The 72089-nt window shown below is 41.1% G+C and overlaps 1 protein-coding gene across 4 annotated transcripts; it reads left to right on the top strand.

The window, feature by feature from the left end:
* The first annotated feature begins 18292 nt into the window (after positions 1 to 18292).
* On the top strand, positions 18293 to 49209 carry HAO2 (hydroxyacid oxidase 2). 4 transcript variants are annotated; one of them, XM_037826251.1, is made up of 8 exons: positions 18293 to 18393; positions 31607 to 31745; positions 34007 to 34158; positions 36707 to 36990; positions 38663 to 38872; positions 42796 to 42954; positions 43312 to 43381; positions 47961 to 49209. In XM_037826251.1, the coding sequence occupies exons 2-8, from the start codon at positions 31615 to 31617 to the stop codon at positions 48014 to 48016; spliced, it is 1062 nt and encodes a 353-aa protein (XP_037682179.1). In that variant the 5' UTR covers positions 18293 to 18393; positions 31607 to 31614; the 3' UTR covers positions 48017 to 49209. The 4 variants fall into 4 exon arrangements, with proteins under 4 accessions (XP_037682179.1, XP_037682180.1, XP_037682181.1 ...); XM_037826252.1 differs by lacking the exon at positions 47961 to 49209 and adding an exon at positions 45986 to 47896; XM_037826253.1 differs by lacking the exon at positions 47961 to 49209 and adding an exon at positions 45407 to 45909.
* Positions 49210 to 72089: the final 22880 nt, after the last annotated feature.

Below are 72089 nucleotides of genomic sequence, written 5' to 3'. Positions count from 1 at the left end.
AATTAGTTTTCTTAAAGAATTAAGGACCTCTTATCAGTTTATAAAACCAACATTTCCCTTTGCAGGGCTCTAGCAAGTTACCACTGGGATTATCTCATAGATCTTCATTGGGAAGAAGACAATGAGCAGGGATTTTTTTTATCTGACTCTTTGATTTTCATAATTAGGAGAAACAAAAAAGGCAAGCACTAGATCTCTCACTCCGCCCTGCCTCCCTTGCCCCATACGAAGCTGTATAATTCTGATGTGCTGTTTAATTGGTATGTGAGGTCTTGATCCACCCTAAACTCAATCTCACTTTTCATGATAAACAAAAATAAAGGCAGAAAACTTTGGAATGACTTTCCCAAATGTGAAAGAGAGGAAGAGACATTCATCAGGAAGAGAAGACATCTGTCTGTCCCCTCAAAGTCCGTTTTCCTATTCACATTTATGCCTTCTGAAAATAAGATTGATATGGCTCAGCCATTTTACCTAAGCCTTCTTTGACATTTCAACCAAAATGAAATTTTCAGACTGGGGTTCATTGGGTAAGAAGAGACCCTTAAAGAAAGTCCTCTGTGTATTTCTTGAACAGACACTGTTCTGTTCAAGGCAGTGGTGTAAGTATTCTAGGGATTCTTAGATGAACTCCCAATCCTTACATGAGGAACAATGTTACAGGACAGGTGTGGGACCAAAAAAGGAGAAGTAGAAAGGGATGAGAAGAAGAGAGTAAACATGCCTTCTTATGATGTTGATCTCACTGTTCATTTGTTCAGTGAACTCTTTCTTCATATATCATCACAATTCTAAATTACTTTTCCTCTCACACTGCAGCCAGGTCATGTATACAAAGTTATGGCAAACAGCCACAAAAAGTCCCCATGCCGACTGGTGGTTTTATGGGCTGAGCCCTCTACCACAGGACTTGCCCTTGGGAAGACTGTTGCTGCAAAGGAGAGGCTAGGCCTCCCTATAATTGTGCCTAAGAGCCTCCTCCCGAATGCCTCTTTGTTGCTCAGATGTGGCCCTCTCTCTCTAGCTAAGCCAACTTGGCAGGTGAAATCACTGCCCGCCCCCCCATGTGAGATCTGACACCCAGGGGAGTGAATCTCCCTGGCAACGTGGAATATGACTCCCGGGGAGGAATCTAGACCTGGCATCGTGGGATGGAGAACATCTTCTCAACCAAAAGGGGAATGTGAAAGGAAATGAAATAAGCTTCAGTGGCAGAGAGATTCCAAAAGGAGCTGAAAGATCACTCTGGTGGGCACTGTTACACACAATATAGACAACCCTTTTTAGGTTCTAATGAATAGGAATAGCTAGCAGTAAATACCTGAAACTGTCAAACTACAACCCAGAACCCATGAATCTTGAGGATGATTGTATAACAATGTAGCTTATGAGGGGTGACAATGTGATTGGGAAAGCCATATGGACCACACTCCCCTTTGTCCAGGGTATGGATGGATGAGTAGAAAAATGGGGGCCAAAAAAAAAAAAAAAAAGCATCCAGTGTTCTTTTTACTTTAATTGTTCTTTTTCACTTTAATTTTTATTCTTATTATTTTTGTGTGTATGGTAATGAAAATGTTCAAAAATTAATTTTGGTGATGATAGCACAGCTATATAATGGTACTATGAACAACTGAATATATGCTTTGTATGACTGCATGGTATGTGAATGTATCTCAATAAAAATGAATTAAAAAAAAAAAAAGGCCCCATGCCCCCTTAGGGCATGTGTGGACAGGTTGGTGGTCTGCCCCTCCTTTTTAGACTGTGTAATGGGGAAAAGCCTGATGAAAGTCACCTGAGTAACTGGAAACACAGAATTTCCATCTGCTGAGAAGATAGAAGTCAGAAAAATAGGGAAGAACCTGCAAAGGAGACTGAGAAAGAGCAGCTAATAAGTTGCAAGGAGAACCAAGAGAGAATTCTGTCCTAAAGGCTGACTGGAAAAAGAGTTTCAAGAAGATAGTGATCAGTCTCAACTGCTGCTGACAGCTCAAGATGAGATCTGAGCTGGGTTTTGGGGTGACCTTGACCTGCAAGCATGGAGGAAAAAGTCTGATTGAAGTGGGTTCCAAAGAACAGGAGAAGAAGAGGAGACAATGATTATAAACATCTCTTCTGAAAAAGAAAAAAACTTTGAAGACATATTTAAGGAATACTTTCAGTGTCTAAAATGTTAAATTCACAAGTTACCTAATCATGGTGAAGTTCCAGAATAATCGTCTCCCTCCTGCCCTATAGGGTTTCAGTTTTCTAGAACAATAATGGCTAAGATGAATTGAACTCTTATTCAGTGGCAGGCACTCTTGTAATCACATTACATGCAATTTTTCATTTATTTAATCTTCATAACAACCCTTTAAGGTAATTACTATTATTAACCCCATTCTACAGATGAGGAAACTGAAGCATAGAGAGTTTCAGTAATTTGACCAAAAGAATACAGACAGTAAGAGGTGAAGGCAGAATTCAAATGCATCTAGAGTGGCTCTAGAGCCTAAGCTCTCACCCTTGTGTCACCCTGTCCATGAGCCTTGGTTCTTTGGTAGCACCAACTTTTGAAACTATGGTAGCTCCTTTCTCCAATGGCTGCCTTGCTGGACACCATTCAATTCCAGTTACTGCTATAATGGAGGGCAGAGGAACTGGGAATCTTGCCAAAGCCCCAAGCCCCAATTCGTTCTGTTCTCAACACTCTTATGAGCTCTCATGCAGTGGTCTTCTGCTATCTGCTTTCTCCTATTAAACATCCCAGACCATAGCCACTGCTATCTGGGATTTGTCAAAAGCCGGAGTGGTGTTGGTAGGCAAAGGAAGAGAGGGCTGTTGAAGGAGGAAAATGAGGGGGCCCCTGGGTTCTCATGCCCCAGCAATGAGGCCCATTTTTGGAACCAGGATTGGGCTCTGAAGTTGCCATTCCTCCCACTCTTCCTACTTAATCCTTCATGAGGAAGAAAAGACCTAAGTCTGGGGACAAGAGAGGATCGTAAGATCATGGAGTCGGAAGACCAGCGAAGTCCTTCTGGAAAAGTCTGTCCACCCTACTCCAATTGTCCCACCACTGGCCTATTGTCAGTTTAAGAATTTAAAGACCCCTGTTATCATGTCGTTGCTTAGGTTTTCAGAGAAACATGCTAATCTGTCTCACTTTGGGAAAGAAGAGTGATTGATAAGTTCTCTTTTTGGTTGAGTTACAGCCTACATCCCTCTCTTTCTGCTCTTAGGCCTCTCTTTTCCCATGCCTCTACTAAAACCTGTCTCAAAATGTTTTGTGTACTTCTCTGCCTTTCCCAGTAAATTTTACATTCTCTGGGGACCAACATTCTGTCATACCCATCTCTCCATCTTTCACACCCACACTGATGCACTGGTGCAGTAAGGTACGTTACTGTACCAGTCAGGATGCGTTCATCCAAAGTAACAGAAAGCCGGACTCAAAATGGAATTAATTAATCCATTAAATTATCTTACATAATAAGAAGTCCCAAGGTAGAGTTTCTCCAAGATTGGTTAACACAGCAGCTCAATGACATCATCAAGGACCCAGGTTGTCTCGTTTTCTTCTGCTACCCTCAGTATTTTGGCTCATAACCTAGGCTGGCCCTCCTCTTGGTGGTATCACAGGGTGGTATTATCTACAGAAATGGGGATCTCTAATGGAAGAAAAGGAGTTGTTGCTTCCCAGCAAGTCTTAGTAAGAGGGAAGAAATCTTTCTCAGAAGCTCCCCCAGGAACATCCCCCCACACTCATTGACCAGAACAGGATTAGACATCCACCCTATACTAAGCATTGGCATGAAGAATGCATTTCCCATGATTTGACTAATCAGCCTTTACCCCTGAGTTGGGCATGGGGTCAACTAAACACATGACTACATGGAAGAGGGTGGACACATAAAAAAATAAATAAATAAGGCTCCAATAGCAAGGAAGAAGCTGAAGGAGGGAAGGAAGGATGTAGTGTGTGCAGCCTACAAAGTCTGATAAAATAATACACGATGGAGATGTTTGCTGAATTTAATGTCACCCTAGCCTGAATTATTTTATCAGTTCTAAGAACAGAGCTTTGAGGGGATAGGACCCGGATGTTGATGAGGAGAGGGAAGGAAACCTACAGGAAAGGCTGGGGGCAATAGGTACCGCCCTGCAGAAGAGCCAACGCAGGTGAAATCTTACTAGCGAAGAACAGACAGCCAATTCTAAAATCTTCTATGTACCAAGCACAGTTACCCACACACACAGTATCCTATTTCATCTTGAGAAAAATCCTTCTAAAATACAAACTACTCTTCTCCTGTTACAGATGAAGAAATCAAGGCTCAGAGAAGTTGGGCAACTTGCCAAGGATTACATGGCTGGTGAATGGCAGAGAGAGAGAATTCTGTTGGCTGCCAATAATGGTTGCAGCCTTCCCACAGGACAAAGTCTCTACAGAATTTATAGGAACAGAGACCTCAGCCAAACAAATAACTTGTTATTATCTGAGGCTTTGGACCCCACATCTCCATGAGGCCTTCTGATCAGAGAGTTTTTGTGAGCACCAAACGCTCATTTGTGCTTCTGGCCTAAGGCTGAATGGGGTGAAAGCAGGCTGGTGAGCCCCTTTCCCCTGGGCCAGTCCTCTGCAAATTTTTCCACTGAAGTATATCTAATGGCAGAGGAAGGGAAAACTCAAGCCAGGAATTGTCATCTCGAGACTTGGAAAATTAACTGATGCTTGCCAACATCCTTCAGCAAATCTGCTAGGCTAGGAATGGCTTTAGGAAGTTGTCCTTAACTTCACCACTGCCTGGGGACACCACTTTGGGGTATAAAAAGTGAGAGAAGGCTCAGTGACGAGACCCAGCCTTGTAAAAGGAGGAAACCCAGACCAGAAGCAATTCTAGGAAGAAGAAAAGATTTCCATGAACAAGTTAGGAGAACAAATCATAAGACATGGTGACAGAGGTCATCTTGGCGAATCAGGCCTACTCAAGCAAGCTACTGTGAGACACAGGCCTCCTAGAGTGGTTTAGTCTTCATCGGAGACCAGGACTCAGAAGGAAGAATAGACACAGGGGACACGGCTAGTTGCATGTGTGGCTCAGCCTCCTGAGATTTGAGTCCCCATGGGCAAGGTCTTGGGGAAGGGGTATATCCAGTTTGCCTGACTCTTTCCAGAGGATTCATAGGCTGCCTGTAAAGACCACACCACTGAAGTATGACCACCTGACAGCCAGCCTACCTTCCTAGCAAGCCCCAGTGTAGTTAGGTGGATTCCAGAAGAAAAAAACTGCTTAAAACTCTGAGATGGAAATACCTACCCATAAATTTTAGTTGCAGTGAAAAGGGTTTTTGTGTGTGTGTGACAGACTGAATCCATGAGCCCTTCGGAAATTACAGTAGGAAAATAAGGGAGGAGACATAATAAGGAGCTGACCCAGCCTAGAGAACAAAAATGCTTGATAAATCCACATTTCCTCTCCTCATATCTGACACAGTCATTAATAGGAGGGGAGAAACCAACATCTCACCCACCTAACTGTATTTTGTCCTGGTAGGGTACAGGAAGAACAACAGCAGATCCAGCTCAGAATTTAACCTGCCCTCCCAGTCGCCTTTAACCCTCAATGTCACCAAGTTTGATCCATTCCCCAGCCATCCAGGATCCTCCTAGGATCTCCAGGGTGGGGATCCAGGGCCTCGAGGAGCGATGAAAGGGACCCTCTCCATTTCTAAGCCAGCAGACCAACCTCTAGGGAGGAGTGGAGTGAAGGGCCACAAGTAAACACATGTCCTGACTTCTCACTAGACTCTGGACAAGAGAATTTGCTAGCAAAATTTGGAACAGACTAAAAATATTTTTCTCAAAACAAGATGTACTGAGATGAAGGATATTTTTCACCAAAATTCCAGGGTGGGGGCTGGGGCAGAGCAGGGGAGGGAGGCTGAGGAATAACAGATTAGCCTGGCAGGACTTCTCCCCATGAGAAATGATTCATCCAGAGAGGGGAACTGGACTGCACTTTCCAGGGATCATGACATTGGGAGGAAGGTCAAGCGGGAAGAGTATTGGCTTCTGAAAAGTCTGCAGAACCTGAAGGAGATGGGGGGACTGCTGCTGTCTTCATGTAAAATTTTCAGTTATGAAAATTAAAGTTATGAACTCCTGTTTGGATTCCTTGTAGAAATCTGAATCTGATGTGGGGGTAGAACCAAGGAGGTCAATGAAAAAACCTAATAGTAGACCACAGGGACAAAAGGCCTGGAAATTCTGTGGCAATATCAAGTTTTTCCAGTCCTGGAATTGAGATTTGAGTCAAGTTATTTAAATATCCAAAGGGTAGGGAGACCCAGGTAGTTTTGGGGTTACCTGGGAATAATAACGCTGACATTGCAGGTTTGTTGTGAAGATCAAACCAGCTTTCTCATTCATTCATTCAACAACAGTGGTTAGCATTTACTAACTGTTCTGTGCCAAGCTCTATTCAAAGCAGCTCAGGTGCCCTCCCCCAGCACTCTTAGGAGATGATCGCTGTTATCCCCTGTTGACAGATACGTCTGAGATTCAGAGAGGTTGAGGGAGTCACCCAATGTCATCTATCTAGCTGGCTTTGAATTCAGCCTGTTGTACTTCAAGTTTAATCAATAGACCCCTTGTGCCAGGTGCTGCGACAATCACCGGAGATGCAACAATAAAAAAATATAGACATGGGGATTGCCCTCAGGAACTTATAGTTAAATAGGAGCAGAATGTAGAAAACTATTGCAAACAGTATGTCTTTACCAACATTAAGGGTTGTCTCTTTAAAAACAGGGTATACTGTCAACATGGTGGCTGCCAGTGGTGACAGTCAAAATATTTGACAACCAGTATAGTGACCAATCAGAAGTAAAGCCAGATCTTGAGATGTGTCCAGGCTGAACACTGGCCCAGGGCCAACATCTGTATCCTGTCCCAGACAGCAAGCCCAGAAATGGAATGCTTCCTCCTTGGTCCCAGAAGAAGACTATCGTAGGAGAATTCTTCATACAAGGGAGCTTTATGCGTGTGTATTCTTGATAAATGAGTGGTCCCTGCTTTCTGAGATGTTTGAGTGCACAGCTTCCGAAGGGATGCCTACAAAGCAGTGACGGGCGACCAGGTAACCAGTCAGCAATGCCAAGTCAGCCAGGATAGTGTGCAGAGGGACAGACCCAGTGGCCCTCACTGGTAAGAATCCTAAATGCCAAGTTAGTGAATTTGAAATTCCCAAGAGGCGCTGAGGAGTCACTGAGCACTGGAAAAAGAATTCAGAAGATCCCTGCAACAGTGCCTGCTATACAAGAGGCACCCAATAAATGCCTATTGAATAACCCAGCTTAAAACACCCCTGTGTTCTTTTGTTTCTACTTGAGCAAGAAGGCTATAAGCAAACTCCTTTTAAAAGTCGATTGTATGTATAGACATTCTGCACTAGTTAAGTAGGAGGCACAGCTGCATCTTTTTTCTTAGGGTACAGGGCTATCCAGTATTGTTATAGTATTTATTATTGCTATTACAATCATCATCATCATCATTTGATAAATATCCATCCTGCAGAATTGGGCATGGAAGATGCTGGGCCCATAACTTAGAGATTGATGCCTTAAAATTATCCTCTGCTACAAACATTACCTAGAGGAAAAAAATACTATTTGTTATCTAAAAGTTATGATATTCAAGGGGTTATAGAAAACGATGTGTGTAAAACTTCGACTTTACTTCTGTCCCAATTATTTGACTATTGGGTTATTATAAATACAAGTATAAGAATTTCAGTATATGTTCAATTCTATTGAATTTAAACACTAGGCACAAAGAGCTAGATCTTGGTTTCAAGCTAAGGTGTGCCCCTTCCCAACTGCATCACCTTGAGCAAGCTGATTATCCTTTCTGAGTCACCGTTTCCTCATGTAAAATCCATAATACCTACCACAAAATGTTGTTCTGGAGCTCAAGTGCCACAGTGCATGTGACATTTAAAAGAGGCCCTACAACCCTGACCACATTGACAGATTCTCCCCCTGTGTACCTTGTAATGTTTGGAATAGGTATGGTCCCACTGCCTTACTTATTCTCTTAATAAAAATTATTAAAATAGGTATAATTAAAAAGTTATTACATGTCAGAAACATTAAATCAGCAGATTGCAATGGTCTTTGAAAATTCCTCTTGATGCCCAAATATCAGTCTTCTGGATGTCCTCCACCTCATTCATGCATCTTGGCCCCCTGCTGTCTGTCCCAGCCAGCCTGGCTCTGCAGGTGCTCCCACTTCATCCTCCTTCCCACCAGGCCTACAGCCCCCTTCCCCATCCCTTCCTGGACTGCCACCTCTTTTCCCTGCATTTGCCTTTCCCTTTTCCCCTGAAATCCATAGTCCTCATGGAGGAGAAGAGCCTTGACAACTTAGGTCATTTCTCTTTTGTAACCTTTCTTTTTTTCCTACTCCAGCACTTACATCTTGACTTCTCTCTTTTTAGTGGGAAGAGACTCCTTTAGTCTCTGTGTCTTGGAAAACCCCTAGCACCACTCAATTGACTCATTTTAATCTTTTATGGAAAATTCTCTTCACCATTTTCTCCACCAATTCAGTCCTAATGGGATACAACTTCTACTACCTCTCTGAGGCTCTGTTGCTCATTCACATATATAAACATCAGCACAGGGCTTGAAACTTGGAAGGATATTGATTAATGCCTTTGTCACATACTCTATACCTGCCCTGTTCAATGTAGTAGCCACTAGCTACATGTAGCTCCTTAAATTTAAATTTTAATTAATTAAAATTAAATTCAAAATTCAGTTCCTCAGTCATGCTATTCACATTTAAAGCACTCAGTAGCCACTTGTGGCTAGTGGTTGCTGTATTCTACATGAGCATCACTAAAGTCATCATTTGTTGCCACCACTAAACTATCATTTGTCAGTGTCTTTGTACATCTCCCCATATTATTATTAGAACCTTGGAAACCTAGAGGTGACTTTTTACTTCTAGAAAGTGCTCGTTCTTTCTCTGGTCTGTCTTAACATAGACAGAGCCTTATCCCGGGTTCTGGACTGGGGTAGGATTGGAGAATATTGTTTCCCAGTTGTTAGAAGGAATCACAGGTTCACTATTTCCCCATCACCTAAGCTCCAGCCCCTGGCTTTTGTTTGGGTGCTCTTGGGATGCTGAGTGAATGACAGTGATGACATGTTTAATGAAAGGTAAATATTTACGGTCAGTCTCTAGCAGATGTACTCTGTAGGTGGGTGGGTCAGTGGGTGGGTCAGCGACGCCATCAGCACAGAAGCTGGAATCCCATGGTTTTGCTCTGGATCTCACCTGACAGTTTGCTGGGTGCCTAAACTTGATCCTGTTGTTCTGAAACCACAGCAGATGGAGGACACGGGGTCAAGACGCTATCAGCAGCACCCCAACTCCAGAAGGACTGCAGCGTTCTTGGAGCTGGAGCAATTCTCCTCGTGACGCTGTTCAAAACTCCCAGAGAGGCACAGCACAGCTATCCATCCAGTCTGCTGGGACGCTGCTGGCATCTAGCGGGGAGTGAGGGAAGCAGCTCCCGTGCACATGCTTGGCAGCTCGCAAAACAGAGTCCCAGGCGAGACCTCGCTCTGTACTGCAGGGCTCGGATTTGACACCCCTGCTCGGACAAGAGTGGTGGCCAGCAGAAAGAGAAACCAAAGGAATGAAAAGTTGTTTCTCACTTCATCTACACACAATGCCCACAACACGGGTTCTCAATGCTATCAGAACGAATGCCCTCTTTTTATAACATATATTTAATTATTTCACTCATTGCCATCCTAAAATTAAATGCAGAGAAAATGTAACCTACCTATGAACATTATTATAAGAATCAATACAATTTTCTAACCGTAACATAAAGGTGAAAACATAGTAATATATGATAAATTAAGTATGTCTGAATTACATTCAGACATGAACAGATTAGAACACGTAATTGTACCACATCTTTGGACCCACATAAAATGATTAAGTTTGAGTTACTGAGAAGAAAGAATATCAGAAGCCACTCTGTACAAGAAGTACAGGGAAATAAAAGAACAGAAATTCAGGTGGACACTAGATTCAAACCTTGTATTCAGATAAATAATAAGAGACAAACTTTTTTATTTGCATGTGGATAAGAGATACAAGGAAATAACTTTACTTGAAGAGAAAAGGAGATGTGCTCTACATTTGGGTTAACGGAGAATGGAAAAAAAGAAAATGGTTACGAGAGGCTAGACACAAATGGAGATTGAGAATTCAGCAGAAGCAGGAACACATGAAGTATCTAAAAGAAATGAAGGTCTTCTGAGGATCCATGGAGATAGGGAGCGGGAGGTATGGGAATTCCCATACTACGTGAGAGGGGACTAGTCAGTTTGCTTGTTACTTAATACTGAAGAGATGGGTGGCCCCATAAGACTAGAAGACTGCAGACATCCAGAAGGATGAAATTTCTGTTACAATTCATAGCCCATGGAGTGTTGTTCTGTTGCCTAGTTCTCAGCAGGTCCTCAAAAAGTTGGTTGTCAACTGAGTAGATTTGCCATTTGGTTGAGAAATCATTAATTGATGCTCTTGCATGACTTAGATAAGTAGCCTACTGTGCTAGTTTGAAACTAGTATGGACCCCAGAAGAGCAACGATCTTTTAATCCAATCTTGTTGGGTGGAACCTTTTGATTGGATGTTTCCATGGAGATGTGACCCACCCAACTGTGGGTGAGACCTTTCAATTAGATTATTTACATGGAGGTGTGACCTCAACATTCTGGCTGGGTCTTAATCAGATCACTGGAGTCCTTTAAGAGAGCTCAGGGATCGAAGGAGCTCAGAGAAGCTGAGCAAAACATACTGGAGAGAAGCTAAAATATGTAATCCAGAGTTTGCCCCCAGAGAAGCTAAGAGCCAACACAGACCCCGATGCTTGGAGATGCTTGAAGATGCAGACAGAAAGACATTTGGAGATGCTAAGCTAAGAGATGAAGCCAGAGTTTGCCCCAGAGAAGCTAAGAGAGGAACCCCCAGATACTTAGAGAGAAACATCCTGGGAGAACAAGCAAGGATGCAGAGACTGAGAGACAGAAGATAAGAGAGACAGAAGCCCAGAGACATTTTGGAGAAAGCTGTTTTGAAACACAACCTGGGAGCAAAGGACCAGCATGCCTTCCAAGCTGACAGAGGTATTCCGGATACCATTGGCCTTCCTTCAGTGAAGGTATCCTCTTGTTGATGCCTTGATTTGGATACTTTTATGGCCTTAGAACTGTAAAGTTGTAATCTAATAAATCCCTTTTATAAAAGCCAATCCGTTTCTGGTATTTTGCATAATGGTAGCACTAGCAAACAAGAACACCTACTCAATATTGAGGCTCTCATTTATGAGCATCCACCGTGGTAGGTGCTGTCTTTATGTTGCCTAAGGTACATATTATTATCTTCACTTTACAGAAGTGAAAACTTAGAGACAGATTTGGAAAGTTAAGTTAGTCACATGGTCAAGTTCCTGGTAGAATGCGGCAAAGCCAGGATTCAGACACAGCTGTATCTGATTTGACTCTCACACCCATCCTAGGAGGTAGGTGGGGAGAAACAGGAATTACTGTTCCCACTTTGGTTATGAGTAACCTGAGGCCAAGAGAAGTGATGTGACTCACTGGATGCTGCACAGCTGATGTACAACTTCCCTCTTTAGACTGCAAAATCCATGTCTTCTCCAGCATTCACATCATATCTTGTGAATAGGTTTTAGGCATCTCAGATATCAACTGCGATCTTAAGTAAATTAAGTTAAACTCTACTGGCAGGATATGGGCATGTTAATTTATCAACTGTTTCATAATAGAGACCAGAAATTTAAGTGTCAGTTACTGCATTTAGTTAAGATCTGTGCTCAGTATGGGAACAATTAGCTAACAGACTGCAAATAAATTCTCTGATTACTCTCAGGGATAGGATACTGACTTTTTGCAAAGCCACTCTTGGATTTGAGGGTGAGCTGGCTTGAATGTCTGTCACCAAATTGGTTGTTGGATTTGATCCTTCAGGGTGGGCTGAGTGGCATTGCCTTCCTCCTTCACTGCTCCTTGAGCACACTTCCTAAATTTGCACACTGGGTCTAAGGACCAGGTGAGGTCGAATCAAGGATATCCAAGTACAAAGTGTCTCTCGGAGACAGAACACTCTGGAAAATCTGTTTGTGAGGAGTAATTTTATGGTTTTAAAACTATTCTCTTTACTTAGTAACTATGGGCTATTAGAATGAAGCCTAAATGAATTGACAAAACTGGAGTTCACATACTCTGCTGGTGGAATGTTAAATGGTACACCTACTCCAGAGAACTGTTCCTTACAAAGTTAAACATATACCGATGGTGTTACTCAGCAACCTTACTACTAGGCATTTATCCTAGCAGAGAAATGAAAACAGGCTCATAAAAAGAATTATATGAGATTCTCATAGCATTTTTATTCATAATCACCCTTCAAACTGGAAACAACCCAAATGCCCACCAACTGGTAAAAGGATAAGCAAATTGTATTATGTTCACACAATAAAACCGTTCTCAGCAATAAAGAAAGAGAATAATCTACCCATACAAGCATCAATATAGATGAACCTGAAAAGCATTTAGTTGAGTGAAAGAAGTCACTTACATAATTATTTAATTGATTCTATTGATTTAAAGTTCTAGAACAGGCAAAACTAAGCTATGGTGATAGAAATCTGAACAATGATTACTTCTGGGGGTGGGAGGGCATTGACTAGAAAGGGACAAGGAAATTTTGGGGGTTGATGAAAATGTTCAATATCATGATGTGACAGTGGTTACACAAATTTTGTCAAAACCCATCAAATTGTGTACTTAAAATGGGTGTATTTTATTGCGTGTAAATTCTATCCCAATTTTTAGAAATAAAACATGAGACTGTTTCAGCTACTGGGAGACCATACTGTGTTGTATTTCCTCTCCTGCCTTCTCTTCCACTTATTTTTCCCATGCTTCAGGCCATAAATGATCAAGCAGCTTACAGTCTACCTTCAGAGGAAGTAATTGCGATGGGGGCCTGGGAAAACTGGGGTCAGCCATCGTTTAATGTTTAAAAAAATTATCAGCCCATGATGTTAGGAAGTGGATTAAGCAGGTTGTGGTTCAAATGATTGCTGCCACCCTCAACCAAAGTAAAAGAAGAGAAGCCAGGCAGATTTCATGGAATCTGAATATCCCTGTATTCTGGTTTGCTAATGCTGCTGTTTTGAAAAACACCAGAAATGGATTGGCTTTTATAAAGGGGGCTTATTTGGTTACAAAGTTACAGTCTTAAGGCCATTAAGTGTCCAAGGGAAGGCATCAACAATCGGGTACCTTCACTGGAGAAAGGCCATTGGCTTCTGGAAAACTTCTGTTAGCTGGGAGGGCATGTGGCTGGTGTCTGCTTGCTCCCAGGTTGCATTTCAAAATGGCATTCTCCAGAATGTCAGTGTCAGCTCCCAACTGCCAACTTCAAAATGTCTGTCTCAGCTGCAGCTCCTCTTCAAAATGTCACTCAGTTGCTCTGAGTTCCCTCTGTTTGTGAGCTCTTTTTGTAGGACTCGGGTGAACTAATCAAGACCCACCCTGAATGGGTGGGGCCACATTTCCATGGAAAGATTCAAACAAGAGGTCACACCCTGATCAAAGGTGTCACTCGCAGTTGGGTAGTCACATCTCCATGAAAACACTCAATCAGAAGGTTCCAACCTAATCAACACTAATACATCTGCCCCCACAAGATTTCATTAAAGAATATGGCTTTTTCTGGGGGACATAATATATACAAACCAGCACAGCCTGGTTTAGGAAAAGAACACTGAGCATATGCAGAAGACTTTCGGGGAAAGAGGACTTGCAAATTCAGTTTATCAGCAGGGAGGAGCGCACTTTCAGATTTCTCTTAAGCTGCTTTTCAGAGGCAAGAAGGATCCACCTACCCACCCATAGTGGCACAGAAGGTCAGTTAGTACATCTGGACCTAGTGTTAGTCACTCAGTGTTCGGAGCTGTGGGCTCCAACTGGGAGTCAGTGGTACCATGTATGGGCAACGGGCTGGGGATCTGATCAGAAGCTTAGGGCATCATAAAGCTACTCCCCATGAAGCTGGTCATAACCAATATGGACCTGGTATGCTCAACTGGAATTTGACCCCTGGATCTGCTGACATCCTTGCAGGTTCAGAAATTTCGATGTTAATCAACAGCCCAAGAACCAAAGGTATCCTGACCTTTACAATAAATTGCCCCTAGCCTTCCCATGGGACCCAAGGTAGAAAGGAGAAAGAAGAGGGAGAAGCTGGGTGGGAATGATGCTGACTGCCATTCTACACCTGCTTCTTTGTCTGAGAATTCAGGTTTTAACATCTGTTCTCTAATTCCACAACAATCATCATGTACCCACTGTGTGCCAGGCTCTGCGTGGACCAGTGCAATTCAAGGATGAACATAGCATGGTTTTCCTGGTCTCAAGGAACTCAGAGTCTTGCAAAAGCCTCCATCATAATGAACCAACTGGAATATGGTGTAAGGAGTTTCACACACACACACACACACACACACACACACACACACACACACACCATCTACTCTGCCCAGCGTATTGGGGAAGGCCTCATGGATGGGGACATACATCCAGTGAGCCTTAAGGACAAGTAGGAGTGATAAGAATATTCCAGGGAAAAGGAACCATGAGCACAAGGAGAAAACAAAGTGCTTTGGTGCAAGCAGAGGCAAATGTTAGCCAGTGAGCTGTTAGACTTTTCCTGAAGACACTGACAATCTCTGAAAGGTTCTCCCGAATTGACCACTGGTTTCCCATCCCTCACAGGCCTCAGATGAACACCATTCTCTAGCTCATATAGGAGCCGGGTCTGTGGGCTCAGTTTCAGACCCAAGGACTGGGATTGGGAAGGGAGTAGAAAATAAATAAAGTTCAATTTATGTGAAAGGGCCAGCTGAAAGGCCTTCTTATCCAGACAGCCTTTGTTGGGCAACCCAGCCTTTAGCGATTTCTCCCTTCTTTGATCTCCTTTAGGCCACTCTGTGTATCATTAATGAATAGCGTATTAGGTAAAAGTGTGCACTCTGGGGCCAGATGACCTGACTTTGAATTCTGGCTCTGATGTTTGCTAGCTATGCTTCCTAGTTTACTTTTTCTTTCTGCGCCTCAGTTTCCTTATCTGTAAAATGGGATAATGATAATCATGCCTTATGAGTTAATATACACAAAGCCCTTAGAACACTGTCTGGCACATAGTAAATGCCCTAAGAATGTTATTAATGATTAGCATTAATGAGGATGATATTAACTTACTATTTATTGAGCACTTTTGGTATAAGGCACAGTGCTGGGTCCTTGACACACATTGAAACAGGTCAGTTGTGAGCCATCCTGCTGTCTGAGCACAGGGTAATATACTATTAGGCGATTTTAGGAAGTATATTGCTGCTTTCTCAATAGAAGCAACTTTCTCTCCTGCTCCCACCTTCCCTTCCCTACCACCAAAAGGACAGACAAGTTATGTTTCACCCTGGATCAACTCAAGCTTTCCAAAGACTATAAACTGACTCCAGGATGCCAGTGGTTCTCACATCAACAGGTGGTTGATAGCGGAGTCCACATCATCTCATACATGGACACCCATGTCCCTAACCCCAGACACCCAGCAGATTCTGGGGTCCTGACCTCTGCTCCTGCACTAAGCACCTGGCTTTCTCCATGATCTTGGGAAGGCTCATAAACCTGGCTCTTACTACCTAGCTTCCATCCATGCCAAGAAATGCCATCTGCTTCCGATAAAATCTGATCCATGTAGCAAATTGACAGCTGGAGGGACATTTTTCCTTCCTAGTTCAGAACTCTGTAAAACAAGGACAAAAATGTGGCCCCACAATAAAAGTTCTTAGCTTATATCGAGGCTCTCCAGCAGGCCCTTCTTGTGGACAGTCTCCACAAGCCTCCCTGTGACTTACTCCACACCGTTTCTCCAGACCCCCAATCATAGTGCAGCCACGACCGAGGGACTTGAAGCCTATTAGAGGCTCAGTGGCTGCAGAAAGAAGGAGCCTCTATCCCTCTCCCCATCGCCTTCGTCTGACTTAGCCCTGTCTAGGGCTGGTTTGGCTTTTGGCTTCAAAAACCCAAGGTTAATTTGAAGCCTGACCCATGGCTCAGAAGGGTCTGGTGAATCTTTAACCCTGAGAGACTTGAGCACAGACACTCAAAGTCCAGTGTTCCTCCTGACTTCTGGAATTAATTCAGGCAAGTTGAATGGCTGGGCTGGACATCAGGGAACAGAAGGGCCTAATGTGCCTTCCCTCCCCTCCTTCTTGGCAATTGGGATGTTCCATTCTGCACATAGAATAGTTTTTCTCTCTAAGAGGCTGATCCAGGCCCTCGGCCACAGTGCAGCCATGACTGTGGGACTGGAAGCCGATCCAAGGCTCAGTGGCTGTCCTGCCAGTTCTCACTCTTCATCCAAATTAAGCAGGTGCATTGGTCAATAGGTAGCGCCTGAAATGAAACCAAATCCCTTCACAACTTTATCCTGAAATATCTTCCTCGCCTTCTGGTGCTGCGTGGTAGAACTCAGTGTTGTACACATAAACTCATCCTCTGGAATTTAAGAGATGCTGCAAAACGCCCTCACCTCAAATAGTTCTTCCTGTGGCCCCATATGCCTCTATTTCAGGTTAATTCATGTAGGCTGAAGTATAGAAAGCTAATATTAAAGTGTGTCACCTTGGAAGGGAGGATGTTCCTTAGCTCAGTGCAATTATCAGGCTCAAAATGTCCCCAGGATGGTAGTAGTTCAGACTTGAGAATCTCCTATGTGCCAGGCAATGCTCTAAATCAGCACCTTTTAAGTATTAGTTCATTTAATTCCTGTTACAGTCCACAGTGGTAGATATTAGGAGGAAACTGAAGCACAGAGTAACGAAGCAATATATGGAAATTAAGAACTGGCTACAGATTTGAACTCAGACGTTGTGCTGCAGAGTCTGTGTCTTAACTGTCACCCTGTACTGCCTCGTGGAAGGGAGGGATGTGGTCCAGGATTGGTAAATGGCAATGAAAATTCTGAAGCAGGGGACAGTAAGAAGGTCAAGTGACATGGGAGCTGAGTGTGGGCATGTGGCTAGAGGCTGTTTGTGGAGGGGTAAAAACTACTATGGAAAAAAAAGAAGTCTCCAAATACAGGGCCAGTTGGAAAGCATTTCTGAGGTTATACTGCCATCTAGTGGGAAGACAACAGGTTGAAATGATCCTCCAAGAAACAACAGACTGAGCCTTGAGCGAAGAAGTTACGACAAATCAGCAGGAATGTTTTTCATTTTTACTTGAGCTACAAATTCTAAAAAAAACAGGCAAATATCACTCCATTGTCATTGGAACAGGAAAGTAAATTAGCCCATGACTTCCACATGCCACCATTTGGTGGTTACAGTCTTGGTTCAAATTCCAACTCTTCTGGTTCCTGCTGAACGTCTTTGGGCAAGTCATGTAACCTCATTTACTTGTCTGGAAAATAGGGAAAATAATATCTATCCATCTGGTTGCTGTGAGGATTAAATAAGGCATGTAGAGAATCTGGCACATCCTACATACTTAATACATGTTAGCTGTTGCGAGACAAAAGCTGGATAGGAGCCAAGAGGAAAGGACCCGGACATATTAGAAATTAATTCATGATGTTTGTTCCCTCTTGTGGAACTCTTTTTTTCACTTGTACTCTTATGTTCTTCCTTCCCAGCCTTCTGCCTATATTACTATCTACATTTCTCCACTGAAAAATAGTGGTTCTCCTCGCCTCCCATAAGGTAGACTGCCCAGCGGGACAAGGAAGACACTACCCAGTATCCTCCTCCTGACTGGGAGCCCTCTGCTTTCTGCCCTCAGGTTCCCAAGCTGTGGCTGCTCCTCTCCCAACCCCCCATGACCTGCCCTTCCTTTTCCAACACAGGGGCTTTTATAGCTCTCTCACCTGAAATCACCCTCTCTCTTCCTCTATCCATCTTTGACAAACAAGGGAAGAGCTACAATTTGGGTGTAATCAAGCAGAGAGTTTATTCTGAAATTTAATCTTGTAATAAACTTCATTCAATTTTAAGGTAAATCTGCAAAGCAAAGTTCATGTCAAAGCAAACCTTGCTTGGGTCTGGCTGCTCATTTACTTCCAAACCAGTTGTCTTTCTCTGTTAAAATATTAACTTTTAGCCTTCTTTACACTTGGCGCTGTGAGGTAGTGACCTACTGTTTTCTACAACCTCCAGCAGTGAGCCAGGCTTTGAGCAGCTGCCTCCAGACACCACCTTTCCCAAGGACTGGAAGACGCCAGAATCAGGTTTCCTGTTGGGTGTCTTCTGAATGCTTGGAAGTGGGAAAGGAGATGAAGTAGTAGGTCGGGCAGGGAGACTGCCGTGAAGCATATTAGGGACTAACTGTGGCTTCTTTGCTGCTTGGCAAAGACGGGTCATGTAGAGACAAGTAGTAGGGAACATGAGGCAACTGGAAAAGCAAGCCTTTGCTTCAGAGTGACTAGAGGCAGAGGTTAAGACTGTACAGTTATGTCTTAGAACTTCATGGTGGAATATATATGTATCCTTATGAGGAGAATGGGTCAAAATACGTTCACCTGGAAGGGTTCTAAAAAAATGCAAAGCAACAATCCCTGCCCTTAGAGATGTATTTTGCCTGTTGCTTCCTGAACCACAGGCAGAAGAAAACAATGATGTGACTATTGCTTCTAAAAGAGCAAAGAAGTCATTATTTCTAAAATAACTGGACTGGTGTAGTTACTTTGAAAGAATAAGCTTGTCTGGAATTAGGTGCAAATTCCTTCCAATGAAGAGCTTTCTGGGATTGTGACTGGGATAAAGTTGAACCTATAGATCAATTTGGGGACAGCTGTCTTCTTAATAACATTGAGGGTTCCAATCCATGAACATGGTGTATACCTCCATTTATTTGGGTCTTTCTTAATTTCTCTCAGGAAATTTTTATTAATTTATTCTCAATATTTAATTTTTTCTGTTAAATTTATTGCTAGATAGTTAATGTTTTGATGCTATTGTAAAAGGTATACTTTAAATTTCACTTTTCAAATTTTGTTGCCTATGCACATACACAATCGGTTTTTGTATATAGACCTTGCATCCTATAGGATTACTAAATCCTATACATTACTAAAATCACTTATTCCAGTAGTGTTTGAGACCCCCTTGGATAGTCTACATACACGTTTATGTCAACTGTAAACACAGACAATCTTACTTATTCCTTTACAGTCCTAAACATCTATGCTCCTAATAACTGAGCTTCAAAATACATGAAACCAAAATAGAACTGCAAAGGGGAATCAGACAAATACACAATTATAGAAATTTCAATATCCCCCCTCAGCAATTGACATAACAGAACACAGAAAATAAGAAAAGATATAACAGACTTAAACACAACAATCTTAATTTACAATTATAGAACACTCCACCCAGCAGCTGAATATATATTTTTTTCAAGTGAAGACAGAACATTTACCAAGATCAAAAATATTCAGGTCCATAAAACAAATCTCTATAAATTTAAAAGATTCAAATCATACAAAATGTGTCCTCTGACCACAATGGACTTTCTACTTTAGAAATCAGTAACAGAGAGATCTCTGGAAAAAACCCAAATATTTGAAAACTAAGTAACACTTCCAAATAACCCCAAGGGTCAAAAAAAAAAAAAAAAAATCAAAAGGGAAGTTATTTTGCACGGCTTTTGTGGCCTTGAGTTAATCAAGATTTCTTCAATATGACACTAAAAGCACTGTCCATAAAAAAACAAATTGATAAATTGGACTTCATTAAAACTTTAAAATTTTTCTTTTCAAAAGATACTGACAAGAAAATGGAAAGACAAGCCACAGACTGGGAGAAAATATTTGCATAGCATATATCTAATAATGGACCTATACCAAGAATTTATAAAGAATTCTCACAATTCAATAATAATAAAACAAACAATCCAGTTTAAAAACTGGCAAATGATTTGAAAAGTCATTTCACTGAAGATATTCAAATGGCAAGTAACTATGTTAAAAGATGTTCAACATCATTACTTATTAAGGAAATGTACACTAAAAGAATAATAAGATACCACCACACATCTATTAGATTGGTTAAAACTGAAAACACTGACCACACCAAGTGTTGGTGAGGATGTGAAGAAACTGGAATTCTAATATACATTAGTGGAGATGTAAATGGTACAATCACATTGGAAAACAGTTCATCTGTTTTTTAAAAAGTTAAACACACATCTGGCATTTCATCTAGCCATTTCTAACCCAAGAAAAAAGAAACCATATTTCTATACAAAGAGTTGCACAGAAATGTTTATAGCAGCTACATTTATAATATCCAAGTACTGGAAAAACCCAAAGGTCCATCAAAAGGTGAACTCATGAGCAAAAGAGGCATATCCATACGATGGAATTTTACTCAACATCAGAAAATAATAAACTATTGAAACATACAATAACATAGATGAATCTCAGAATACTTAGGCTGAGTGAAAGAAGCCAGACTAAAAAAAAAACAAAAAAACCCACATATTGTATGATTCCATATCATATATATAAAACTATAAAATGCAAGCTAATCTATAATGTAGGAAAGCAGATTGCCTGAATAGGGAGTGCGGGGAGGGATGGGGGGAAGGAATTACAAATTACAAAGGGTCAGGAGATAACAACTTTGGGGAGTGATGGATACATGTTCACTCTCTTGATTGTGGGGATGGTTTCATGGTGTAAACATAAGCCAAAACTTATGAAAGTGTACAATTTAAATATGGACAGTTTACAAATGTCAATCACATCTCAATAAAACTGTTTAAAAATTGCTGAGGGACATATATTGAAATCTCCACCCATGATTGTTGATTTTTCTATTACTGCTTTTAGTTCTGTCAATTTTTCCTACATGTATATTGTTAGGTGTACATATATTTAGGATCACCATATCTTCCTTATAGATTGACCTGTTTATTGTTATTGTTTCTCTGATCATATTCTTGCTTCAAATTTAATTTGTCTGATATTAATTTAGCCACCAAAGCATTCTTATGTTTAGTGTTTATTTGGCATATCTTTTTTAATCCCTCTATTTTTAAACTATTTGTGTCTTTTTAAAGTCTCTCTTGTTTATAGCACCTTGGGTCTTGTGTTTTTGTTTTTTAAACCAGTGTGATACATTCTGCCTTGTGAATATTTAATTTGTTTACATTTAGTGCAATTACTGATCTTTTGGGGTTTTAGCCTACCATATTACTATTTATTTATTTATTTCATATTTTCCCTTGTATTATTTGTTTATTTTTCTTTTCCTTTCTCTTCTTGGATCAGTCAAGTATATATATTATTCCATTTTATTTCCACTTTCTGCTTCTTAGTTTTAAATTCTTAAATTATTTTTATTATATTATATATTCTTACATTATATATTCTGATATTATTTTAGTGGCTTATCTTGAGACTGTGATAGTCATCCTTAACTTACCATAATCTACCTTAAATTAATGTTATATCAATTCATGAACAATTTAATCCATTTACCTCCTTGTCCTTTGTGCTATGGTCATCATTTATTTCCCTTCTACATATATTGTAAACATGTGTTTATAAATGTTGGTATATTTTTAAAATATTCTATATAGTCTGAGTTTGCTGATTCTTTCTTCTTCTGTGTCCTGTCTTCTGTTAAGCCCATCCAATGACTTCCTTAATTTATTTTCTTAATTTTTTCAGTTCCTGAATTTCCCTTTGACTCTTCTTCAAGTTTTCATTTCTCTGATGAAATTATCTTCTTACCTATTTTTACCATATGTCCTCTACATTATTTAACATATTTATAACATTCATTTTAAAGTCCTTTGCTGTTCTTTCCAATATCTTAGTTATCTTTGGTTCCACTTTTATCGATTTTTCCCCTCTTGATAATAGAGCACCATTTACTGTTTCTTCACATGTTTTATAACTTTTGGTTGTATATCAGACATTCTTATAAAAGGATAGTTGGAAATGAAATAGATAAGAGCTTTCCCCAGAGGAGACATGACCTTGCTTCAGTCCCGCAACTAGGATGAAGAGCTCTTTTCTTTCACCAGTCAGTAGTTGAACTGGGTTAGAGCTACACTGCTGTTTGGTTAGTTTCAGTTAACTTCCAGTTTGCAAATGTCTCGAGGGTCAAATAAGGTTCTTCCATTCTTGCAGGGCTTGGGGATGTAAGCAGCATGAGGCTGTGATTTCTCTGCTTTCCAGCCTAGGTTCCAGCTAAGTGCACCACCATCTATTCAGAAAAAGTCCCAGGGGGAGAATTGGTGGACAGAAAATATACCTTTGCATTTGGGGAGCCTCCCATTTCAATCTGTTACACTACCCCATATGTCATTGAAAGTTTGGCTGTCTCCTTTCTCCAGCAAAGTCCATGCACCATAGCAAGCTAACTCCTCCAACCTTCATCTCTCATCAGACTCAGCAAATTACCCTAGGGATGAAGGTGGCCTTCAGTTTCTCCCCATCTAGGAAGGGCTTGTCCATCTCTGGAATTTAGTTGATTTAGACTCTTTGCAATCATACTCTTTGACAGTTTAAAAAAAAATACTTACGATTTTTAATATATCCCTATTTTCTTTTTGTTATTACTGAAGAAATGGCGTTTTGTGGTCTTCTACCTCCTGACAAGAAGCAGAATTTCCAAAGCCTTTATCCTTAATCACTGTGCTATTCTGCATTTTCACAATCCCTTAATTCTCACAAGATCCCTATGACACAGATATTAACACACTAATTTTTTAGATGAGAATTGGGGCTTATCTTTAATAGATGGAACAGAGCATCATCTATGGGATACCATTTGAGGGGCAATGAGAATATTCACAAATTCCCAGGAAACTCTCCAGTAAACTCTCCAGAAAACTCTCCGGGAACTCTCCCAGGAAACTCTCCAGAAAACTCTCCCAGGAAACTCTCCAGAAAAGGGCTTCAGTTGCACTCTAAGTCATATAAACCATGAGAGAATGAGCTATTGAAGTCCATCTTCTGCTTTAACTGTTAGATTCTTGAGAGCAGAGACTGTATCACATAGGCCTTTTATCTCCAGTGTATAGCACAATGCCTAATTATATTAGTCAGGGTAGGTTAGTCTATGCTGGAGTAAAGAACAAACCCTGAACTCTTAGTGGTTTAACACACAAGTGTTTATTTCTTGCTCATGCAAAAGGAGCTGTTCTCCAGGGTCACTCCTTTCCAAATGGCGGCTCAGGGATCCAAGAAGACATTATCTTAAAGCTACACCTTCTGGAGCATGTGGCCTCCAGGTTGCTGTAGCAGCAGGAAAAAAAAAGATGGAAGGTCATATACCAGCTCTTAACTTCTTGGCCTGAAATTAATACGTTGCAGCCCATTGGCCAGAACTAGTCTATAACCTTGTCTATCTTTAAAGAACTGGGAAATGCTGGGGAGCACATGGGGAGCAGTAAATGCCTCTGCACACCTGGATGATCGCAGGTACTCGATAAACTTTATTAGATGAACTAATGAATAAATATGACACAGATTTCTAAATTCTACCATCATGAAATTATTCAAATCTTGCAGTAGCTTTCAGCTTCCAGAGCCTTAGCTGGAAATGCTCATGTCATCAGCAGGAAGAATAATGAAAATGCATCTTCCATTTATTGACCATCTCATCTATACAAGGCACTGCTCTAGAAATTTTTGTGGGCCAATAATGTTTAGTCTTCATAAGGGCTCTATGGAGTATGTGTTAATATTCTTCTTTCACAAATAACTTTTTCATGAAACCGCAGTGAGCAAAGTAGCAGAGCTAGGAAAGGAGCCCAATTTTGCAAGCTCCCAAGCTTATGGCAGAGTATATCTTCTAGACCCCACTGACTCCCTCAGCCATTAATGCCTCATGGACCATAGCTACCAGCTGAAAGCAAAGGCCTACAGCAATGCAATCTGGAGTAGTTGCCAGAGAGAGAGGCGCTAGGAGGAAAACAAAGAGAGACAGAGCTCTACTTAATAGTTAGCTTTCTTCAAACCCAACTGCTCTGCCCTTTCTCCTCTCTCCCCTGCTACCACCTAGCAGCTATTAGACATAGCTTCACCTATAAGACTTAGAGTCAGTAGTGAAAACAATATAGTTCACAGCCTGTTCCAAAACTTTATGTAGCTTCTGACCTCTGTTTTGCACAGTCCATTCTTTTTGAGCAGATAAGGAGGCAGGAGCAGTGATCTGCACACAGGGCACCTTTCCCAATGGCTTGGATTTTATGGGAACTGACCTCAGTTACTTTACACAGTTCTTCTGACCCTACGGAATAGAGAACTGAATGCCTCCCCATTACCACTAATACTGCAGATACATCATAGGCATGTCAGAAGGACTTGAGATCCGGCTTTGCCATTCTTGTCATGTCAGCTTGGGTAATTCACTTGGATTCTCTGGGTGTCACCTTTTTTCATCTATAAAATGGCACTTTGTACATCCACAGTCTGATCACCTTTTATTTCACTAGGTTATTGTGAGCATCAAATGGGATAATGTAAGGAAGACTGTTTTGTAGACTGTTACAATTGATTTAAATGTCAGAGGCTATTTTTCTGAGCAACTAAATAATGAAGACTTTTTACTTTCTAACTGAGTTATGATTTCATTGAGGGAAGGGAGCAAGACTGCATATTCCCATGACATTTTAAACCTCTAAGGTCCTTGCCAACTCCGTCATTCTATAAACCACACTTAGCTCCAGGCATTTCCTTCTTTTTATAGTGCTTAAGAGTTAGGTCCATGGAGTCAGAACACATGAGTAGATGTGTGACCTGGGGCAAAATGTTTTAACATCACTAAATTTCAGGTTTCTAGTCTATATAATGGTGATAGTAATATCTGTGTTCTAGGATTCTTGTAAGGATTCAAACATTAATGCACATAAAGCATTTTACACAGTGCATGGCATGAAGCACTCAATAGATGGTTGAAATTTTATTTCATTCTTATAATTACTACTACTAGTAAGGAGCCATTATGCTAGCTCCAAGACTCTTTGTATAATCAAATGATGCCACTGCTTAATAGAATAAGAAAATCACCAACATTTCAAAATGCTGCCTGAGCTCTTGGATCAATACCTCCCTCCCAGGATGCACTTAACTGTCTCCAACACCCTTTATAAAGTACCCAGTTTACAATATGGCTGTGCTCCAAAGCTCTACTTGGAAGATATTTGTTTGGAACTCAGAACATACCTTCCCACAGAAAGAATTTGATTAAAATAGTAGATGAAGTCCCAGAGTGGCTGAAAATAACTACTTGAGCCACAAAGTAGCAGAAAATTTGTGTATTTGCAGTGCAAGTGGGTATAAATCAATTTTGTTGTATTGCCAGTCATGAATCAAAACCAAAAACTGAGGGAACTCTAATAAAGTTTATTTTATTTCTTGTGAATGTTGGCAAGGAGGAAAAGCAAGCTTAATTACAAGAGAAGAGAGTTTAGTGGAATCTTCAGGCACATCTGTGAGTAATTTCAAAGGCTTTTGAGGTTCTTTACTAAATTCACTGTGACTTCAAACTTTTCTGACTTTTTTGTTCTTGCACAAGGGACTCTATAATATTAATCTCACCTACCCTGATGGAGTTATTTTTTGGTTTGCAAATTAAAAAAAAGGAAGGAGGTGGGAGAGATTAGGGAAAGGAAAGAAGGTAAGAAAGCTTTCCCTGAGAAAATGAGCCAATAGTTTGAAGAAACTGAGGGAGGAGGAAGAGGATTATAGACAGCATACATAAAGAGTAAGATGGATTACCTGGTCTGCAGTAGGGGAAAAAAGGAGATGTGCACTCCTGTAACTGGTCAAGTAGTTCCCCACTGAAGCCATAGGTGGTGCCACAGAGCCAGAACAACTTGGAAAAGGGCCTTAAGGTTGGCTGAGTGTGTTGGGAGTATTGGCGGGCGGCTGTGAGCCCCTGGCTATTTGGTGTTAGGAAATAAGACTAAATTGAATGCCACCACAAAGAAAATGCTAAACCAACAGGCTAATATGACCTTACCGAAACAGAGGTCCTTGTATTTATGGGCAAGCAAACACAGAATGTGAGCACCTGAAGGGACTTCAGCCCAATCACCTTGTTTTCCAAATGAAGAAGCAAAGGACCAGGGAGAAGAAGCATTTTTCTTATGTTCTTAAAGCTAAAAGGTTCCAGTAACCTTCTGCACTAAAGTTTTGATTCATGCCACAACATGGATGAAACCTGAAAATATTACGTTGAGTGCAATAAGCAAGGCACATAAGGACAAATACTGTATGATTCCACTTAAATGAAATATCTAGAAATAGCAAATTCATACATAGAGAAAGTAACTTAGAGATTACTAGGGACTGAGGGGAGGAGGGAAGGGGGAGTTGTTGCTAGGGGGGTTACAGGGTGTTTCTAAATTTTAGAAATTTTGAGGAAAAAAAAAAACCAAAGACAAAGCTCCTAAAGTAAAACAGTTATGAGTGATTCCCCTTTCATTACTGCTGGGGAGGTTCTGAAGAACCCAAACATCATAATCCTCATGGTAGAACATGACTACAGGTCACAAGGGGAAGTCTATCTATCAAGAAGCAAAACAGGCTAATGATAGTGTTTGAAGAGTGAGGACTCAAGATGAGAGATTATTATTATACAAAAACCAAAAAATGATCATGTATCCTGGAAGCAGTCCTGAGTCCTTGATTCACAAGAGGCCAAAACTGATCCTGGGCTTATGGAACCCAGGAATCAATTCTTGCAGCATCCAACTGAACTGGTGCCTGCCAGACCCCATTGGGCCTCCTTCAGGTCCTCACTCCCCTGCAAATACAATCCTTTTGTCCTGCCCTTTCCTCCCACCGCTGGGACCCCTGGGGGTCCCACCAGCCTTAGTCATCGGGCATTCTCCATGTTATTGACTCGTGTCTTCCCTGGTCCTGACACCACTGTCTGCACTGGGGCTCACTGTGGGCCCCCCACAGCACTAGGACCCCTTCCCCTTCTGCCATGACCCCTCCATTGCCAGGGCCTCCCCTAACTGCAGCCTCTCCACTGCCTGAGGCTGTTGCCATGGTGATGGTGTTACCCTGTGCAGTCACTGTCCTTGCGGCTGGGGAAGCATCACCCCCACATACAGTGATTAAAACATTTTCAGCCTTGAGCAATTTAATCTCTCAAGCAAGGCCCCCCAAATGTAACCTTGATATTATCTCTGCCAATCCTTTGGGAAACCTGGCATAAGTTTCCTGGAGACCAGGCCAAAGGGTCTGGAAGGACATCACCTTGCAACACTAACCCGTTCACCTTGTGGTGTGTCATCATAGGAACCCTTTGTTTCTCAAGCTAGATCTCAGTGGCCTGCCCTGTGATCTTGGCCCTGTGATTTCTTACAGAATGCCTAGAAGTTTTTCATGCAAATATAAATTCTGATAAATCTGAGTTCTTCAAGTGACACCAACATGAATCACAGGAGCCCACTGAAATCTTCAAAGGAAGGCTATCTGCTACCTTGCCTAACTGGATTAGCTCAAACTGCAGTACTGAAGAAAGCAAGTTCAGCCTTGAAATGCCTACTTGCTTCAGGATGTGTCTTTCCCCCTTCCCCATGTTAGGAAAAGTGTTTGAAAATGGCACTGCTAGCAACACACATCACTGAGTGTCCTCGCTCTAAGAGTTTAGCTGCTTTGTCACTGGTACCTAGTTGTACCTCACCATTTTTTACTTGAAGACAAAAAGTCTAAATAGATTAAATGAGTTAAGATGAGCTAAAGTTCCTAGAACAGTATCAGTGCACAGGAAATTTCTATTCCTTTTTTCCTCTTTCTCTTCCTCTTGAATAGTTGAGGTAGAGGAGGAAAAAATACTAAGTGGAAATGAAATAAAAGGGGAATACTAGAAAATCATTAGAAAGTTTGAATCCACCCTTTAATTTCTGGTGTCTTCGAATCTGACATTAATCAAATTGAATATACAAAAACATACAGTGCTAAGTCTTCCCTCCCAAACTTAGGAAACACTTGAACAAAGAAGTTATCCTTCTCTTCAACTATAAGCCTTACTGTGAACTTCTAGTAAAAATAATGGACTAAGTTACTATACTAAGTTTTACATACATGATAAAAAAAAATGCATCACACCATAATCTTTGATATATATAAGAATGCTGTGGTTAATTCTTTATTTCCAAGCAGTTTTTTTTTTAATTAACAGACTTTACTTTTTAGAGCAGTTTTGTTTACAACAAATTGAGCAAATTGGCTCACAGTTTCCCCTGTTATTAACATCTTCATTGGTGTAATGAGATACATTTGTTACAATTGATGAAACAGTATTGATACATTATTATTACCTAAAAAGTCCATATTTTACATCAAGATTCATGCTTTGAGTTGTATAGCTCTATGGGTTTTAACAAATGCATAATGTCATGCACCTACCAATATAGTACCATACAAAATGGTTTCACTGCCCAAAAATACCCTATGCTCCATTTATTTATCCTGCTCCTCTCCCCCTTAATCTCTGATCTTTTTGCTTCATCTATAGTTTTACCTTTTCCACAATGTTATGTAGTTTAAGTCATATAGTATGTAGCCTTTTTAGACTGGCTTCTTTCGCTAAGCAATACACATTTGAGATTCCTCCATGTCTTTTTGTGGCTTGAGAGCTCAGTTCCTTTTAATCACTGAATAATATCCCATCATATGGATGTACCACACTTTGTTTATCCATTCACCTTTTGAAAGATATCTCGATGGCTTCTAGAATTGGGCTTCTATGAATAAAGCTATCATAAAGATTAATGTATAAGCTTTTGTGTTGGCATAAGTTTTCAGCTCATTTGGGTAAATACCTAGTAGCACAATTGCTGGGTCGTATGGTAAGACTATGTTTAGCTTTTTAAGAAACTGCCCAGCTCTCTTCCACTGTGGCTGTACCATTTTGCATTGCTACCAGCAATGAAGGAGAGTTCTTGTTGCCCAAGCAGTTTTCAAATGAAATAATTCACACTATCCCAGGTAAGTAATTATGAGTGAGTCTCAGCCATTTCCCTCCTATTTGACACACTTTGTCTGGTTTCTATGCTAGAACTCTGTAGAAGAGTATTTCTGTGAGTGTACAATGTACAGGATTTGGCAATTTGTTGAGACATTAGGAGCTGAAACCTGGTGGAGAATTCTCACCCAATAAGGCAAAGAGATGACAGACAGGGGAATGCTAAATTCCAGTGGCAAACATTTCTGAACAGCAACTCGGTGTCAGATACAACCCTAGCTCCTGGGGATACATAGTACTTCAAGAGTCCCCAAGACCACTAGATTCAGCGATTCACTAGGAGGACTTACAGTAATAAGCATATAGTTGTACTCATGGCTATACTTTATTACAGCAAAAGTTACAAAACAAAATCAGCAAAGGGAAAAGTGTCATGGGATAAAATCTGGAGGAAATAAAGTGAACTTGCAATAGTCTTCTCCCAATGGAGTCACACAAGATATGCTTAATTCCTCCAGGAACTAAGTGTTAGAACACATGTGAAGTATTAGCTGCCAGGGAAGCTCATTAGAGACTCAAGGTTTTTATTGGGAGCTGGTCCCACAGGCCTCCTCTGCCTAACATGTACCAAAATTCCAGACTCCCAGAGAGAAAGCAGATGTTCAGAATAAACCACATTGTTTGCACCAAGAGTTTAGGCCCAGTGAGCCATGCTCACTAGGGAATGGGAGGATCTCTCCTAAAATCCAAATTCCCAGATGCCAGAGAACCACCAGCCTTACAAACAGGCCTTTCTAAGGATAGCAGTCTCAGGCTTGCTATGGTAACTGGTTAATGCACTCAGAGATATAAACAAGTAATTACAATACAGCTAGATAAATGCAATGATTAGTTCATTTGACTAAGGTTTATTGACCCTTCAAAGGATCACGTAAAAATAAGAAAACGAGATGTGCTTGCTGCACCTTGCCTGACCCAACTCAGCACCGTAATATCTCCCTGATCCCCACCCCCCACTCCAACTGACAAGGTATATTGTCTATAAAAATCTCTTCTGTCTGTGCTCCAAATTCCACCTCCTCACCTCCATTTGGAATCCGCTGCACATCCTGGGGCCTTTGTTTTCTGTCTGTCTTATAACCTCATTCTGCCTAGCCCCTTAGGTAAGTGCTTTGGGTCCCTTAGGTAAGTGCTTGGTTTGAGTAGATTCTAGCTTGGCCCCAACTACCAATTCTGCCCCACCTCCAGCCAGCTAGGATCGTCAGCTCCCCACATTTTATCCAGCATCCTTGGCCCCCTTATTTGTTCCAGAACCTAACACATTTGAATTTGAAGCCCCAGTTCTTGGGGCTCTCACTTATCCCTTTCCCTCAGTCAATGGCCTAAAAGCCTCCCAGTTTCTACCCAGAGCCTTTGGATAATTTTCACATCATTACCAACTGCTGGGTTTGTGCCCAAGCTATGAGCTTCAGCTGTCTCAGCGTTTCCCTGTGCAATCCTCTCATGAAGGAGTTCTGACTGCAACCAGCACCTCAGCATCCCTGTGGCTACATGTTCTCACAGCTGTTGCCCCTTCTGAGGAAATTTGCTGGTGACCCTCAAATCCTGTCCTCTTTCCTCTGTCAGGGGTGGTTGTTTCAGAATTACCAAACTCCAGGTTTCAGGCTGGGTTGGGCAAGAACAAAGGCAATATATGTTGTTTTCTTGGTCTCAAAATTAGCAAAAATAACAAAGAGGCAGGTAGTGAACTCCTAATGATACTAAGCAACATGTTTGGCGATCCAACCAAGGAGTCTCAAAAGGCAACCTTCCTGCCTCACGTCATCCACAGACCCAGGCAATTCACACATCCTGAGGTTTCTGGGAACTCACAGATGCTAGGAATCGTTCAGCCCCAACTTTCCCACTCCGATGTATCTCCTTCAAAAACGGCACAGAGACACAGAACAGCCTTCTGTTATGTTCCGGAAATGTAGGTAGTGATTTGAATAAAGGGAAGAAAAGTTCACCAAGAGACAAGGCTGGTGAGGCAGTGAGGAGCTAGGTTCTGGAAGGCTGGGAACTCCATGATATGGGTACTTGGAAAGGCAAGAGGCGTGATCAGATTTGCATTTTAGAATGATCCCAGCCCACTGGAGGGAAGGTAGGCAGAGAATGAATCTGAAGGCGAGGAGATAAAGATCAGAAACTTTGTAATAATTCTGGAAGAGGGAGATGGGACCTCAACTAGACCAGAGGCAATGGGCATAAAGAGGAGAGGCAAAGACGTGGGTTTAGAAGATTGAATAATCAGGACATATAGGAAAATGGAGGAATGGAGGGAGCATGGCTCCTGCTTTCTGACTTCGGGATCAGCATCTTGGGCAGTAACTCTGTTAATGTAAAGAATACAGAGGGACAAATGTTGACTCCAAACAGCTTCATACTGTAGCCCCCCCTTCACCGTCTTCTCTGCATTTGAAGTGTTCTTGCTATTTTGTTTGTTTTCCTTTCAAGGTCCAGCAATGCCCTTGGTGTGTTTGGCAGACTTCCAGGTACATGCACAGAAGCATCTGTCCAAGACAACTTGGGATTTCATTGAAGGAGCAGCTGATGAAGGCTTCACAAGGGACGAAAATATCGCAGCATTTAAAAAGTTTGGTCTTGCATCCTTTGTATTAAGCTAAAATACACTAGTTGAGAGCTCCTTGGAAGGCAGCAGTCCCAGTTTCTGCCTCCAGAGCATATTGGGGATTTTTTTTTTTCTTGGCAAGGGATGGAGAGAAGAATGAATGGAGAGCAAATTTATCTTAGTGCATCTGCAGAAAAAACACAAGGAGTCCTCCCTCTAAATCCCAGAAACTTTGCAACTTGACAAGCTAGGACATGAGTCTGTGAAGTCACCAGTACCCTGGGCAGGGAGGGAAAACCTACCTGGTAGATCTAAACTTGTGACTTGCAGGAGAAAATGTAAAGCAAAAGAGAGGACTCAGGTTTGGAGAAAATCTGGAGACTCAAGGAGTCTTATGGATGAAAGAAGACTGACTCAAGGGAAAGGAGCTGGACTGGAAAAGTAGGGGATAGAGCAGGGTTTTGCAAACAATGGCCTGCAGGCCAAACTGGCCTACCACTTGTTTTTGTAGGGCCTACAAGCTAAGAATAGCTTTTCATTTTTAAAGAGTTTTCGTTTGGAAAAAAAAATCAAAACCAGAATAATAGTTTGTGATATGGAAAAATTACATGAAATTCAAATATCAGTATCCATAAGTAAAGTTTTATTGGTACACAGCTGTTCTGGATTGCTAATGCTGCCAGAATGCAAAACACCAGAGATGGATTGCTTTTATAAAGGGGGTTTATTTGGTTACAAAGTTACAGTCTTAAGGCCATAAAGTGTCCAAGGTAAGGCATCAACAATCGGGTGCCTTCACTGGAGGATGGCCCATGGTGTCCAGAAAACCTCTATTAGCTGGGAAGGCACGTGGCTGGCATCTGCTTGCTTCCAGATTACATTTCAAAATGGCATTCTCCAAAATGTCAGTGTCTGCTTCCACGGCTGTCTTCAAAATGTGTCTCTCAGCTGCAGTTCCTCTCTCAGCTCCTGTGCATTCTTCAAAGTGTCCCTCTTGGCTGTAGCAAGCTCGTTCCTTCTGTCTGAGCTTATATAGTGCTCTAATAAACTAATCAAGGCCCACGCTGAATGGGTGGGGGCACACCTCCATGGAAATTATCCAATCATAGCTATCACCTACAGTTGAGTGGGTCACATCTCCATGGAAACACTCAAAGAATTACAATCTAATCAACATTAATACGTTTGCCTACACAAGATCGCATCAAAGATGATGGTGTTTGGAGGTCCTAATACATTCAAACCGGCACAGCAGCCATGCTCTTTCATTTACATGTTGCCTATGGCTGCTTTTGCTTACAACAGCAGAGTTGAGTAATTATGACAGAGTCTGTGTGGCCCCCAAGGCCTAAAATATTTACTATCTGGCTCTTTATAGAAAAAAATAATTGCAACCTCTGTGATAGAGATGTCAGGAGAAAACTGAAAAACAGGATACAAGATCAACACTTTATTCTGTATTTTCATATATAATTAGCACCACGCTATGAACTTTAAAATGCTTCATCTCATTTTGTCTCCACAAAGCTATTAGGAAATTTGGATTACTACATCTTTCACAGATGAAGTAACTGAGGCTACCTTTCTCAAGTTTGCACAAGTAGCATTCCCACAAAATCTTTCAAGTTCATGTACAGAAATATTTTGTGGGGAAAGAAAACAAGTATCTTTGGATGCAGAGGCTATGTATCCATTAATTTTAAAAGTGTGTTTTATATAATTATTACTGTGTATTCCCCTACCTTCTTCTAAACCAGTATTTAAGACAGATCTTCAGATGGATTAAGCTCTGGCAAAAAAAAGAAAAAAAAAAAAAAAAAAAAAAGGAAAAAGAAAAGAAAAGAGCCATGGTGATTCTCTGGGGTTCTTCCTCTTTCAGTGGCCTTTTCTCACTTTTTGGACACTTGTTTCTAACCTGAAAGGAAAAGAGCCTGGAATTCCTTCATAGCTATTCTTTTCCTTTTTAGACCTTGTTACATTGAACCAATCAAACCTTCAAGTGGCTGAGACTCTAGTCAGGGAGGCATGGCTGGAAGACACAGACCTCTGAAAGAGCAAGGCAAGGTTAATGTGGACTACCATGTTGCTGGGGCTTCCCGGAGATGAGTCTCCTGCTAGACCTAGGCTGTTAATCAGCTCTCAGCCAACTAAGCCCACCAGAGGTTTCTCGAGACCCAGGCTGGCTTAGATCTGCATCAAGCATCAGGGGTCCCCAGCCCCAGACAGCACCTGCATCCTGGAGAGTTAACCCCACCAATAGAGAATCTTTTTGTTGCCCAGCACAGAATCCACCTCCGTCCCCGGTACCTAAGAGATGTGTCAAAGGTGGACACCAAGACCACAATCCAAGGGGAGGAGATCAGTGCCCCCATTTGCATCGCGCCCACAGGTTTCCACTGCCTGGCCTGGCCTGATGGGGAACTGAGCACAGCCAGAGGTATGAACAACCCCACTTTGAGGCTCCTTCCCCAGAAGACCAGAAGTGTGCAAGAGGCAACCTCAGCACAGGCACAGGCAGCTCTAGGATTTCTCTATTGAGAGGCCCAAGAACAGCCATCTCTTTTGTATTGGAGAGGGTAAGAAAGGGAATGCTTAAAGCTATATTTGTATAACATTTCCCCTAAGATTGAGAAAACATCCATTTCCATAATAAAGAATGGTCACAGTGGAGGAGGGACACTGATGAACAGGAGGGTGCTAAAATTCCACCAAACCTTACCTCAGAAGAGGGGCACTGGCCCCTTTGACTCAGGCCATCTGTGGAAAAAGGGGTACTCAATGTGGGCCCATGGGAGGGCTCTCTTTTACCCCCCATGGACCACCACTGAGGCTGAATGGTGGCCCCCTGAATTTAGGACGAGGAGATAATCATTACATTATGTCCTAACACAAGGCCCTGGCAGGTGCTCTGGCCCTAATGTGTCATTTCCCTTTTCCTTGATTGACCTTGTTGACTTGTCTGACAAAAAGTTTTCTGTTGAGTTATGTCACCATCTTAGTATTCATCCATTTTATTTCCTATACCCACCAAAAAAAAAAGAGGAGGAGAGAGAAGAGAAAAAGCTGAAAATACTCCTGACTCTTTTGCAATCCTCACTCTGGGCTTGTTTTAGTTTCCTAGCTGCTAAAACAAATATGGTACAATAGGTTGGCTTAAACAATGGAATTTTCTTGGCTCATGGTTTTGAGGCCAGGAGAAGTCCCAAAATGAGACATCAGCAAGGTGATGCCTTCTCTCTGAAGACTGTGGCTCTGAGGGCTGGTTGCCAGCAATCCTTGGTCCTTGGCTTTTGTGTCACATGGCAGTGCACATGGTGATGTCTTCTCCTTTCTCCGCCAGGTTCCGTTGACTTTTGGTTTCTTGGTCTTCCTGTGGCTTCTCTCTGTGTGACTTTCTCTGTGAGACCTCAGGTGATATGATTAAGATGTCTTCATTCAGCTGGGCCAAACCTTAACTGAAATAACTTCATCAAAAGGTCCTATTTTCAGTGGATTCACATCCACAGGAGTGGATGAAGAACATGTTTTTCTGGGGTACATAACTCCAAACTACTGCCAGGCTAAATTTTTTTTTTTTTTTTTTTTGCACATATTAGTTGCCCAGGGCTTCCCTGAGGTCTTTTTCATTGACTCTGTGATTCAGGAAGAGACGAATCCAAATAATCCAGAGTTGGAAGTGGCATCCATTTTAATGGGATTAGGAAGCAAGTCTGGCTAATTTGAAATATGAGTAGTCTACCAAATCTTCATGGCTGAACACACTGTGTTGTTTCGAGGCATGGGGCAAAAGAATGTGATATCTTCTGTTGACATTAAGAACTGAAAATATTACTTTTTGATCAGGCCATATTCTCTACCCATGGGTTGTTCCATAATAGTGATATTAGCCAACCATTGGAGAAACTCACTGAAAATGATTAAAGTAAGAAGTGAGAAATATTCAAATCAGCTGCAGCACTAATGTCAACGTCATCACCACCATCATAATCATCAACCTCCTTATCATTAGCATTTGTACAGTAATCTTAGCAATTTAAAGGATGTATCCATATCTAGTATCTTATTAATCTCCCAACAACCTTATAACATTACTATTTCCCCATTTTACAGATAAGGGAAATGAGATTCAAGGCCACACAGTTAAGAAGTGGTAGAACTAGCATTCTTCTAATTTCAGATATCATGCTTTATCTACTACAAAACTCAGCCTTCTCTATTGGAATTGCATTTTGTCTTCCTCTGCCATATTTAATTCCCTTCTGCTTCATTAAGGAATTCACAAGAAACCAACTTTCCTGCCCAAAAGCCACAACATACTCAACATGGTTCTAGGAATGAAATGAAAACTCTAGCTAGACATATTTTGTTCTGAGTACAGGGCTTGTAAGTCAGGCTATACAGAGGAGGACCCAAAGAGCTTTATACTTGTTATGGATTCAATCATGTCCCCCAAAAGACATGTTCAAATCCTAACTCCCAGTCCTGTGAATGTGAATTCATTTGTAAATAGGATCTTTGAGCTTGTTGTTAGTTAAGTTGAGGCCAAACTAGATTAGGGTGGGTCCTAATACTATATGGCTGAGTCCTTTCAGGCAGAGGAAATTTGGACACCGTAGGAGACAGATGGGGAGACAGATGGCCATGTGACAGAGGCAGAAACTGAGTTACGGATTGCTGGCAAACCACCACCAGAACTCTACAGACTTCAGAGAAGGCATGATCCTGCCAATACCTTGATTCGGGGCTTCTTGCCTCCCAAATTGTGAGACAATAAACTCCTGTTATTTAAGACAACTGGTCTGTGGTACGTCATTACAGCATCCCTGGCAAACTAAGACGATGCCTGCCAGTCTGATCAAACCACCTTGTATCCCTGCCCTACTCCCAGGGCAAGCTGTTCAGAGGCAACACAAACGCCTACAGTTACTCAGCCCAGTCCAGAAGGTCCCTGCCCTCCAAACTGAGTTGTGCCCTTTGCTTTGCAGCTGCCCAAGAAGCCGGTATCTGCTACATCACCAGTACATACGCCTCCTGTGCCCTTGAAGACATCGTTACCTCCGCCCCCAGAGGCCTCCGGTGGTTTCAACTCTACGTGCAGCCAGACCGACTTCTGAACAAACAGCTAATCCGGAAGGCCGAATCCCTGGGCTTCAAAGCTTTGGTAATCACTGTGGATGCACCCACAATTGGCAACAGGCGACACGACTTTCGAAACCAACTGGACTTGAAGATGAATTTATTGCTAAAGGAATTTCAGTCACTTAAAGAGGTAGGAAAGACACCGGATTCAATGGGTAGGCATTACAAGAGACAATTTTCCTTCCGTCTTTCCTCTTCTGTCTACCTTCCTCCCACAAGTATTTATTGTATGCTTGCTCTATGCCAGACAAGGAGATGTGGCAGTTCAGAAAACAGATCAGTTTCCTGCAAGCCAGAGCTTCCAGATAAGCAAAATATAAGACAAAATGTTCTCACTCTTTGAACTGCCCAACATGTCACCAGAAGTGTTCTGGCCAGGGCTGGATACTAAACAACAGGAAACATGTACAAAGATTTTTCCACGAAATAGTGGAGTAAACTAAAGTTCTTCCAATATTTTCTACTTTATGGCACTCTTTGAAAATGATAATTTTGGATGACGCATGTAGATAAACTGACTATCTGAAGAGAATGCTCCCACCCACGATGACTGGCCCATGGGGTCTAACCAGCTCAGGCCCCACCCTGTTGCATTATGAACTGGGAAGCCAATATTTTTGTATACCTAGAATTCATCCATGGAGCACCAGGGTGCCACAACACATTTGTTTGGAATCTCTGAACTAAATGACTGCAAAGAGCATACCCTCTTGTGGTGGTTTGAAGCTGTTCACACCCCCCACAAAAATATTTTCTTAAATTTAATCCATTTCTGTGGGCATGAGCCCATTGTTAGTAGAATCTTTTGATGAGGTTTCTTCAGTTAAAGTGTGGCACACTTCAATCAGGATGGGTCTTAATCCTATTGTGGAATCCTTTGTAAGTGGAGTGGAATTCAGACAGACAGAGAGAAAACCACAGGAAGTAAATTGAAATCAGTGAAACCTGGAAGAGAATGGAGAGGCCAGGAGAGGCTGCCATGTGCATTGCCATGTGACAAGCTAAGAGACAAGAGTTGCCAGCAGCCACCCGAGAATGCCACACCTTGGATGATGCCTTCACTTGGACTTTCTTTTAGCCTCCAAGCCGTGAGCAAATGAATTCCTATTGCTTAACCTGAATCACTTCAGGCTATTTGCTTGAGCAGCCTAGGAAATGCCCATTAAAATCCTACAATTTGATAGAACGGAATGTCCCAGAGAGAAAAGCATGGTAAAGCTGGATTACCCTAGCTATAGCAGAGATAGTGATGTCAACCTTTCAGCCAGGGGGCAGCTGCGATTCCTAGCAAAGTGGCTCAACGGTTCTTCCCATTAACCACAAACTGACCGTGAGGTGCTCTGGAATCCTTATCTCGGACCTCAGAGGCTCAAAGATATTTATGTATATTTGATGCACATAGTGAACCAGGGTAAACCTTGGGTAATACATGACTTAAGATTGTTGAAATATTGCTTAGTTCTTATTTGTGCATATCTCAACCACACTTTACATTGAACTACAAATGTTTCTGCTTAATCATCTCACTTGCTATAATCTGGGTTATTTTTAAGGTGTCTTTGTGCTCCCTGGGCCTGGCATCATTACTGAGCAGGGCAGGATTAAAAATTAATGAACAAACAATTGAAGCAGAAATTCATGCACACAAATTTTGTTAGGAGAGGAGTCAGAAGCATTGTTGGATTTTATGGTTCTTCTTTTCAAGCTTATAAATGGAAGCCCTCCAAATGTATCTCATTGTTGAAATGGGTGAAGCAGTCTTGAGAGAGTTCAAAACTAAGGTTCTCTTCTATTCCTCACAGAGAAATTCAATACCTCATCTCCAGAGGTCTTCCATTGACCCATCCATCTGCTGGAATGATCTCTCCTGGTTTCAGGGCATAACTCACTTGCCCATCATCCTTAAAGGGATCTTGACAAAAGAGGATGCAGAGTTAGCTGTGAAGCACAATGTCCATGGCATCATTGTTTCCAACCACGGTGGGAGGCAGCTTGACGAGGTTCCTGCTTCGGTAGGTAGGGTGACTTCCAAAGGGTGTGTGTTGTGAGTGCCTCTGTGTGTGCATATGTGTCCACCAGCAAGATGCTGTCTGCGATCTGGGGCACACTGCCCCCTCCTTCACCATAGACGTTAGTATTTCCTGTGAATTTTAAGCATTTTTAATCATTAATAATAACCTAACATGTGCCAGGCTCTTATTACAAACTTCATATATAGCATCTCTAATCCTCACAGCAGTCTTAAAGATGAGTCATATTATCACTGTTTTACAGATTGGGATACCGGAATTCAGAGATGTTAAGTAACTTGTCTAAGTCCACACAGTTAATCAGTGTGTTAAGGTAGGGCTTGATAGGAGAGCTGTTCCAGAGGCACTGAGATCTGCTGCTGTCTGGAAGAAGCACTCCGCTTGAACTGTGTGCAGGGATTGCACCCTCGTATTTTCTCTATTTTCTCATATGACCCAGCCCAGGAAGAAACAGTGCTTTACTTAAGCTAGGAAATAATGGTCTTTTGCAATAAAACTAAAAAATGTTCTAATGAATAATTTGCTAAAATCTATGACAGCCTATAGTTCTTTCCCTAGCCCATGAATTTATGTCCACTATAGATAGAGTCTGGAAGAAGGAATGAGGAAGAGGGAAGCAAGGAAAGAATCTTTAAATGTGAATAAGGTGTTAATTTATTATCGTGGAGATAAGTACGTTATATTTTTTCAAGAGATTCTTCTTTGGCTGTTTGATTCATTTTAAAGAAAAGGAAGTGGGTATTTTCTTTTTCCTCCTAAATTTTATTGGCTGTTCTTTTGTTTTGTTTTTGTATTTTTCAATCATTTTTGGTTGGGTTTTTGTTTTTGTTTTTGTTTTTACTACATCAATTATTGCTTAAAGCTGGGGAATGCAGGTAGCTTGCATGCTAAATGAGTGCTCTACCATTTGAGCTAATACCCTTGAACCTTTTTTTATTGTGTTAATAAAACACATTCACTGCAAATAAATTATAAAATACATGTAATTAAAAATATATATATATATATAATCTCTAATTTCATTGCTATCACTAATTTTAATATTTTAGTAATCAGTAACATTTTAATGTAAATAAAACTTTGTTTTTAAAAATGGAATAATATATATTTTGTAATTTTCTTTTCACTTACCAATATTTTAAGAGACTCTTTTCATTTCAGTAAATGTTTCTATTATTTTTAATGGTTGCTTAGTATAAATGGACAATTTATTTAACCAGTCTCCTATTGTTGAATACTTGTATTGCTTCCAGTCTTTCACTATTTTAAACAATGCATCAGCGACCCTCCTTAAAGCTAAATCTTTTGAACATTCTCAAGTACTTCTTTAAGACAAATTCCAGGATGTGGGAATGCTGGGTCAGATGGTTTATACATTCCAAGGTTTATTATGCTTGGAGGCTTAAAGTGCTAATCCTTTACCTCATCCTTTCCCCCTGGCTCTAACTGATAGAGCACAGGCAGAGGAGGCAAGAGTCTACATGGAGAGCGAGGCACAGGCTGTACTGCAGCTCTCTGGTGGAGGCTGGATTGGAGGGCAGGTCGGGCCTCCTACTTCCCATCCCAACTCTTGACCTTATGGTGTTTGGAGAAACTGAGTCTGCAGAAGACACACTGAGCTCTCTCACCCAACCCTGAAAAGATGCCACAAACTGGCAGAACACAGAGCAAAACAGCATGGTAGACCCTGTGCTGCCCCAGCTGTGCTTACTAGATGGGAGTAGAAAGCAATTAGACAGGGTAGAACACTAGCTTCCCATATAAAACTAATAAAAGCATAATACAATAGGTGTCAGGCTTTTATTAATCAGTTTAGCCCTGCTCCCTTGGGAAGGATTGAATAATAAAATGGCGGAAGAGGCAAACTAGTTCTTCCCTTGTGCTTTATCAACAGAGAATGAGTGTTGGCAGAATTTCTCTTTTCTACAGGCTAAGGCAGGAACCAGAGAGAGAAGAATTTCTCTTACTCCATTATGCTGATTGAGACGTTCTCTTAAACCATTATAAGCAAACCCAACATCATCCAGGGACAGGAACAGATTAGCATGAGGCTAGTGGGATACTCGCCTCGAGCTCAAAATTTAAGAAGACACCAAACAAACTCAATAATAAAGACAAATAATATGTTAATATACTATTTTTAAAATGAAAATTAATGCAAAAAAAATTCATGATGAACAAAATATTAACTTTCTAAATAAAGACAGGATCCAATCCTACTCTTGCATAACTCTAATTCACCTCACCTTACTCCCAGTCCTGGTCCCACCACAACCTTATTTATAAAAACAGGTCCCTAGCTCACTGGCCAAAATTTGCCAATTTTATTTTTTTTTAATATTGCATTGAAATATCATTTATTTTGATAACTGATATTTTTGGTGCCCCCCTTAAATTTTGTGCGCTAGGTGAGAACTCACTTGTTCTCCCCCCTAGTCCCAGCTCTGTGAGGGTTGTGTGGCTTTTTGGGTGAAGTTTCCACCTTTGTGAGGATCTACAGCTAACCCTGTGCCTGTGTTTCCTCCCGGGATCAAGGGAGAGAAAAAGTCATCTGTTTCCCGGAAGGCAAAAATTACCTCCAAAGCCACCCTGCTGAAAATTCACTCCCTGTTCTATTTCTCACCGCAAATCATTAACAGCATCATTGTTCCATATGGCTCACTAGAAGAATCTGAACAACACATTTATTTCTTTTTCATGGTATCATAAAAATAGTCCAAATAATATCATGCTGGGAATATAAAAATATCCATTATTTGAATATGAATTTCCTCCAGTTATACATGTAAGTCCAAAACTTATTCAATTCCTCTTCATTTGTAAATTAAAATACAAAGTCCTTTTCTGCCTGATTTCTCCTGCTCAGTGTCAGCCAAAGGATCTCATTCAGGGAGAATTTCCATTCCTTCACAGCAGAAGTCTCCCCAGGGCCCAGGATGGACTTCCCTTTCCTGGCCGAATCTCAGAGGCACACAAGACAGGAGCCCTGAGACAGTTTGAGTCCCCCTAGACCTACTGCCAACCCCTCCTTACAGATTTGGAGATCCTGATTTGAAAATACGTCAAAGAATTACGAAAGTAAGTCAGAATGGTGGAAGAACTGGGGAGATACGAACAGGAAGCTTGGTGCCCCACACCCTGGCCCTGGTGACAGCTTGTGGACAGGCAAGGGCTGTTAGCTGCAGTAAACTGGAATTGAAGAGGTAAAGGAAGAGACAAGGTTCAAGGGAGAAACTGGGTCAAAGTGATAAACTTCTTTGGTTGTGTCTTTCAAAGGCTTAAAATTTACTTTATAAATGTTCCCATTGCCTTCTTATTTCATTTCTCAGATAAACAATGAGGGAATCAAGGATGAGTTGGTCAAACATAATTCATAAGGAATGACGTGCGGCCACATTACATGAAAGGCTGTAGTCAAGTCAGGCCATGGCAGATTATACTTGTTTTGCCCAAAAAAGTGAGTACCTTAGCCCTGGAGAACATTTCTAGTTGTGCCACCCTGGAAACAGAGAGGGTGGAAGAAAATTAAAAGTCAAAATTTGCTTTAAAAAGAAGAATGTTAAAGTGAGCATTACAAATGGGAAATGTCCCCTTTAGGATGCGAAGAGGAACCAACAATTCCTCCAACCTGTAGACTGTCAAACAAATGATTCAGAGAGAATCTGGACTAGAGTCAAAGCAAAAAATTATGGGAGGTAGAGCCCAGAGAAACTCCCTGGTCTGGGGACCCCCAGAGCTTTTGATAGACACCAGCACCCTTACGCATGAGAAGGGAAGAAACTGTTAAAGGCATTGCCCCAGCCTGGACTTCTGGACCCATTGCATGTTGCAAAGGCAACTCTGCCTCATGCCCCCTCAGAATCCAAATGGAAATCTCTAGAGCCACATGTGCATCTTTTTTTCAGATTGATGCCTTGACAGAGGTTGTGACTGCAGTGAAAGGAAAAATTGAAGTGTACCTGGATGGTGGGATCCGAACTGGCAATGACGTGTTAAAGGCCCTAGCGCTTGGGGCAAAGTGCATTTTTCTTGGAAGACCAATCCTCTGGGGTCTTGCCTATAAGGTAAGAATGGCAAAGTGAAAATCAATTGGAAAATTCAGAGCTTCTCATTCATTTCAATGCATTTCTGTGGATTAATCATCAAAACTGGCAGTTTTCCCAGGTGCCAGAAATGCCTGAAGGATAGTTGCAGCTCAATCGCATCCTCATGCTTCATCTCCAGCATATTGCAAACTTTCAATAGCCCTCATGCCGTATCTTTTTCTCTTTGCTCTCCTTTATTCCCAACATAGTTTTAATTTCACAGTTGTGCCCCACCCTTCCCATCAAAGTTCTGGCCACATTCAAAATTTACAGTCAGTGGATGGTTAGAATATTTCTTCATAGTTCTTTCTCACTGGATTTCTTTCTTGGGAGCAGGGTGAACATGGTGTTCAGGAAGTTCTGAACATTTTGAAAAAGGAGTTCCACACCGCCATGACCCTTTCAGGTAAGTTTGTTTTTTTTTTTTATTCCTCCTTCCTGATTTTCAGGAGCTTAAAACAGAACTTTGAAAGAATGGGAGTGGTTGTCCCTTCCCTTTAGCTAACCCTTTCTTAGCCTGGTAGCTGTCCAGAGGAAAGAACAGGGAAGAAACATACCAGACAAGGATTAAACACAAGCTTAAAATGTGATATATCTGCTACAAAACCAATGCAATTTCAGCTTATGGGAAAGAAGAGCCCTGCTCAGATCACATTGGATATGGTTCTAAATGTCTTCTTTTACATAATGTTTATAAACTATGAAGAGTTAAGAAATTATGTCAAAGAGGAAGGGTTGAGGAACTGGGGAGATAAAAAAGGATGAGAAGAGGGCACACGATGGCTGACAGGGAGAGAAAGAAGCATGGTCCTGCGTAACAAAATGAACAGATTTCAGCCCCAAAATGAAATTGTTGTAAAGTAGTATGCATAAAATCTTAAAAGTTTTTAGCAAAGTCTGGATTCCTGGTAATCCTGTAAAATAGTGGTTTTCAAAGTTTTCTCCCTCTCCGGGGACATTTGGTTTTTGATCTTTATTTTTATTTTTATTGTCACCATGACTATGGGGTGAGCACTACAGGTGTTTAGGACCCAGGGTCCAGGAACGCTGCATGTCCTAAAATGCCTGGAACAGTCTCACAATAAAGAGTTGCCCCCCACCCCTCACATGTCATTAGCCAATAGCTCAGTCTTTGAGAAGCCCTGCTGTAGGAGGTAATTCATTGCAATGAGAGAGGATGGAAAGATGAACCCCAGTAAGATCCCCACTGGCTCCTCAATTCTAAACTGTGGTAACAACAGAGACCAAATTTCCAGAAGTAATGAACTATAAGTCAAGACCTCTGAAGTGTAATCAATACCACTTTCACTCAATTTATTTACACAAATGTTATTAAGCCTCTGCCATGTTCCAGGCACAATGCAAGATGCTTAGGCCTTCTCAAGTCCAGTTTTGGTCTGATATTTAGAAAATTGTCTTGTACACATTGCCCAAGTTGCATAGTATCCATTGTCTTAGTTTGCCAGAGCTGCTGTCTCAAATACCACACAGAGGGTTGGCTTAAAGAACAAGAATTTATTGGCTCACAGCTTTGAGGCTAACAGAAGCTCAAAATCAAGGTGTCAGCAAGGTGATAATTTCTTGCCCAAGTCTATATGTCCTGGTACTAGCTGCCAGCAATCTTTGGGGGTCCTTGGCTGCTATCCATCATCACATGGTGATGTCCTCTACTTTCTTGCTTCTGTGACTTCCAGGGTCCCTTTATAAGGCCTCCAATAACCTGGATTGAGACCCACCCTCATTCAATTGGACCACACCTTAGCTAAAAAACAGCCTCTTCAAGAGTTTCACACATACAGGGAAGTGGATTAAGATTAAGAACATGTCTAAATTTGGGTATTTAATTCAACATACCACATCCATTGAGGCAGCAAAATCAACTTTTTAGTCTTAAAGAGTGTCGTGGTTTGAATTGTGTCCCCCAAAAAGACACGTTGAGGTCCTAACCACTGATACCTGTGAATGTGATCTTATTTGGAATAGGGTTATTGCAAGGGAACCATTTAAGTTAACATGAGGTCATACTGGAGTAGAGTGGGCCCTTAATTTGATATGACAGAAGTCCTTATAAGAAGAAATTTGGACACACACACAGACAGAGAGAGAGAAGATGACCATGCAATGCTGGAGGCAGTTATGCCATGAGCCAGGGAACACCCAGGAACCCAAGGATTGCTGGCCACTGCCAGAATCCAGGAGAGAGGCATGGAACAGAACCTTCCCTACAAACTTCAGGGGGAGAATGATCTTTCCAACACCTTGATTTTGGATTTGTAGATTTGAGAACTATGAGACAATACATTTCTATTTCTTTTAATCACCCAGTTGATGGTACTTTATTATGACAGCCCTGGGAAACTAAGACAAGCAGACCAAGCTAGAAAACTTAGGTCCACATTAACGCTAGCACCAGCCTTATTCCATTGAACAGATTAATAGGAACAAAGATGGATCAAGGCTTCCAGATTCAGGACCATCAGCTTCAAACAATACCCACACTATTCAAAGTCTATGAAGAGAAGACAATGAATGACCCAATGTCACCAAGCCCCTCTCATGGAACAGCTCCCTTACGGAACACTCCCTTCCAAGAGTGAACACCTATCATATTGGTGTCTGTTTTCTGGGGATTTGGAAGAGGGGGATGGAGAAGGATGGAAAGACCTAGGGGTTTTGTGGGTTCCAGAAGGCTACGAGGCTTCTAATGCACCCCCAAAATTCTCTCCTATCCTTGTGAAATGATGCCTGAACTTTTTTATAGAAGCCTGTAGAGGAAATTCATAAAAACAAAGCTTTTTATTCCACCAGCAGCTGACACTTAAGAACCCCGAGGTATAAATTGACTACTAACAAATCTTTTTCTGAGATAGAGTGGGGAACACCCATTTTTAAAGGGGCATGAAAAAAAAAGAAAGAAAAACAGGATTAGGGTGCTTTTATCCCTGATTTTTGTACTCTTCTTTCTCCCAACTTTTTTTTACAATGAGAATGTATTGCTTTATATTTATAGATAAATGAGTAATTTCAACCAAACCAAGGGCAGAAAAGAGGGATCAGGAAGGAAGAGGAAAAGGAGAGGAAATCCATTCCTCAGCATCCTCCATGTAACAGTCATATCCCCAGACCCCTGAGGGACAAGGAGGCTCAAGTGGGGCTGTGCTTTCTGGGGAACTCACTAAAACACAAAACCAGGGTGTGAAACCCAAGAAGTTATGTCACTACTTAACCCTTCCTTGCAAAATGCATGTAAAATACCAGACTTAAAACCCTGCTCATAGGAGGTGATCAGTAAACATGACTCTCTTAATTCCCCTTGCAATTTGTGATATTTTTCTCTTATGAACCTGTGAGATCAGAGCCTAGGAGGAGAACCTCATTTTAGCAACTGTGGGGAAAAAACAAACAAGTAAATAAGCAATGTTTCACTAACTGCTAAACCAGTTGCCAAAATTGCCTTTGTAGGGAGGCTAAAATCATAATTTGTCTTGAAAAATGAAAAAATTCACATATAAATCTTTTCAACACTGCGCTTCAAAGATCTCACCAAGGTCTCGTCAATAATAAGGAGAGAAGAGAGAATTGGTAAAGAATATGAATCTTTTTAAATTTTTCTTGTTTTGAGTTTCCCACTTAACTTTAAATTAGACAAAGCATTTAGTGTAAATATACCCATAACCGACAATAATGAAAAAATGGAAATAAGTTGTATTTGTGCATTCTCTCAACAAGTTTTTACTGTGTCCCCAGTAAGTGCCAGCCAGTGTCTCCAGTATAGCAAAGAACCCAGAAATCAATATGATGAGAGCTTACACTGATAAGCAGGACACAAATAAAACTGGAGTTTATATGTGAGGGAATATATCAAGTTGTCTCAAAGTGAAATCGTAACACTTTGATGCAAGTATCCAGACATTTTTACGTAGTCTAACTATCATTTTTACTGCAAAATGTAACCAAAAATTGTCAGCCGGCATCTCCATGCCCCTTGGGTACGTCTGCCTGCTTTGAATCCCCACCACTCTCTGCCCTGTGAAAGTGCTAAGCTCTTCTCAGAATCATTGTCAATTCTGGGGACCAGGAAACAGTCACCTTGAGCTCTACATTCCTGCCTCTGCTTAGTTCAATTTACAGATTATTTCCTTGTCCCATACCTGTTGCTACTGGCCACTCCCGTCAATTCAAGCATGAAACGCAACCCTTTCCTCCATTTCCATTTATAGAAAAAGATCCTTTTGTTAGTTATATTTTTGTAATACATTTTGTTAAGGTTATGTTTTGAGAGGTGAAGGGGTACCTCCCCCCTGGAGGAAGGCATCACGCACCACGCCATGAAGAACTTCAAGTTAACATTGCATATCCCTGTTATTAAATTCTTCCAGCCTTCTTATTACTAGGGATTTTTCACTGTCTACTTGACCCCAGTCTCAGCCCCTTATCATATCATCTTTCCGGCTCCTCTTTCTCCCTTCTCTTTTTCCTGTTATCTGGACTTATTTTCTTCAATCCCCATGTTCAATCTCAGTTACAGTCCTAAAATTTCACATTCCTTAAGATTCTCAACAAAATAAGGTATTTTCCTTTAACAGAATTTTTCCTTAGAAGGCAGTTGCTATATGGAACATTCATCCCACCTCTTAAGCTATCCCTCAGTCTTATGACAGATACTTTCCACAGCCCTGAGCCTTATCAGGACTGAGATAAAGGTGGTGTGTCTAAAGCACACATTAGTTGATAACAAATGCTAAACAGTGTTTTTACATTTTTACCCTGTCATTTTGACGTGGTCGAGTTAGTAGAAGACATGAGCACAGACTCATAAAATGATTTCCAAATGTAATCAGTATTCCTTATGTACACATAATCTTTCATCAGAGAGACAACAAAGATCAAGTCAGGCTTGATTCACATTGGATTGCCCCATATGCGTGATGGGGTGTGTTTCTGGTGTTAGAGAAATGAGCTTTTTAACTGCTTTGTTCTTCCAGGTTGCCGGTCAGTTGCTGAGATCAATCGGGACCTGGTCCAGTTCCCCAGGTTGTAACCCAACGACTGACGTTGCCCATGAAAGGAAAACAAATTCATGGCATGGTGTGTGATGCCTTCCTCCAGGGGCCGCAACCTAGCCTGTGGTGCATCCGTGCACCCTCTCCCCTCACCCACTGTGCTTCACACTCCCCAAACTCCTCATCTTCCTCAAATGTGCTCTGCCCTTCTGTAACTCACTGCATCTTATAGGTTGTTCTCTTGCACGAAATGCTCCTCTCAGGGAAATAATACAGTCATAGCAACCTGTGTGATTTAGGCAAGGTTTTAGATCTCTGTGTTTCCAAGCTCACTAGGCTGGGGAAAAAGAGTAAATAAATGTACAGAGAACAAAACTTAGGTCCTAGTAGAAGTCCAGGAAATAGTAGTTCTTTTATTATTGTTTGGCAAATTCCTATTCATTTTTTAAGACCCTGGTCAAATATCATCTAACCTTAGCCCGATCTAGTTGCTCTGTGCTTCCTACTGCACTTTTAAGAGTATAAAGATCCTGGCACCTTACTGAAGTCCCATTCAATCATTAACAACTAATCCAATCCATCATCATATTGTATGACTAAACTATCTCCCAGGACAATACCACTCAGATTTGCAAGCTTCCATTTGATCTTGTCAGGTTCCAAAAGTAGAGATAGTCTCAGCAACATAAGGTTACACCTTTTCAGGCATCGGATATCATTGAGCCAAGAGACAATATCATCTTTTGCTCTGAGCCTCTTTTAAGACAGCAGTGCCATATTGGATTACCCTCATTACATAGCCCATTTACTCATTCCTTTACCTTCAGTTATCATTCCTCCTTCTCTCCATTTATATCCAAATTTTCTTATCTTTGGATACTAGGTTCAGCCACTGTGTTGGTACAGATTGCTGACAGCTATACTAGTCTACTATCTACTATGTGCCTCTCCCTCAGTCTACTTCCATTCATATGTGGCAGGGGTCCGTAGGTGCTGAACTAGTGGACTATCTGTATCACTAAGCAATACAGCAGCATTCACTGTCAACCCCAATTTTGTCAGACAAGGTGAAGCTGGAATCCACACATCAGGCTCTGTGCTGCTTTGGATCTGTTATGTACCCCATAAAAGGCCATGTTCTTTTAACCCACCTTTGTGGGTGGGACCTTTTGATTAGATTGTTTCCATGGAGATGTGACCCCACCCATTCAAGGTGGGTCTTAATCCTTTACTGGAGTCCTTTAAGAGAGCTCATGGAGAGAGAGAGAGCTTGGAAAAGCTGAGAGAGACATTTTGGAGAGAAGCTGAAATATGTAATCCAGAGTTGGCCCCCGGGAGAAGCTAAGAGATACAGAAGCCCAGAGACATTTTGGAGAAAGCAATTTTGAAACCAGAACCCAGGAGGACAAGCAGACATCGTCATGTGCCTTCCCATGTGACAGAGAAAACCCGATGCCATCAGCCTTTCCTTAGAGAAGGTATCTTATTCTTGATGTCTTAATTGGCACATTGTCATGGCATTAGAACTATAAATTTGTGAAATAATTAACCCGCATTGTAAAAACCAATCCATTTCTGGAATATTGCATTTCAGCAGCTTTAGCAAACCAAAACAGGCCCCTAGGAATTCTGATGCGAAAGTAAAAAGGCGTGGTAGTTTGAAACTGTTATGTACCCCTAGAAGATCATGTTCTGAAAGCTAATCCATTCCTGTGGGTGTAGACCTATTGTGGGTAGGAACTTTTGATTAGGTTTTTTCATTTGAGGCCTGCCCCAAGTGGGTCTTAATCCTCTTACCGGAGTCCTTTATAAGAGGATGAAATTCAGAGAAACAGTACAGAAGATGAGAGAGAAAGCCACAGAAACAGAAGGGGAGCCACTGAAGCTAGAAGCCAAAAGCTGGAAGCAATGAAATCAGGAAGAGAAGGGAGAGAGCAGGAGATTCCACCATGTGCCCCTTGCCACGTGACAGAGGATTCCGAGATCACTGGCAGCCTGTCTTCAAGTACATATTGTCTTGATGATGCCTAAATTTGGACATTTTCATGGCCTTAGAACTGTAAGTTTGTAAACTAATAAATTCTCATTGTTAAAAGCCAGCCCATTTGTGGTACATTGCATTTTGTCAGCTTTAGCAAATGGAAACAAAGGTATAGTTACAATTTCTTGCTTAGGGATCATCTCTGCTTCTGATATCCACAATTGCAGTCCTGGTCCTGAGATCACTGCAAAAGGTAGGAAAAAAGTAATTTGAAGTGATGTCGGAGGTGGGGGAGAAAAAAATATATGGTCATACAAGCATCCTCCCCTGTAGGAAGAATTGTCTAAGCATACCAACATTCTCTCCCCTTCCCCAGATTCCCCAGAAAAGTGAAGGAATCTATCTAGTGGGGCCCTCTGTTGGCCTCCCGCCTATGCAGTGTGAACACACACTCATGGAGGCATGTAAACCAGCCCTTCAAGCCTTTATCTCCCCACCTTTTAGGCAGCAATTATTTCAATTGCCCATTCCAGTTCTCTATCAAACCATTACTCTGATGATGATGTATCTTTGCCCATTGTTGGACCTGATAGGCTGTAAAGTGTTTCTTGATCTGAAGAAATGTGACTTGGGGGTCCAAATTGGTGCAAAATCTGTTCTGGTTCTTTTAAAGTACCTTAAGCATTTGCATCTACCACCAGGGGAGCAAAGCTCAGTCCAGAGTATCTGTTCCTGTCAGGACCCATTTTTACCCAACCATTTTTACCCTTCTGGGGCTATCAGTATCAGTCCAACTTGCCAGCTTTGTGCAGGACCTTCCACTTGAGGAATCTGCCCCATAGCCATATGCAGTCTCTGTCTCTCTGTTTGGCAGACAGAACAGTTCCTGTTGGCATTTTCTGCATTAGAAGGTGAAAGAGGAATATGTCTACATTCAGCGCCCCCGCAATGTCCATTTATTTCCTGGACCCAGGTGGCCACCTCAGGCAGCTACTCCAGGATATCCATTTGCTGGCTCTGACCACATTCTGATCCTGGAAGGGGATTCACCTAATAGTCATTGACAGTCCTACCCTAACGTAACCTTTCAATTCTCATAGTGATTTCCATAGGGCCATATACATACATGCATCCTTTTAATAAACCAGAGTTCCATTGCCCATCTACCTGACCAGATAGCCAAGCAATTAGCCACTGCCCACAAGTCAGTAAAAACCCAAACATAGGGGCAAACAGAATGCAGTTCAGTCCATCAAGTTGATTTTTTTTTTTACCTTCTTCAGAGTGGAGGCCTTCCAAACAGGATGCTATCCAGTCACTTTAGAACTGCCTTCCACAAGCCAAGCAGCTATTTACAAGAGCTGTTGACAAGGCACCACCCAAGTGACAATAGGATGTAGCAGCTCTTCAAGTGGTTCTAACTTTGGCTCTACAAGAAAAGAGTCTTCCTGCCCATGTGTCTCTCCTTGCATTCTCCTGGTAGCATGTTCTATATAAACCATTTCCATTTTATTATGGAACTCTTCTGAGCACTACCCTCCCAATTACAACATTTCTCTGACATCACTCAAGACATTATGGGCATTTCAGATTCCAAAATTGTTTTATTTTCCTTCACCCTAGGGAAGTTTCAATTAATGTCCATGGCAAGCTGGTAGTAATTGCCTGTCAAATGGAAATTTTCTCATCCAAAATCCCAGAGGTCATCCCTAGGTGGCAGTCACTGGCTCTTGACATAAACTCCAGTCTGCGCTCCACACAGGGCTATTGTGCAACAAATTAATGACCTGCGTGGGCTTGGGCAATCTTACTGGTTCCCAGTTAGCATATCCAATCAATATTGGCAGAAGGCAGAACAAAACCAGGTAGAGGAAGTGTTTTCCAGTCAGGTGTAATATCCATTCCTTTAATACATTCAGGTAAATGAGACACAACCACTTCATATAATGCCTGTTCAAACATTCCAATTTTCATCCAAACTTTTCATTTTAATCCTGTCAACACTTACATTCCCCTGTCTTCTCAATCTAACTATAGCCCAGTTAGAATTTCATCAACAGGTTTGGAACACAGTGCATGGGGCTCTCCTGTCAAGAAGTCCAAAACAATCTGTTCTCCATCCCCATCCATTTTCGTCTTGCTTAGGGGACTTCAATGTTGGGGACCAGCTGGGGCTCCCCATGATCCACCCAGCTTCTAAGGCCTTTGTTTAGAGTTCATCAATGTCCACTTTAGTCATCCCATTTCTTAATAAGCATTTTAAGATTTTCATTCTACTGGGGCAAGTATGTCAATACTCATTTTGTTTTTCCCCATTCTCTTATGAATCAGTCTAACTTTCTTTGCTATTTGTTGTTTCAGCAGAATTTTTCTCATTGGAAGTGACCCTGAGGCTAGCGTCTAAAACTCCAATGGGACAGAATCCAAGCTTGGTCCAGCATCAGGATCTGCCCCAATAATCTCTTTTACTTTAATTTTAGCTATTACAGATAACAATAACCAAAGAATCATATATTTGTCTTTTTCTTGTTACTTTGTTACTTTGCATTCCCTTATGCATCCAGTGAACCCACTCCCAGGAAACTGGATCCTCTGTTTCTAAATTCCATTGGTAACTTCTACCTCCAGTCTCTGATCACAGCATAGCTGCAGTTCCATACCAAGGGTAAACATGAGGCCACTGCAGAATCAAAGTTTCATCAAACCCGCCCTCTCATCCTTCTCAATCCACATATTTCAGTGTGTCGGGACAGTTCTAGAGAATCTCACTTCTCTGACCCCAACCATTAAGACTTTAAACCAACTACAAAATTAGAATGCACAGTCTCCATATAAGACTGCCTGAAACAAAGACACTCCTATTAGCTGAACATTCTAATCTCAGAGATTACCTCCCTGGAGGCAACGGCATAGGCCAGAACTTTTCTTTGAACAAGGCCAAATTCTACACTACACAGTTCCTACAAACAGTGACTGAGAGTGCCAGTTGCTCCACAATTTTTCTTTTATAGTTTATGTTTTTTGTGTCCTAGTCAGGAAAACTTTGCCAAACCCAAGGTTACTAAGAATTTTCCCTAAGTCATATTTTAGAAGTTTAAAAATTTTCAATTCTTACTTTTAGGATCCATTATGGGTTGTTTTTTATATATGGGACAAAGAGGCAAGGTTCATTCTTGGCACCATTTGTTAAAAAGATTCTCTCTCTCCACCCATCTAACCCCACCTCCTCACCCCATTCCCATGATGCCAATTGAATCACCTTGGCACCTCTGTTAAAAATTATCTGACCAGAAGGGCGGGGCAAGATGGCGGAGTGATGAGGTGTATGTTTTAGTTACTCCTCCAGGGCAGTAGGTAGAAAGCCAGGAACTGCGTGGACTGGACACCGCAGAGCAATTTGACTTTGAGCATACTTCATACAACACTCATGACCACGTGGAACTGCTGAGGTCAGCGAAATCTGTAAGTTTTCATGGCCAGGGGACCCGCACCCCTCCCTGCCAGGCTCAGTCCCGTGGGAGGAGGGGCTGTCAGTGCTGGGAACGAGGAGGGAGAACTGCAGTGGCAGCCCTTATCAGAAACTCATTCTACTGATCCAAACTCCAAGCATAGATAGACTGAGACCAGACACTGGAGAATCTGGGAGCAGCCAGCCCGGCAGAGAGGAAATAGGGATAGCAAAAACAGCAAGGAAAACCCAAAAATAAAAGCAGGGAATTTTTGGAATTCTGGTGAACATAGAATGGGGAAGGGCAGAACTCAGGCAGAGTCAGGCTCATATGCAAATCCAGAGGGCGAGTTTCTTTGAAAAACCGGTTTCTCTGCTCCCTAGAGTATTCTTTAATGGCCCTAATCTCCTTGTCTCTTAGCATTTCAATAGCCCATTAGATCTGCAAGGAGGGCTTTCCCTTTTTTTTTTTTTTTTTTTTTTTTCTCTTTTTCTAAAACAATTACTCTAAGAAGCCCAACACTGAAAGCCTCAAAGACTTGCAATTTGGGCAGGTCAAGACAAGAGCAGAACATAGAGAGCTCTGAGACACAAGGCAGTAAGTCCAGTGGCTGAGAAAATTCAATAAACACCACAACTTCCCAAGCAACGGGGAGCGTCCCCTCACAGCCATCCTCCCGGTGGACAGGAAACACTCCTGCCCATTACCAGCTCCACAGCCCAGAGCTGCCCCAGACAACCCAGTGTGATGGGAAGTGTTTCCAACAGCACATGTACACACCACAAAATCAGGTGTGGACATTAGCCTTCCTCACATCCTCAGCTGGTCGTCCCAGAGTTGGGAAGGTGGAGCAGTGTGAATCAACACATCCCATTCAGCCATCCTTTCAGCAGACTGGGAACATCCCTACACAGCCCTGCAGCCCAGAATCACCCTGGGGGGACAGTGATCACCTGTGACATAGCACAAATATTATATGCTACCACTAATATGAACATTGAAAAATGTAAAACAAATGGTTTATGATGTAGAATGTAGGGGAACTAGTGATAGAGAGCAATTAAACAAGGGGTAATGATAACACAATAAGAACAGATAAGCTATCATGGGTAAATTTAACATTCCGGGAATGCCCAGGAATGACTATGATCTGTTAATTTCTGGTGGGTATAGTAGGGACAAGTTCACAGAAATGTTGCTATATTAGGTTACTTTCTTGAGGTAGAGTAGGAACATGTTGGAAGTAAAGTAGTTATCTTAGGTTAGTTGTCTTTTTCTTACTCCCTTGTTATGGTTTGTTTGAAATGTTTCCTCAAAAATTTTTTTTGTATGTAGTTGATTTAAAAAAAAAGAGTTAATTAAAAAAAGAAAAAAAAAAGTAATGAAAAAAATATGCAGAGCCCCATTGAGGGGCTTGTGGAGAATGCAGGGCTATTGGCCTGCCCCACCTAGATGGTTGCTAACATGCCCACAGACATAGAGGACTGGTGGTTTCATGGGTTGAGCCCTCTGCCACAGGACTTGCCCTTGGGAAGACTGTTGCTGCAAAGGAGAGGCTAGGCCTCCCTATAATTATGCCTAAGAGCCTCCTCCCAAATGCCTCTTTGTTGCTCAGATGTGGCCCTATCTCTCTAGCTAAGCCAACTTGGCAGGTGAAATCACTGCCCTCCCCCCCTACACGGGATCAGACACCCAGGGGAGTGAATCTCCCTGGTAACGTGGAATATGACTCCTGGGGAGGAATGTAGACCCAGCATCGTGGGATGGAGAACATCTTCTTGACCAAAAGGGGGATGTGAAAGGAAATGAAATAAGCTACAGTGGCAGAGAGATTCCAAAAGGAGCCAAAAGGTCACTCTGGTGGGCACTTTTAAGCACAATAGAGACAACCCTTTTTAGGTTCTAATGAATTGGGGTAGCTGGCGATAGATACCTGAAACTATCAAACTACAACCAAGAACCCATGAACCTTGAAGACGATTGTATAAAAATGTAGCTTATGAGGGGTGGCAATGGGATAGGGAAAGCCATAAGGACCACACTCCCCCTTGTCTAGTTTATGGATGGATGAGTAGAAAAATGGGGGAAGGAAACAAACAAACAAACAAACAAAGGCACCCAGTGTTCTTTTTTACTTTAATTGCTCTTTTTAACTTTAATTATTATTCTTGTTATTTTTGTGTATGTGGTAATGAAGGTGTCAGGGATTGATTTTGGTGATGAACGTACAACTATGTAATGGTACTGTGAACAATCAAATGTACACTTTGTTTTGTATGACTGCATGGTATGTGAATATATCTCAATAAAATAAATTAAAAGAAAATTAATTGACCATACATGTGAGGGTCTTCTTCTGAGGTATCTCTTCTGTTCCATCTTTATGTTTATCTTTACCTTTCACATGTAGATATTTTGATTTGGCTCTGTATTATATCTTCCATGTCTTTCCTAATATCCTCATACTTTCCAGTACTTTCTGGAACAAATGGAGAATAGTTATAATAGCTGCTTTAATGTCATTGTCTATTAATTCTATCATGCATCATTTATGGGTCGTTTTTATTGATTGATTTTTCTCCTCATTATATTCCTGCTTCTTGGCACACATGGTGATTTTTCATTGGATGAAAGACATTGTGAATTTTACATTCTCGAGTGTTGGATTTTTTTTTTCCTTTAAAGTTTTTGAGCATTATTCTGAGCCACAGTTAAATCTGGTTTATACCATTCTGTATTGCTTGAATTTTAGATTAGTGTCTCCTAGTTTCTTTTTTAATAACTCCCATTTATTGAGCACTTTGAATTAGCCAGGCACTGTGCAAAGAACACTACCTTCCTTCTTATACTTACAACTACCACAATATAAGTATCATTTTGTTCCCATTTTTCTATTCTGTGGCATAGTTTGCACAGCCGGGTAAGTAACAAGAGACAATATTTGAACTAAAATTTATCCTATCCAGAGTGATCTTAAAAACTGTTCAACATTAATTCCTGTATTGTTTCTATCACTGGGGAAATGTCCTTATCTTTTTTTTTTTTTTATTGAGATATATTCACATACCACGCAGTCATACAAAACAAATCAAACTTTCGATCGTTCACAGTACCATTACATAGTTGTACATTCATCACCTACATCAATCCCTGACACCTTCATTAGCACACACACAAAAATAACAAGAATAATAATTAGAGTGAAAAAGAGCAATTCAAGGAAAAAAGAACACTGGGTACCTTTGTCTGTTTGTTTCCTTCCCCTATTTTTCTACTCATCCATCCATAAACTAGACAAAGTGCAGTGTGGTCCTTATGGCTTTCCCAATCCCATTGTCACCCCTCATAAGCTACATTTTTATACAGCTGTCTTCAAGATTCATGGGTTCTGGGTTGTAGTTTGATAGTTTCAGGTATCCACCACCAGCTACCCCAATTCTTTAGAACCTAAAAAGGGTTGTCTAAAGTGTGCGTAAGAGTGCCCACCAGAGTGACCTCTCGGCTCCTTTTGGATTCTCTCTGCTACTGAAGCTTATTTCATTTCCTTTCACATCCCACTTTTGGTCAAGAAGATGTTCTCCGTCCCACGATGCCAGGTCTACATTCCTCCCCGGGAGTCATATTCCACGTTGCCAGGGAGATTCACTCCCCTGGGTGTCTGATCCTACGTAGGGGGGAGGGCAGTGATTTCACCTTTCAAGTTGGCTTAGCTAGAGAGAGAGGGCCACATCTGAGCAACAAAGAAGCATTCGGGAGGAGGCTGTTAGGCACAATTATAGGGAGGCCTAGCCTCTCCTTTGCAGCAACCATCTTCCCAAGGGTAAAACCTATGGTAGAGGGCTCAAGCCATCAAACCACCAGTCCCCTATGTCTGTGGTCATGTTAGCAACCATCGAGGTGGGGTAGGCCAATACCCCTGCATTCTCCACAGGCTCCTCAAGGGGACACTACATCTTTTTTTCCTTGTTTTTCTTTTTTTTTTTTTTTAACTTTCCCTTCTTTTTTAAATCAACTGTATGAAAAAAAAGTTAAAAAGAAACCAAACATACAATAAAAGAACATTTCAAAGAGACCATAACAAGGGAGTAAGAAAAAGACAACAAACCTAAGATAACTGCTTAACTTCCAACATGTTCCTACTTTACCCCAAGAAAGTTACCTAATATAGCAACATTTCTGTGAACTTGTTCCTACTATATCTATCAGAAATTAACAGACCATAGTCATTCCTGGGCATCCCCAGAACGTTAAATAGCTTATCTGTCCTTCTTGGATTATTGTTCCCCCTTCCTTAATTGCTCTCTATTGCTAGTTCCCCTGCATTCTACATTATAGACCATTTGTTTTACATTTTTCAAAGTTCACATTAGTGGTAGCATATAATATTTCTCTTTTTGTGCCTGGCTTATTTCGCTCAGCATTATGTCTTGAAGGTTCATCCATGTTGTCATATGTTTCACGAGATCATTCCTTCTTACTGCCGTGTAGTATTCCATCGTGTGTATATACCACATTTTATTTATCCACTCATCTGTTGAAGGACATTTGGGTTGTTTCCATCTCTTGGCAATTGTGAATAATGCTGCTATGAACATTGGAGTGCAGATATCTGTTCATGTCACTGCTTTCCGACCTTCCGGGTATATACCGAGAAGTGCAATCGCTGGATCGAATGGTAACTCTATATCTAGTTTTCTAAGGAACTGCCAGACTGACTTCCAGAGTGGCTGAACCATTATACAGTCCCACCAACAATGAATAAGAGTTCCAATTTCTCCACATCCCCTCCAGCATTTGTAGTTTCCTGTTTGTTTAATGGCAGCCATTCTAACCGGTGTTAGATGGTATCTCATTGTGGTCTTAATTTGCATCTCTCTAATAGCTAGTGAAGCTGAACACTTTTTCATGTGTTTCTTGGCCATTTGTATTTCCTCTTCAGAGAACTGTCTTTTCATATCTTTTGCCCATTTTATAATTGGGCTGTCTGTACTATTGTCATTGAGTTGTAGGATTTCTTTGTATATGCAAGATATCAGTCTTTTGTCAGATACATGGTTTCCAAAAATTTTTTCCCATTGAGTTGGCTGCCTCTTTACCTTTTTGAGAAATTCCTTTGAGGTGCAGAAACTTCTAAGCTTGAGGAGTTCCCATTTATCTATTTTCTCTTTTGTTGCTTGTGCTTTGGGTGTAAAGTCTAGGAAGTGGCCGCCTAATACAAGGTCTTGAAGATGTTTTCCTACATTATCTTCTAGGAGTCTTATGGTACTTTCTTTTATATTGAGATCTTTGGTCCATTTCGAGTTAATTTTTGTGTAGGGGGTGAGGTAGGGGTCCTCTTTCATTCTTTTGGATATGGATATCCAACTCTCCCAGCCCCATTTGTTGAAAAGACCATTATGACTCAGTTCAGTGACTTTGGGGGCCTTATCAAAGATCAGTCGGCCATAGATCTGAGGGTCTATCTCTGAATTCTCAATTCGATTCCATTGATCTATATGTCTATCTTTGTGCCAGTACCATGCTGTTTTGGCAACTGTGGCTTTATAATAAGCTTCAAAGTCAGGGAGTGTAAGTCCTCCCACTTCGTTTTTCTTTTTTAGGGTGTCTTTAGCAATTCGAGGCATCTTCCCTTTCCAAATAAATTTGATAACTAGCTTTTCCAAGTCTGCAAAGTAGGTTGTTGGAATTTTGATTGGGATTGCATTGAATCTGTAGATGAGTTTGGGTAGAATTGACATCTTAATGACATTTAGCCTTCCTATCCATGAACATGGAATATTTTTCCATCTTTTAAGGTCCCCTTCTATTTCTTTTAGTAGAGTTATGTAGTTTTCTTTGTATAGGTCTTTTACATCTTTGGTTAAGTTGATTCCTAGGTACTTGATTTTTTTAGTTGCTATTGAAAATGGTATCTTTTTCTTGATTGTCTCTTCAGTTTGTTCATTTCTAGCATATAGAAACATTACTGACTTATGTGCATTAATCTTGTATCCCGCTACTTTGCTAAATTTGTTTATTAGCTCTAGTAGCTGTATCGTCGATTTCTCAGGGTTTTCTAGATATAAGATCATATCATCTGCAAACAATGACAGTTTTACTTCTTCTTTTCCAATTTGGATGCCTTTTATTTCTTTGTCTTGCCGGATTGCCCTGGCTAGCACTTCCAGCACAATGTTGAATAACAGTGGTGACAGTGGGCATCCTTGTCTTGTTCCTGATCTTAGAGGGAAGGCTTTCAGTCTCTCACCATTGAGTACTATGCTGGCTGTGGGTTTTTCATATATGCTCTTTATCATGTTGAGGAAGTTTCCTTCAATTCCTACCTTTTGAAGTGTTTTTATCAAAAACGAATGTTGGATTTTGTCAAATGCTTTTTCAGCATCCATTGAGATGATCAATTGATTTTTCCCTTTTGACTTCTTAATGTGTTGTAATACATTGATTGATTTTCTTATGTTGAACCATCCTTGCATGCCTGGAATGAACCCCACTTGGTCATGGTGTATGATTTTTTTAATGTGTCTTTGGATTCGATTTGCAAGTATTTTGTTGAGGATTTTTGCATCTATATTCATTAGGGAGATTGGCTGGTAGTTATCCTTTTTTGTAGCATCTTTGCATGGTTTTGGTATTAGATTGATGTTAGCTTCATAAAATGAGTTAGGTAGTGTTCCATTTTCTTCAATGTTTTGAAAGAGTTTGAGTAAGACTGGTATCAGTTCTTTCTGGAAAGTTTGGTGGAATTCCCCTGTGAAGCCATCTGGCCCTGGGCATTTATTTGTGGGAAGATTTTTGATGACTGATTGGATCTCTTTGCTTGTGATGGGTTGGTTGAGGTCTTCTGTTTCTTCTCTGGTCAGTCTAGGTTGTTCATATGTTTCCAGGAAATTGTCCATTTCCTCTACATTATCCAGTTTGTTGCCATACAGTTGTTCATAGTATCCTCTTATAATTTTTTTAATTTCTTCAGGATCTGCAGTTATGGCACCTTTTTCATTCATTATTTTGTTTATATGGGTCTTCTCTCTTTTTGATTTTGTCAGTCCAGCTAGGGGCTTGTCAATCTTGTTGATCTTCTCAAAGAACCAACTTTTGGTGATATTTATCCTCTCTATTGTTTTTTTGTTCTCTATGTCATTTATTTCTGCTTTATCCTTGTTATTTCTTTTCTTCTACTCGGTTTAGGATTGGTTTGCTGTTCATTTTCTAGCTTCTTCAGTTGATCCATTAGTTCTTTGATTTTGGCTCTTTCTTCCTTTTTAATATATGCGTTTAGTGCTATAAATTTCCCCCTTAGCACTGCTTTTGCTGCATCCCATAGGTTTTGGTATGTTGTGTTCTCATTTTCATTCGTCTCTATATATTTAGCAATTTCTCTTGCTATTTCTTCTTTAACCCACTGATTGTTTAGGAGTGTGTTGTTTAACCTCCAGGTATTTGTGAATTTTCTAAGTCTCTGATGGTTATTGACTTCTAATTGTATTCCATTGTGGTCAGAGAATGTGCTTTGAATAATTTCAATCTTTTTAAATTTATTGAGGCTTGTTTTATGTCCCAGCATATGATCTATTCTGGAGAAAGTTCCGTGAGCACTAGAAAAGTATGTGTATCCTGGTGATGTGGGATGTAATGTCCTGTATATGTCTGTTAAATCTAATTCATTTATCAGATTGTTTAGGTTTTCGATTTCATTATTGGTCTTCTGTCTGGTTGATCTATCTATAGGAGAGAGTGATGTGTTGAAGTCTCCCACAATCATTGTGGAAACATCAATTGCTTCCTTTAGTTTTGCCAGTGTTTCTCTCATGTATTTTGTGGAACCTTGATTGGGTGCATAGACATTTACAATTGTTATTTCTTCTTGTTGAATTGCCCCTTTTATTAGTATGTAGTGGCCTTCTTTGTCTGTCAAAACATCCCTGCATTTAAAGTCTATTTTATCTGAGATTAATATTGCTACACCTGCTTTCTTTTGGCTGTAGCTTGCATGAAATATTTTTTTCCATCCTTTCACTTTCAGTTTCTTTGTGTCCCTGTGTCTAAGATGAGTCTCTTGTATGCAACATATTGATGGTTCACTTTTTTTGATCCATTCTGCGAATCTATATCTTTTAATTGGGGAGTTTAATCCATTTACATTCAACGTTATAACCGTGAAGGCATTTCTTGAATCAGCCATCTTATCCTTTGGTTTATGTTTGTCATATTTTTCCCCTCTCTCTATTAATATCCTTTATTGTACCCATACCGAATCTTTTTAGTACTGAACCTTTCTCCAAATTTCTCTGTCCTTTCTTTGTTTCTCGGTCTGTAGGGCTCCCTTTAGTATCTCCAGTAGGGCAGGTCTCTTGTTAGCAAATTCTCTCAGCATTTGTTTGTCTGTGAAAAATTTAAGCTCTCCCTCAAATTTGAAGGAGAGCTTTGCTGGATAAAGTATTCTTGGCTGGAAATTTTTCTCACTCAGAATTTTAAATATATCGTGCCACTGCCTTCTTGCCTCCATGGTGGCTGCTGAGTAGTCACTACTTAGTCTTATGCTGTTTCCTTTGTATGTGGTGAATTGCTTTTCTCTTGCTGCTTTCAGAACTTGCTCCTTCTCTTCCGTGTTTGACAGTGTGATCAGAATATGTCTCGGAGTGTGTTTATTTGGATTTATTCTATTTGGAGTTCGCTGCGCATTTATGATTTGTGTATTTATGTTGTTTAGAAGATTTGGGAAGTTTTCCCCAACAATTTCTTTGAATACTCTTCCTAGACCTTTACCCTTTTCTTCCCCTTCTGGAACACCAATGAGTCTTATATTCGGACGTTTCATATTATCTATCATATCCCTGAGGTCCATTTCGATTTTTTCAATTTTTTTCCCCATTCTTTCTTTTATGCTTTCATTTTCCATTCTGCCATCTTCCAGGTCACTGATTCGTTGTTCAACTTCCTCTAGTCTTGTACTATGAGTGTCCAGAATCTTTTTAATTTGGTCAACAGTTTCTTTAATTTCCATAAGATCATCCATTTTTTTATTTAGTCTTGCAATGTCTTCTTTATGCTCTTCTAGGGTCTTCTTGATCTCCTTTGTATCCTGTACTATGGTCTCATTGTTCATCTTTAGTTCTTTGAGTAGCTGCTCTATGTGCTGTGTCTCTTCTGATCTTTTGATTTGGGTGCTTGGGCTTGGGTTATCCATATCGTCTGGTTTTTTCATGTGCTTTATAATTTTCTGTTGTTTTTGGCCTCGTGGCATTTGCTGAACTTGATAGGATTCTTTTAGGATCTGTAGACCAATTGAAGTCCTTATCTCTAAGTTATCAGATCTACAGCTTCGTGGAGTACACTTTCTCTAACTAACCAGCAGGTGGCGTCCACAAGCCACCTGTTCTCCACAAGCCAGTTCTCCCCTGCTTAGCCTTTGTGGTGAGTGGGGGAGTGAGTCTTGTGGGGTCCAATTGGTGTACCAAGCTTGCGTGTGTAGTTGGTGTTGCCTGCCCTGTATATGGGGCGTGTTTCTGGGCAGTCAGGGACGGGGGGTGGCTCTAACAATCAAGTCTCCCTGGTGATCCTAGAGTTTTAAAGCTGCTGCAATAGTCTAATCCTTCAGTTCAGTCCTGCCACAGTTTGTCTCTGCCACTGACCCACAAGTCTTTGGTATTGGCGTATGGCTCCTGAGACTTGCAAGTGGGCCCCTCTTCCAGGCTGTGCACCCCGGGTCCTCTGTTGAGGGATGACTGTGCTATGTCACAGGTGAGTGCCGTCCCCCCAGGGCAGTTCTGGGCTGCTGGGCTGTGTAGGGAGGCTCCCAGTCTGATGAAATGATGGCTGAATGGGGCTTTGTTAATTCCCACTGCTCCACCTTCCCAACTCTGGGACAATCAGCTGAGGTTGCAGGGAAGGCTAATGTCCACGCCCAGTTTTGTGGTGTGTGCCTGTTATTTGAAGCCCTTCCGTCACACTGGGTTGTCTGGGGCAGCTCTGGGCTATGGGGCTGGCGACGGGCAGGAGTGTTTCCTGTCCACCAGGATGATGGCTGTGGGCAGACACCCCCCTTTTCTTGGGAAGTTGTGGTGTTTAGTGAATTTTCTCAGCCACTGGATTATTGCCTTTTGTCTCAGAGCTCTCTTAGTTCTGCTCTTGTCTTGACCTGCCCAAATTGCAAGTCTTTGAAGCTTTCTGTATTGGGCTTCTTAGAGTAATTGTTTTAGAAAAAGAAAAAAGGATTAAAAAAAAGTGCCCTCCTCAGAGATCTAATGGGTTATTGAAATACTAAGAGACAAAGCGATTAGGGCCATTAAGGAAAGGTCCACAGGGCAGAGAGATCAGCTTTTCTGCGGGATTTGCATATGAGCCTCCGGGCGTGAGCTCTGCCCTTCCCCTTTCTATGTTCACCAGAACTCCAAAAATCCTCCGCTTTTATTTTGGAGTTTTTCCTGTTGTTTTTTTCTATGCCTGTCTCCTCTCTGCTGGGCTGGCTGCTCTCAGATTCTCTGGTGTCTGGTCTCAGTCTATCTACGGTTGGAGTTTGGATCAGTAGAATGAGTTTCTGATAAGGGCTGCCACTGCAGTTCTCCCTTCTCCTTCCCGGAGCTGACAGCCCCTCCTCCCACGGGACTGAGCCTGGCAGGGAGGGGTGCGGGTCCCCTGGCCACAAAAACTTAACAGATTTCGCTGATCTCAGCAGTTCCACGTTTTCATGAGTGTTGTATGAAGTATGCCCAAAGTCAGATTGCGCTGTGGTGTCCAGTCCACGCAGTTCCTGGCTTTCTACCTACTTTCCTGGAGGAGTAACTAAAACATACAGCTCACCAGTCCGCCATCTTGCCCCCAGATCATCCTTATCTTTTAAAATAAAAGGGTTAGGGAAACAAACTACCCCCTTAGACTTCTCATATTCTAAAAGAATTTATTACAACCCCAAAATAACCACCACCGTCACCGCAATACCCATACCCATTTAAATATGTATTACCCTTTTCCTTTTTACAAGTTCATTAGAGCAATTCCTGAATCTCCAGATTGGAGCAATTGAGTACATCACTGTAGTTGCCATTAGTGAGCAGTGAATATTTCGTGCCTATTGTCTTACTGCACTGACATAAATCTTGTTTAGTGAAAAGGACATGTAATAGCTGGGAATAAGAACTATTTGATTCTGGGTATATCACTTTTCAGATTTAGGCCTTGGTTTCCCTTCTCTAACATGTGGATGTTGAACTAGATAATTTCTAAATTTCCAGTTTATTTAAGTTAAAGAAACTAAGGTATTATTGGGACACTCTTCCACTGCCTGATTTCTACAAACTGTCTTAGTCTTCTTCCATTTAAGTCGATAACTTTGGCCTCATTATTCTCTTCACATCAGAAATAAGAGGAGAATCTCTCAGTGCCAAATTGTCCTTTGTGGTACAAAAACATAAATAAGTAGCCTTGAATACAAGGTTTGAAAACAGAGAGAACATTTGATATGATAACATCCATCCTTCTAACCACCCCACAGCAATCTCATAAACCAGAATTTTTCATACTCTGGTTATCTTGCTGGCTGATGAACATGGTGGAAAACTCCCCCACATTTCTAACTGTAGTTATTGCAGGGACTTCTAAGCAAGCATGATGGCCAGCTCATCTCTTCAGTCCTAAAATCTCCAACCAACTGGAGACTTGGTTGAGTCATTCCAGATTTGTTTGGGGTAAGAGTGAAACAACTCACAATAGCGTACAACATTTAAGCAATTTGATATGCAGGCAGTGGAGTTAGCTTAGTTTATAAGGAAATTAGTGTAAGTTCTCCCTATATACATCTATCTTGGTGATAACTGGGCACATGTGTGTATTATTTAATAAGTTGATTTTTCTTCTGGGCTCAGAGGGCTAGATCCAAGATTCTAAGTGAAATGATCAAGGATATTATAAACAATAGTGCCAAAAGGCTGGTTCTCCATTGCCACAGAAGTATGGACACACAGAAATCCCACAGTGACCTCAAGAGATTCAGAGTAAACCTCAGAAAGAACTTCTTGATCCCTAAAGCTGTCCTGCATTGGAATGCATGGGTAAAGAAGGCAAAGAAATCTTCTCCACTGGGAAGTTTTCAACAATTAAACAGAACACTAGGTATCTAAAAGATCAGTATCACCTGTTGATAAAGAGGATCACTTTTGGAGGCGTGCTGGAGTCAGGCTGCTTGATTCAGATTCTGGCTACACTGTTCTCAAGGTGTATGACAAGACTCAAAATATCTTTGTCGTCTCTTTTAAATAATAATGCCATTATCTTGGATTGCATTGTTAAAAATAAATGATACATGTAAAGCCCTTGACACACTGTAAGTGCCTCAATTAATAGTAAAAATCATTAGAGTTCATCTATAGAGCTTCCTATGTGCAAGGAGATGCCCCATAGGACCTCTTGGTCTAACTTCTTCCCAGTTGTGGGTGATTAGAGGATCAGGCTGTAGCTGGTAAGAAGAGTTTTGTGTAGGGAGACAGGAGAGAGGCTGAACAGGATCTAAGGGTGGGATTCTTTCTGCAGCTGCTAATTCTCAGAGATAAACAGTGATAAACAGAATTTAATCATGAAACCAGCACTGTCATACACTATTGGTGGAGTGTACCTGAAACCATTCTCTAGAAAGTAGTTTGGCAGCGTGTGTGTGTGTGTGTGTGTGTGTGTGTGTGTGTGTGTTCACCCTCTAATTTACCCAATAAATCTACTTCTGAGAATTTACCATTAAGAAATAAAAGTATTGTGTTCATCAAATTATTCAGCAACAGTTGGCAGAGTGCCTCCTGTATGCAAAGAAATAACAAATTACCACAAATTGGGTGACTTAAAGCAATAGAAATTTATTGTCTCTTAGTTCTGTAGATTAGGAGTCCAAAATCAAGGTGTCAGCAGAGCTGTGCTCCCTCTGAAGGCTCTAGGGAAGAATCCTTCCTTGTTTCTTCCTAGCTTCTGGTGGTTGCCGGCAATCTTTGGTGTTTCTTGGCTGGTAGCTGTGACACTTCAATCTCTGCCTCCATCATATCATATCCTTCTTCTCTCTGTGTCTGTCTCCAAATCTCTCTCTCTCCTTATAGGGACACTAGACTTAGGGGTCACCCTCATATGCTATAACCTCATCTTGACTTGATTGCATCTGCAAAGACCTATGTCCAAATAAAGTCACATGCACAGGTACCAGGGGTTAGAACCTCAACTCATTTTTGTGGGGAACACAATTCAATTCACTTCAAATGGCAAGTAAAAACAGGCAGTTTCTAGTCTCATGAGGCCTAGCCTAGCAGATAAATATGTATGTACAAAGATGCTTATTAAGTGTCTTAGTTTCCTGGCTGTTAAACCAAATACCATGCAATGGGTTGGCTTAAATATGAGAATTTATTGGCTCCTGGTTTTGAGGCTAGGAGAAGTCCAAAATCAAGGTTTCATCAAGACAGTGCTGTCTCCCAGAAGACCGTGGTGTTCTGGGCTGGCTGCCAGCGATCCTGAATCCTTGGATTTTCCGTCACATGGCAATGCATGTGGTAGCTTCTCCAGGCTTCTTGGTTCCATTGACTTCCAGCTTCTGGCTGCCCCCTGTCACTTTCTCCCTCTCTGTGACCTTACATAGGATTAAGACTCATCCTGATTAAGCTGAGCCACACTCTAATTGAAGTAACCTCATCCAAAGGTCTTATTTACAAGAGTCACATCCATACAGGAATGGATAAGTTTAAGAACATGTTTTTCTGGGATACATAGCTCCAAACCACCACATTGTTTTCTCCTTTTTTTTCAAAGAAAAATGGCATTTATTTTATTACAAATATGACATTGTTCATACTCAATATAATTTTACTTTGATGGGATTGGGCTATATTGGCTGTTTTGCAAACTGGTTGTTTCATTGAACATTGGGTCATTTATACCTTAATATTAAAGAATAGGGATATATACCTCTGTGCCACCATAAATTTGCTTTCTTCTCTTATCAAATCATTCCTTAAAACAAATTCCTAGAAGTATGTTCTTGTTTGCTAATGCTGCCATTATTCAAAAATACCAGAACTGGATTTGCTTTTATAAAGGGAGTTTATCTGGTTACAAAGTTACAGTCCGAAGGCCATAAAGTGTCCAAGGTAACATATCAGCAATCGGGTACCTTCACTGGAGGATGGCCATTGGCGTCCGGAAAACCTCTGTTACTTCAGAAGGCACATGGCTGGTGTCCGCTTGCTCCCAGGTGGCGTTTCAAAATGGTGTTCTCCAAAATGTTGCTCTTGGGGTGTTTTGTCCTCTCTTAGCTGCAGCTGCTCTTCAAAATGTCACTCTCATTTGCTCTGAGGTTCTTCTCTCTGAGCTTTTATATAGGGCTCTAGAAAACTAATCAAGAACCATGCTGAATGGGTGGGGCCACAATTCCATGAAAATTATCTAATCAGAGTTATCACCTACAGTTGGGTGGGTCACATCTCCATGGAAACAACACTAATGCGTCTGCTCACATAAGACTGCATCAAAGAACAGGGAGTTTTGGGGGGACATAATACATCCAAACTGGCACGAAGTGGAATTGCTGGGTAAAATGTGTGAACATTTAAAATATTTATATATTTTGTCAAATACTCACCAGAAAATTTGAATCGATTTACACTTCCACAAATAGCATGCCTGTCTTTACACATCTTCACCAATACTTAGTAACTTCAGTTATTTTAATATTTGCTACTTGTGGTTTTCAAACCAGGTTCAGTGAAGGGTTAATATTGCTTGTAAGTAACTCAAGAGAATCCCCAAAGAGAGAAGGCAGCCAGTTGGAGGATATGACAATCTAGCTTGCTTTCTTCTTAACATGGAAGTTCCAAGAGCCAATATATTGACACAGAAATATCACATTGTTTTTTTGATTGCTCTCTTTTGATTACTTGTGAGATTGAATTCAAGATTATTTATGGTAATGAAAAAATAGGAAAGCACCTAAAAACTTCATGATGAGGAAACAAATAAGTGATTTATAGTACATATATATGATAGACTAGCACATAAGCATGTTTTCAAAGAATATTGATGACTTGGGAAAATGCTTTTAAATATGGCCAAGTGTCAAAACAGAAAATAAATTTATATCTACCTATACCTACTAGATCAAACTATCTATTGCTGCAATGCAATACACATACAAATACACATGCAAAAACACACACACATGCAAGCACATAAAATGACACAAATAAAAAGGAGAGAAGGAGACACATTAAATTTCAACAATGGTTATTGTTAGTTTTTTCCATCAGGAAGAGAACAGACTGAAAATCAAAGGAGCTTTTATTGTCCAGCTGAGCACAGGCAGGCTGAAGCCTAAAATGGCAACAGCCCCGGGTAAGGGGAGCAGTAGGGCGTATGTGGGATGGTTGGCCAGAAGTTCTTTGTCCAGGGACAGGGAGGTTGGCAGTTCTAAATTGGTAGTTTCTCAATAGCTACTTTGGGGAAGGGCTGGTGGGGGAGGGGGGCGGTTAGCTGGCAGATTTCCATAGGCCAGTTTGAAAGTGGGAGCTTGGGAGCAGGAAAGTTTACATTTTAAACATTATTGCAAACTTGTCGGATTCCTAAGGGCAGGGGTCAGTGTTTCACCACGGACTTGCAGAATGTCAAAGGGCAGAGGTGGGGTGAGGGCCCCGGGCCTAAAACTAACAGTTCTCTCAGTATGATTTTTAAATTTGTCTTCTGTATATATATTTCTAGTTTCTAAATTATTTATTATAAGTAATATATGCTTCATATAGAACTTTTTTCAAAAACATTTTTTAAAAGAAAAAGAAGGAAAATAAAGTTGAAGATGAAAATTAAGACCAGGAGAAGAATTTGACTTACCAGCCAATACTGTACCCAATCCCTAAATATAATCCTACCCCAGCCAGTCTTGTCTTTGAATTAGTGTCAACTCATGGTGGCTTATATTAAAGTTATATCTTCATATCTGTTTTCTGTATTACATTATCAACTCTTCAAGGGTAAAGCCTGTGTCTTGTTTACCCGAGTGCCCCCTGTACCCTAGTACAGCTCATCCTACAAAGCCAGCCCATTATGAGTGTTTTTTTTTTTTAATTGAAGCAAAAGAATTATGAGGTCATTAGGTCATCCATATCAAGACCTCCCCCTACCTCCAGAGACCAGGTTGTTCTGGTAGAGGGGATTCAGTAATGTGGACCCAGAGATTCTTCCTTCACTTAAAGCCCAAAGGTCATAAAACAGAAATAGGCCTTCTCACCCTGACTTCCTTCTGATCAGGGCTGACTGAGGCTAGACTGGAATCCTAGGGTCCACTCACAGTACATATACAACAGAACAAGCAGATTTACGTTGAATTGAATAAGATATCACAGTGTCACAATCCTGGCCTCTTTCATTTTTTGTCACTCTCTGTGTCTTCTCTCACCACAGCACAATAGACATATTTTTGATGGCTGAGAAGGACAAGGAGGGATGAAAAAACAGAAATATAATGATCCTGACTGCTGAAACAGTCATTATTTTTGAGAAAATGTAGCCAATACAAGATAAGAGAAAATGTCTTTGAGGACCTTCAGATGATTGAATACAAAGGATCAGAACAATCCAGTCTTGGGTACATTAGGTCATCAAAGAGTATTTTTCACAAGAGTTAACCTGAACCTTCCCAAGGCCTCAATCAATCAGTTCTGACAAGAAGCCTTGATTCCAGGCTTTGAAGTAAAGAGAAGAGTGCTTTGTTGCAAAACGAACACCCCCTCAAGGCTCTGGCACAGAGGCAGTGATCAATATTAATAATCATTTGCATCAGAGCTGCCTGACTCTGTGCCCTCTGTACTCTGACACTAGATAAAGCTATTAGTCCTACTCAAATTGAGTTCTGTTAGAATTGCAAAGACAGGCTCTCACTACCCCTTAGCAACACACAATTTCAGCAACACCAATGCAGAAAAGAACCCTGTTTTAATAAAGGGGAGGATGTTGAGTCTGTTTATGTTTTTCCCTAGGACACTCAGATCTTGCCCACAGAGCCATGAATGTGGTCATCTAGCATTCATTCACCCATCCACAACTCATTTATTCATTTATCCAACAAACATGTATTAGAATGCACCAAGCATTTTGGGTGATACAAAGATAAGTGAGACATGGATCCTGTGCTCAGAGAGCTTATTGTCAATATGTTTGCCAAATAATAATGCTGTTTCTGACTGACATCATAAGTTATGAAGCAGATTAATGCCTGAAATTAGTGCTTAGCTATTGTTCCAGTTTGCTAGAGCTGCCATTATGCAAAATACTAGAAATGGATTGACTTTTATAAAGGGAGTTTATTGGGTTACAAATTTACAGTCCTAAGGCCATAAAAGTGTCCAAACTAAGGCTTCAACAAGAGGATACTTTCACTGAAGAATGGCCTATGGCATCCAGAACACCTCTGTCATGTGCCTGGCTTCTGCTGGTCCTTTGCTCCCGGGTTGTGCTTCAAAATGGCTTTCTCTAAAATCTCAGCTCCTGTGCATCCTTACTTCTTTCTCCCAGGGTACTTCTCTGTAAGCATCTGGGGGTTCTCTCTTAGCTTCTCCAGGGCAAATTCTGTGTTTTATCTCTTAGCTTAGCTTCTCCAAATGTCCTTCTGTCAGCATCTCCAAGCCATCTCTAAGCATCAGGGCCTGTGTTGACTCCTGAACTCTCTTAAGTACTCCAGTGAACAAATCATGGCCTACCCTGAATGGGCGGGACCACACATGGAAATAATCTAATCAACAGGTAACATCCTAATCAAAAGACTAATAAGTCTGCCCCCACAAGATTATATTCAAGAACATGGCTTTTCTGGGGGACATAATAGATCCAAACTGGCATAGCTATCAACATTATTCCAAAAGACAGTCTCAAAGAAGATCCCTGACAATCTACTCTGAGTTTACATTTCTACTGGATTCTCTGGACTTTCCAGAGCTACAAACAAATTTCTTCATATTTTAGGTGAAGGATCTGAGACACAGAGGGGTTCAGGAACATACCCAAGGCCACATCACAAGTTAGTAATAGAATCAAGATTTGAACCCAGGTCTCTTCTGACTTGTTTCCTCTTAGGATTTTATTCCCACTGTCCTGAGATGGAACAAAGCTGCTGCTTTACAGTTATCTCTTTGTAATGCCAGGTTCTGCTTTTGCTCAGTCACCAGATTAACATTCTATCACTGCTTCAGATCCCACCTGTATTAGTTTTCTATTGCCGTGAAACAAATTGCTCCAAACTTAGCACCGTATCACCTTAAAACAACACGTTTAATATCTCACAGACTATGTGTTGGGAATCCAAGCATGGCTTAGTTGAGTTGTCTGCTTCAGGGTCTCTCATGTGGCTGCAGTCAAGGTGTCAGCCAGGTCTAGGATCTCACCAGAAGGATTGACTAGGGAAGAATCTGCTTTCACATCACACACATGGTTGCAGGATTCAGTTTCTTGAAGGCTATTAGACTGAGGGTCTCAGTTCCTCATTGACTGCTGACCAGGGGCTTCCTCTCCAACATGGAATCTCAATTCATCAAAGCCAGCAAGAGACAGAGTCTGCTAGCAAGATGGAAGTCAGAATCCTTTTTAACCTAATCACAGAAGTGACATCCCATCACTTTTGCCACATTATATTAGTTAGGAGCAAGCCACTAAGTTCAACCCATATTCAAGGGGAGG

Source organism: Choloepus didactylus, chromosome 2, assembly GCF_015220235.1.
Source record: "Choloepus didactylus isolate mChoDid1 chromosome 2, mChoDid1.pri, whole genome shotgun sequence".
Taxonomy (NCBI): domain Eukaryota; kingdom Metazoa; phylum Chordata; class Mammalia; order Pilosa; family Megalonychidae; genus Choloepus; species Choloepus didactylus.
Note: the sequence above shows the minus strand (reverse complement) of the source record. Positions and strands in the feature narration are given on the sequence as shown.

Coding starts and splice junctions, on each gene's coding strand:
- HAO2 (XM_037826251.1), top strand. CDS start 31,615: ATGCCCTTGGTGTGTTTGGCAGACTTCCAGGTACATGCACAGAAGCAT. Junction 36,991..38,662: donor AATTTCAGTCACTTAAAGAG/GTAGGAAAGACA, acceptor TATTCCTCACAG/AGAAATTCAATACCTCATCT. Junction 43,382..47,960: donor CACCGCCATGACCCTTTCAG/GTAAGTTTGTTT, acceptor TTGTTCTTCCAG/GTTGCCGGTCAGTTGCTGAG.